Source organism: Labrus bergylta, chromosome 8 (genome assembly GCF_963930695.1).
Source record: "Labrus bergylta chromosome 8, fLabBer1.1, whole genome shotgun sequence".
Lineage (NCBI taxonomy): Eukaryota > Metazoa > Chordata > Actinopteri > Labriformes > Labridae > Labrus > Labrus bergylta.
In genome coordinates, this window is record NC_089202.1 from 871218 (window position 1) to 932165 (window position 60948).

The 60948-nt window shown below is 34.8% G+C and overlaps 1 protein-coding gene and 1 long non-coding RNA gene across 2 annotated transcripts; one reads left to right on the forward strand and one right to left on the reverse strand.

Annotated features, from left to right (window-relative positions):
- Positions 1-34339: 34339 nt before the first annotated feature.
- On the reverse strand, positions 34340-43573 carry sqlea (squalene epoxidase a). Its single transcript, XM_020635029.3, has 11 exons — positions 43107-43573; positions 42078-42336; positions 40035-40212; positions 39557-39653; positions 39326-39439; positions 38293-38464; positions 37886-37981; positions 36031-36173; positions 35661-35757; positions 35419-35506; positions 34340-35047 (listed from the first exon to the last, which is right to left on the reverse strand). Exons 1-11 carry the CDS (start codon positions 43380-43382, stop codon positions 34855-34857), a joined length of 1713 nt encoding a protein of 570 aa, XP_020490685.1. The 5' UTR covers positions 43383-43573; the 3' UTR covers positions 34340-34854.
- Positions 43574-46634: 3061 nt separating this feature from the next.
- On the forward strand, positions 46635-59826 carry LOC136179780 (uncharacterized). The gene is made up of 2 exons (XR_010666745.1): positions 46635-50097; positions 55663-59826. It is a non-coding gene; the product is annotated as an uncharacterized lncRNA (long non-coding RNA).
- Positions 59827-60948: the final 1122 nt, after the last annotated feature.

Genomic DNA, 60948 nt, shown 5'->3' on the forward strand with positions numbered 1-60948 from the left:
CTTTTCATGAAAATTTTCAACTTTTTGATGCTGAAATCTTTTCATGAAAATGTTCAACTTTTTTGAAGCAGAAATCTTTTCATGAAAATCTTAGACTTTTTTGAAGTCGAAATCTTTTCAGGTAAATTTTCAACTTTTTTGAAGCTGAAATCTTTTCATGAAAATGTTCAACTTTTTTGAAGCCGAAATACTTCATGAAAATGTTCCATTTTTTTGAAGCCGAAATCTTTTCATGAAAATGTTCCATTTTTTTGAAGCCGAAATACTTCATGAAAATTTTCAACTTTTTTGAAGCCGAGATCTTTTCATGAAAATTTTCAACTTTTTGAAACCGAAATCTTTTCATGAAAATTTTCAACTTTTTTGAAGCAGAAATCTTTTCATGAAGATTTTCAACTTTTTTGAAGCCGAAATCTTTTCATGAAAATGTTCCATTTTTTTCAAGCCAAAATCTTTTCATGAAAATTTTCAACTTTTTTGAAGCCGAAATCTTTTCATGAAAATTTTCAACTTTTTTGAAGCTGAAATATTTTCATGAAAATTTTCAACTTTTTTGAAGACGAAATACTTCATGAAAATTTTCAAATCTTTTGAAGCCGAAATCTTTTCATGAAAATTTTCAACTTTTTTGAAGCCGAAATCTTTTCATGAAAATCTTAGACTTTTTTGAAGCCGAAATACTTTATGAAAATTTTCAACTTTTTTGAAGTCTAAATATTTTCATGAAAATTTTCAACTTTTTTGAAGCAGAAATAGTTCATGAAAATTTTCAACTTTTTTGAAGCAGAAATAGTTCATGAAAATTTTGAACTTTTTTGAAGCCAAAATCTTTTCATGAAAATGTTCAACTATTTTGAAGCAGAAATAGTTCATGAAAATTTTCAACTTTTTTTATGCAGAAATCTTTTCATGAAAATCTTTGACTTTTTTGAAGCCGAAATACTTCATGAAAATTTTCAACATTTTTGAAGCCGAAAAACTTCATGAAAGTTTTCAACTTTTTTGAAGCCGAAATAGTTCATGAAAATTTTCAAATCTTTTGAAGCCGAAATCTTTTCATGAAAATCTTAGACTTTTTTGAAGCCGAAATATTTCATGAAAATTTTCAACTATTTTGAAGCCGAAATACTTCATGAAAATTTTCAAATCTTTTGAAGCCGAAATCTTTTCATGAAAATTTTCAACTTTTTTGAAGCAGAAATAGTTCATGAAAATTTTCAACCTTTTTGAAGCCGAAATATTTTCATGAAAATTTTCAACTTTTTTGATGCAGAAAAACTTCATGAAAGTTTTCAACTTTTTTGAAGCCGAAATACTTCATGAAAATTTTCAAATCTTTTGAAGCCGAAATACTTCATGAAAATTTTCAAATCTTTTGAAGCCGAAATCTTTTCATGAAAATTTTCAACTTTTTTGAAGCCGAAATCTTTTCATGAAAATTTTCAACTTTTTTGAAGCCGAAATCTTTTCATGTAAATTTTCAACTTTTTTGAAGCCAAAAGACTTCATGAAAATCTTAGACTTTTTTGCAGACGAATTACTTCATGAAAATTTTCAACTTTTTTGAAGCCTAAATATTTTCATGAAAATTTTCAACTTTTTTGGAGCCGAAAAACTTCATGAAAGTTTTCAACTTTTTTGAAGCCGAAATACTTCATGAAAATCTTCAAATATTTTGAAGCCGAAATCTTTTAATGAAAATTTTCAACTTTTTTGAAGCAGAAATAGTACATGAAAATTTTCAACTTTTTTCAAGCCAAAATCTTTTCATGAAAATTTTCAACTTTTTTGAAGCCGAAATCTTTTCATGAAAATTTTCAACTTTTTTGAAGCTGAAATATTTTCATGAAAATTTTCAACTTTTTTGAAGACGAAATACTTCATGAAAATTTTCAAATCTTTTGAAGCCGAAATCTTTTCATGAAAATTTTCAACTTTTTTGAAGCCGAAATCTTTTCATGAAAATCTTAGACTTTTTTGAAGCCGAAATACTTTATGAAAATTTTCAACTTTTTTGAAGTCTAAATATTTTCATGAAAATTTTCAACTTTTTTGAAGCAGAAATAGTTCATGAAAATTTTCAACTTTTTTGAAGCAGAAATAGTTCATGAAAATTTTGAACTTTTTTGAAGCCAAAATCTTTTCATGAAAATGTTCAACTATTTTGAAGCAGAAATAGTTCATGAAAATTTTCAACTTTTTTGATGCCGAAATCTTTTCATGAAAATTTTCAGCTTTTTTGAAGCAGAAATCTTTTCATGAAAATCTTCGACTTTTTTAAAGCCGAAAAACTTCATGAAAGTTTTCAACTTTTTTGAAGCCAAAATACTTCATGAAAATTTTGAACTTTTTTGATGCCGAAATCTTTTCATGAAAATTTTCATCTTTTTTGAAACATAAATCTTTTCATGAAAATTTTCAACTTTTTTGAAAAAGAAATAGTTCATGAAAATTTTCAACTTTTTTGAAGCAGAAATCTTTTCATGAAAATCGTTGACTTTTTTGAAGCAGAAATCTTTTCATGAAAATCGTTGACTTTTTTGAAGCCGAAATGTTTTCATGAAAATTTTCAACTTTTTTGAAGCCGAAATCTTTTCATGAAAATCTACAACTTCTTTGAAGCAGAAATCTTTTCTTGAATATCTTCAAATTCTCGAAGCCGATTTACTTCATGAAATCTTTCCACTTTTTTGAAGCCGAAATACTTCATGAAAATTTTGAACTTTTTTGATGCCGAAATCTTTTCATGAAAATTTTCATCTTTTTTGAAACATAAATCTTTTCATGAAAATTTTCAACTTTTTTGAAGCAGAAATAGTTCATGAAAATTTTCAACTTTTTTGAAGCAAAAATAGTACATGAAAATTTTGAACTTTTTTCAAGCCAAAATCTTTTCATGAAAATCTTCGACTTTTTTGAAGCCGAAATACTTCATGAAAATCTTCAAATCTTTTGAAGCCAAAATCTTTTCATGAAAATTTTCAACTTTTTTGAAGCAGAAATCTTTTCATGAAAAATTTCAACTTTTTTGAAGCAGAAATAGTTCATAAAAATTTTCAACTTTTTTGAAGCCGAAATACTTCATGAAAGTTTTCAACTTTTTTGAAGCCAAAATACTTCATGAAAATTTTGAACTTTTTTGATGCCGAAATCTTTTCATGAAAATTTTCATCTTTTTTGAAACATAAATCTTTTCATGAAAACTTTCAACTTTTTTGAAGCAGAAATAGTTCATGAAAATTTTCAACTTTTTTGAAGCAGAAATCTTTTCATGAAAATCGTTGACTTTTTTGAAGCAGAAATCTTTTCATGAAAATCGTTGACTTTTTTGAAGCGGAAATACTTCATGAAAATTTTCAACTTTTTTGATGCCGAAATCTTTTCATGAAAATTTTCATCTTTTTTGAAACATAAATCTTTTCATGAAAATCTTCAACTTCTTTGAAGCAGAAATCTTTTCTTGAATATCTTCAAATTCTCCAAGCCGATTTACTTCATGAAATCTTTCCACTTTTTTGAAGCCGAAATACTTCATGAAAATTTTGAACTTTTTTGATGCCGAAATCTTTTCATGAAAATTTTCATCTTTTTTGAAACATAAATCTTTTCATGAAAATTTTCAACTTTTTTGAAGCAGAAATAGTTCATGAAAATTTTCAACTTTTTTGAAGCAAAAATAGTACATGAAAATTTTGAACTTTTTCAAGTCAAAATCTTTTCATGAAAATCTTCGACTTTTTTGAAGCCGAAATACTTCATGAAAATTTTCAACTTATTTGAAGCCAAAAGACTTCATGAAAATCTTAGACTATTTTGAAGTCGAAATACTTCATGAAAATCTTCAAATCTTTTGAAGCCGAAATCTTTTCATGAAAATTTTCAACTTTTTTGAAGCAGAAATCTTTTCATGAAAAATTTCAACTTTTTTGAAGCAGAAATAGTTCATAAAAATTTTGAACTTTTTTGAAGCCGAAATCTTTTCATGAAAATCTTCGACTTTTTTGAAGCCGAAATACTTCATGAAAATTTTCAACTTTTTTGAAGCCGAAATACTTCATGAAAGTTTTCAACTTTTTTGAAGCAGAAATAGTACATGAAAATTTTGAACTTTTTTCAAGCCAAAATCTTTTCATGAAAATTTTCAACTTTTTTGAAGCAGAAATCTTTTCATGAAAATCTTAGACTTTTTTGAAGCCGAAATACTTCATGAAAATTTTCAACTTTTTTGAAGCCGAAATATTTTCATGAAAATGTTCAACTTTTTTCATACTTCATGAAAATTTTCAACTTTTTTGAAGCCGAAATATTTTCATGAAAATGTTCAACTTTTTTGAAGCTGAAATCTTTTCATGAAAAATTTCAACTTTTTTGAAGCCGAAATCTTTTCATGAAAATTTTCAATTATTTTGAAACAGAAATAGTTCATGAAAATTTTCAACTTTTTTGATGCCGAAATCTTTTCATGAAAGTTTTCAACTTTTTTGAAGCCGAAATACTTCATGAAAATCTTCAAATCTTTTGAAGCCGAAATCTTTTCATGAAAATTTTCAATTATTTTGAAACAGAAATAGTTCATGAAAATTTTGAACTTTTTTGATGCCGAAATCTTTTCATGAAAATCTTCGACTTTTTTAAAGCCGAAAAACGTCATGAAAGTTTTCAACTTTTTTGGAGCCAAAATACTTCATGAAAATTTTCAACTTTTTTGAAGCAGAAATCTTTTCATGAAAATGTTCAACTTTTTTGAAGCAGAAATAGTTCATGAAAATTTTCAACTTTTTTGAAGCCGAAATCTTTTCATGAAAATTTTCAACTTTTTTGAAGCCGAAATCTTTTCATGAAAATTTTCAACTTTTTTGAAGCAGAAATAGTTCATGTAAATTTTCAACTTTTTTGAAGCCGAAATCTTTTCATGAAAATGTTCCATTTTTTTGAAGCCGAAATACTTCATGAAAATTTTCAACTTTTTAGAAGCCGAAATATTTTCATGAAAATTTTCAACTTTTTTGAAGCCGAAATACTTCATGAAAATTTTCAAATCTTTTGAAGCCGAAATCTTTTCATGAAAATTTTCAACTTTTTTGAAGCCGAAATCTTTTCATGAAAATCTTCGACTTTTTTAAAGCCGAAAAACTTCATGAAAGTTTTCAACTTTTTTGAAGCCAAAATACTTCATGAAAATTTTCAACTTTTTTGAAGCCAAAAAACTTCATGAAAGTTTTCAACTTTTTTGAAGCAGAAATAGTTCATGAAAATTTTCAACTTTTTTGAAGCCGAAATCTTTTCATGAAAATTTTCAACTTTTTTGAAGCAGAAATAGTTCATGTAAATTTTCAACTTTTTTGAAGCCAAAATCTTTTCATGAAAATGTTCCACTTTTTTGAAGCAGAAATATTTTCATGAAAATTTTCAACTTTTTTGGAGCCGAAAAACTTCATGAAAGTTTTCAACTTTTTTGAAGTCGAAATACTTCATGAAAATCTTCAAATCTTTTGAAGCCGAAATCTTTTCATGAAAATTTTCAACTTTTTTGAAGCCAAAAGACTTTATGAAAATCTTAGACTTTTTTGAAGCCGAAATACTTCATGAAAATCTTCAAATCTTTTGAAGCCGAAATCTTTTCATGAAAATCTTCAAATCTTTTGAAGCCGAAATCTTTTCATGAAAATTTTCAACTTTTTTGAAGCAGAAATAGTTCATGAAAATTTTCAACTTTTTTGAAGCAGAAATCTTTTCATGAAAATTTTCAACTTTTTTGAAGCAGAAATACTTCATGAAAATTTTGAACTTTTTTGATGCCGAAATCTTTTCATGAAAATTTTCATCTTTTTTGAAACATAAATCTTTTCATGAAAATTTTCAACTTTTTTGAAGCAGAAATAGTTCATGAAAATTTTCAACTTTTTTGAAGCAGAAATCTTTTCATGAAAATCGTTGACTTTTTTGAAGCAGAAATCTTTTCATGAAAATCGTTGACTTTTTTGAAGCGGAAATACTTCATGAAAATTTTCAACTTTTTTGATGCCGAAATCTTTTCATGAAAATTTTCATCTTTTTTGAAACATAAATCTTTTCATGAAAATCTTCAACTTCTTTGAAGCAGAAATCTTTTCTTGAATATCTTCAAATTCTCCAAGCCGATTTACTTCATGAAATCTTTCGACTTTTTGGAAGCCGAAATACTTCATGAAAATTTTGAACTTTTTTGATGCCGAAATCTTTTCATGAAAATTTTCATCTTTTTTGAAACATAAATCTTTTCATGAAAATTTTCAACTTTTTTGGAGCAAAAATAGTACATGAAAATTTTGAACTTTTTCAAGCCAAAATCTTTTCATGAAAATCTTCGACTTTTTTGAAGCCGAAATACTTCATGAAAATTTTCAACTTTTTTGAAGCAGAAATCTTTTCATGAAAATGTTCAACTTTTTTGAAGCCGAAATCTTTTCATGAAAATTTTCAACTTATTTGAAGCCAAAAGACTTCATGAAAATCTTAGACTTTTTTGAAGCCGAAATACTTCATGAAAATCTTCAAATCTTTTGAAGCCGAAATCTTTTCATGAAAATTTTCAACTTTTTTGAAGCAGAAATCTTTTCATGAAAAATTTCAACTTTTTTGAAGCAGAAATAGTTCATAAAAATTTTGAACTTTTTTGAAGCCGAAATCTTTTCATGAAAATCTTCGACTTTTTTGAAGCCGAAATACTTCATGAAAATTTTCAACTTTTTTGAAGCCGAAATACTTCATGAAAGTTTTCAACTTTTTTGAAGCAGAAATAGTACATGAAAATTTTGAACTTTTTTCAAGCCAAAATCTTTTCATGAAAATTTTCAACTTTTTTGAAGCAGAAATCTTTTCATGAAAATTTTCAACTTTTTTGAAGCCGAAATATTTTCATGAAAATGTTCAACTTTTTTGAAGCTGAAATCTTTTCATGAAAAATTTCAACTTTTTTGAAGCCGAAATCTTTTCATGAAAATTTTCAATTATTTTGAAACAGAAATAGTTCATGAAAATTTTCAACTTTTTTGATGCCGAAATCTTTTCATGAAAGTTTTCAACTTTTTTGAAGCCGAAATACTTCATGAAAATCTTCAAATCTTTTGAAGCCGAAATCTTTTCATGAAAATTTTCAACTTTTTTGAAGCAGAAATAGTTCATGAAAATTTTCAACTTTTTTGAAGCCGAAATCTTTTCATGAAAATCTTCGACTTTTTTAAAGCCGAAAAACGTCATGAAAGTTTTCAACTTTTTTGGAGCCAAAATACTTCATGAAAATTTTCAACTTTTTTGAAGCAGAAATAGTTCATGAAAATTTTCAACTTTTTTGAAGCCGAAATCTTTTCATGAAAATTTTCAACTTTTTTGAAGCCGAAATCTTTTCATGAAAATTTTCAACTTTTTTGAAGCAGAAATAGTTCATGTAAATTTTCAACTTTTTTGAAGCCGAAATCTTTTCATGAAAATTTTCAAATCTTTTGAAGCCGAAATCTTTTCATGAAAATTTTCAACTTTTTTGAAGCAGAAATCTTTTCATGAAAATCTTCGACTTTTTTAAAGCCGAAAAACTTCAAGAAAGTTTTCAACTTTTTTGAAGCCAAAATACTTCATGAAAATTTTGAACTTTTTTGAAGCAGAAATCTTTTCATGAAAATTTTCAACTTTTTTGAAGCAGAAATAGTTCATGAAAATTTTCAACTTTTTTGAAGCCGAAATCTTTTCATGAAAATTTTCAACTTTTTTGAAGCAGAAATAGTTCATGTAAATTTTCAACTTTTTTGAAGCCAAAATCTTTTCATGAAAATGTTCAACTTTTTTGAAGCAGAAATATTTTCATGAAAATTTTCAACTTTTTTGGAGCCGAAAAACTTCATGAAAGTTTTCAACTTTTTTGAAGTCGAAATACTTCATGAAAATCTTCAAATCTTTTGAAGCCGAAATCTTTTCATGAAAATTTTCAACTTTTTTGAAGCAGAAATAGTACATGAAAATTTTGAACTTTTTTCAAGCCAAAATCTTTTCATGAAAATCTTCGACTTTTTTGAAGCAGAAATACTTCATGAAAATGTTCAACTTTTTTGAAGCAGAAATACTGCATGAAAATCTTCGACTTTTTTGAAGCCGAAATACTTCATGAAAATCTTCAAATCTTTTGAAGCCGAAATCTTTTCATGAAAATCTTCAAATCTTTTGAAGCCGAAATCTTTTCATGAAAATTTTCAACTTTTTTGAAGCAGAAATAGTTCATGAAAATTTTCAACTTTTTTGAAGCAGAAATCTTTTCATGAAAATTTTCAACTTTTTTGAAGCAGAAATCTTTTCATGAAAATGTTCAACTTTTTTGAAGCCGAAATCTTTTCATGAAAATTTTCAACTTTTTTGAAGACGAAATATTTCATGAAAATTTTCAAATCTTTTGAAGCCGAAATCTTTTCATGAAAATTTTCAACTTTTTTGAAGCAGAAATCTTTTCATGAAAATCTTAGACTTTTTTGAAGCCGAAATACTTCATGAAAATTTTCAACTTTTTTGAAGCCTAAATCTTTTCATGAAAATCTTAGACTTTTTTGAAGCCGAAATACTTCATGAAAATTTTCAACTTTTTTGAAGCCTAAATCTTTTCATGAAAATTTTCAACTTTTTTGAAGCCGAAAAACTTCATGAAAGTTTTCAAATCTTTTGAAGCTGAAATCTTTTTATGTAAATTTTCAACTTTTTTGAAGCCTAAAGACTTCATGAAAATCTTCGACTTTTTTGAAGCCGAAATACTTCATGAAAAATTTTCAACTTTTTTAAAAGCGAATGTTTTCAAATTCTTTGAAGCTGAAATCTTGCGACGCTGAGCTCGAAAGTGACATGAAACATGTTTTTGAGACATAAAGTGACACTTACTGTTTAGACTACATTTTCTAACTCAAAGTGTCGTTTCAAAGTAAAAATACTGTTAGAAGGAGTGATTCAGACAAAATTAGATGAAACAGCTGTACTGGTAACAAGCAACGATATTAACAGCTTTAGTGATCAAATTGAGCGTATCTTGCGAAGCTGAGCTCGAAAGTGACATGAAACATGTTTTGAACAGTAAGTGTCACTTTATGTCTTTATGTCTCTGCTTCAAAAAAGTTGAAAATTTTCATGAAAAGATTTCGGCTTCAAAAAAGTTGCAGATTTTCATGAAATGATTTCAGCAACATTAAAGTTGAAAACTTTAGGATTTAAAAAAGTTGAAAATTTTCATGAAAAGATTTCGGCTTCAAAAAAGTCGAAAATTTTCATGAAGAATTTCGGATTGAAAAAAGTTAAACATTTACATGAAAAGATTTAGGCTTCAAAAAAGTTAAAAATTTTCATCAAGTATTTCGGCTTCAAAAAAGTTGAAGATTTTCATGAAAAGATTTCAGCTTCAAAAATGTTGAAAATTTTCATGAATTATTTCGGCACCAAAAAAGTTGAAAAATTTCATGAAGTATTTCGGCTTCAAAAAAGTAAAAGATTTTCATGAAAAGATTTCTGCTTCAAAAATGTTGAAAATTTTCATGAAAAGCTTTCGGCATCAAAAAAGTTGAAAATTTTCATGAACTATTTCGGCACCAAAAAAGTTGAAAAATTTCATGAAGTATTTCGGCTTCAAAAAAGTTAAAGATTTTCATGAAAAGATTTCTGCTTCAAAAATGTTGAAAATTTTCATGAAAAGCTTTCGGCTTCAAAAAAGTTGAAAATTTTCATGAAGTATTTCGGCTTCAAAAAAGTTGAAAATTTACATGAAAAGATTTCTGCTCAAGAAAGTCAAAAATTTTCATGAAGTATTTCGGATTCAAAAAATTTGAAAAATTTCATGAAAAGATTTCAGCTTCAAAAAAGTCGAAGATTTTCATGATAAGATTTTGGCTTCAAAAAAGTTGAAGATTTTCATGAAAAGATTTCGGCTTCAAAAAAGTTGAAGATTTTCATGAAAAGATTTCTGCTTCAAAAAAGGTAAAAAATTTCATGAAGTATTTCGGCTTCAAAAAATTGGAAAGATTTCATGAAGTAAATCGGCTTCGAGAATTTGAAGATATTCATGAAAACATTTCGGCTTCAAAAAAGGTGAAAATTTTAGGCTTTTTAAAAATTTTTAAATTTTCATGAAGTATTTCGGCTTTAAAAAAGTTGAAGATTTTCATGAAGTATTTCGGCATCAAAAAAGTTGAAAACTTTCTTGAAGTATTTCGGCTTCAAAAAAGTTGAAAATTTACATGAAAAGATTTCGGCTTCAAAAAAGTTGAAAATTTTGATGAAAAGATTTAGGCTTCAAAAAAGTTGAAGATTTTGATGAAAAGATTTCGGCTTCAAAAAAGTTGAAAATTTTGATGAAAAGATTTCGGCTTCAAAAAAGTCGAACATTTTTTATGAAGTTTTTCGACTTCAAAAAAGTTGAAAATTTTCATGATAAGATTTTGGCTTCAAAAAAGTTGAACATTTTCATGAAAAGATTTCAGCTTCAAAAAAGTTGAAAATTTTCATGAAAAGATCTGCATCAAAAAAGTTGAAAATTTTCATGAATTTTTTCGACTTCAAAAAAGTCTAAGATTTTCATGATAAGATTTCTGCTTCAAAAAAGTTGAAAATTTTCATGAAGTATTTCGGCATCAAAAAAGTTGAAAACTTTCATGAAGTATTTCGGCTTCAAAAAAGTCATCGAATTTCATGAAAAGATTTCTGCTTCAAAAAAGTCATCGATTTTCATGAAAAGATTTCGGCTTCAAAAAGTTGAAAATTTTCATGAAAAGATTTTGGCTTCAAAAAAGTTGAACATTTTCATGAAAAGATTTCAGCTTCAAAAAAGTTGAAAATTTTCATGAAAAGATTTCGGCTTCAAAAAAGTCCAAGATTTTCATGAAAAGATTTCGGTTTCAAAAAAGTTGAAAATTTTCATGAAAAGATTTAATCTTCAAAAAAGTTGAAAATTTTCATGAAGTATTTCGGCTTTAAAAAAGTTTAAAATTTACATGAAAAGATTTCGGCATCATAAAAAGTTGAAAATTTTCATGACAGGATTTCGGCTTTAAAAAAGGTAAAAAGATTTCATGAAAAGATTTCGACTTTAAAAAAGTTTGAAAATTTTCAAGAAGTATTTCGGCTTCAAAGAAGTTGAAAACTTTCAAGAAGTATTTCGGCTTCAAAGAAGTTGAAAACTTTTATGAAGTATTTCGGCTTCAAAAAAGTTGAAGATTTTCATGAAAAGATTTATGCTTCAAAAAAGTTGAAAATTTTCATGAAAAGATTTAATCTTCAAAAAAGTTGAAAATTTTCATGAAGTATTTCGGCTTTAAAAAAGTTGAAAATTTACATGAAAAGATTTCGGCATCATAAAAAGTTGAAAATTTTCATGACAGGATTTCGGCTTTAAAAAAGGTAAAAAAATTTCATGACAGGATTTCGGATTTTAAAAAGGTAAAAAAATTTGTGAAGTATTTCGGCTTCAAAAAAGTTGAAAATTTACATGAAACAATTTCGGCTTCAAAAATGTTGAAAATTGACATGAAAAGATTTTGGCTTCAAAAAAGTTGAAAATTTTCATGAAAAGATTTCATCTCCAAAAAAGTTGAAAATTTTCGGCTTCAAAAAAGTTGAAAACTTTCATGAAAAGATTTCAGCTTCAAAAAAGTTGAAAACTTTCATGAAGTATTTCGGCTTCAAAAAAGTCGAAGATTTTCATGAAAAGATTTCGGCTTCAAAAAAGTTGAAAATTTTCATGAAAGGATTTCGGTTTCAAAAAAGTTGAAAATTTTCATGAAAAGATTTCGGCTTCAAAAAAGTTGAAAACTTTCATGAAAAGATTTCAGCTTCAAAAAAGTTGAACATTCTCATGAAAAGATTTCGGCTTCAAAAAAGTTGAAAATTTTCATGAAGTATTTCGGTTTCAAAAAAGTTGAAAATTTTCATGAAGTATTTTGGCTTCAAAAAAGTTTAAAATTTACATGAAAAGATTTCTGCTTCAAAAAAGTTGAAAATTTCCATGAAAAGATTTCAGCTCCAACAAATTTGAAATTTTTCATGAAAAGAGTTTCGGCTTCAAAAAAGTTGAAAATTTTCATGAAAGGATTTCGGTTTCAAAAAAATTGAACATTTTCGTGAAAAGATTTCGGCTTCAAAAAAGTTGAACATTTTCATGAAAGGATTTCTGTTTCAAAAAAGTTGAAAATTTTCGTGAAAAGATTTCGGCTTCAAAAAAGTTGAAAATTTTCATTAAAAGATTTCTGCTTTAAAAAAGTTGAAAATTTTCATGAACTATTTCGGCATCAAAAAAGTTGAAAACTTTCATGAAGTATTTCGGCTTCAAAAAAGTCTAAGATTTTCATGAAAAGATTTCGGCTTCAAAAAAGTTGAAGATTTTCATTAACTATTTCGGCATCAAAAAAGTTGAAAATTTTCATGAAAAGATTTCGGCTTCAAAAAAGTTGAAAACTTTCATGAAGTTTTTCTGCTTCAAAAAAGTCGAAGATTTTCATGTCAAGAATTCTGCTTCAAAAAAGTTAAAAATTTTCATGAAAAGATTTCTGCTTCAAAAAAGTTGAAAATTTTCATGAAAAGATTTCGACTTCAAAAAAGTCTAAGATTTTCATGATAAGATTTCTGCTTCAAAAAATTGAAAATTTTCATTAAAAAATTTCGGTTTCAAAAAGTTGAAAATTTTCATGAAGTATTTTGGCATCAAAAAAGTTGAAAACTTTCATGAAGTATTTCGGCTTCAAAAAAGTTGAAAATTTCAGGCTTTTTAAAAAGTTGAAAATTTTCATGAAGTATTTCTGCATCAAAAAAGTTGAAAACTTTCATGAAGTATTTTGGCTTCAAAAAAGTCGAAGACTTTCATGAAAATATTTCTGCTTCAAAAAAGTTCAAAGTTTTCATGAAAAGATTTCTGCAAAAAAAAAGTTGAAAATTTACATGACAGGATTTTGGCTTTAAAAAAGGTAAACATTTTCATGAAGTATTTCGGCTTCAAAAAAGTGGAAAAATTTCATGAAAAGATTTCGGCTTCAAAAAAGTCGAAGATTTTCATGATAAGATTTTGGCTTCAAAAAAGTTGAAGATTTTCATGAAAAGATTTCGGCTTCAAAAAAGTTGAAGATTTTCATGAAAAGATTTCTGCTTCAAAAAAGGTAAAAAATTTCATGAAGTATTTCGGCTTCAAAAAATTGGAAAGATTTCATGAAGTAAATCGGCTTCGAGAATTTGAAGATATTCATGAAAACATTTCGGCTTCAAAAAAGGTGAAAATTTTAGGCTTTTTAAAATTTTTTAAATTTTCATGAAGTATTTCGGCTTTAAAAAAGTTGAAGATTTTCATGAAGTATTTCGGCATCAAAAAAGTTGAAAACTTTCTTGAAGTATTTCGGCTTCAAAAAAGTTGAAAATTTACATGAAAAGATTTCGGCTTCAAAAAAGTTGAAAATTTTGATGAAAAGATTTAGGCTTCAAAAAAGTTGAAGATTTTGATGAAAAGATTTCGGCTTCAAAAAAGTTGAAAATTTTGATGAAAAGATTTCGGCTTCAAAAAAGTCGAACATTTTTTATGAAGTTTTTCGACTTCAAAAAAGTTGAAAATTTTCATGAAGTATTTTGGCTTCAAAAAAGTTTAAAATTTACATGAAAAGATTTCTGCTTCAAAAAAGTTGAAAATTTCCATGAAAAGATTTCAGCTCCAACAAATTTGAAATTTTTCATGAAAAGAGTTTCGGCTTCAAAAAAGTTGAAAATTTTCATGAAAGGATTTCGGTTTCAAAAAAATTGAACATTTTCGTGAAAAGATTTCGGCTTCAAAAAAGTTGAACATTTTCATGAAAGGATTTCTGTTTCAAAAAAGTTGAAAATTTTCGTGAAAAGATTTCGGCTTCAAAAAAGTTGAAAATTTTCATTAAAAGATTTCTGCTTTAAAAAAGTTGAAAATTTTCATGAACTATTTCGGCATCAAAAAAGTTGAAAACTTTCATGAAGTATTTCGGCTTCAAAAAAGTCTAAGATTTTCATGAAAAGATTTCGGCTTCAAAAAAGTTGAAGATTTTCATTAACTATTTCGGCATCAAAAAAGTTGAAAATTTTCATGAAAAGATTTCGGCTTCAAAAAAGTTGAAAACTTTCATGAAGTTTTTCTGCTTCAAAAAAGTCGAAGATTTTCATGTCAAGAATTCTGCTTCAAAAAAGTTAAAAATTTTCATGAAAAGATTTCTGCTTCAAAAAAGTTGAAAATTTTCATGAAAAGATTTCGACTTCAAAAAAGTCTAAGATTTTCATGATAAGATTTCTGCTTCAAAAAATTGAAAATTTTCATTAAAAAATTTCGGTTTCAAAAAGTTGAAAATTTTCATGAAGTATTTTGGCATCAAAAAAGTTGAAAACTTTCATGAAGTATTTCGGCTTCAAAAAAGTTGAAAATTTCAGGCTTTTTAAAAAGTTGAAAATTTTCATGAAGTATTTCTGCATCAAAAAAGTTGAAAACTTTCATGAAGTATTTTGGCTTCAAAAAAGTCGAAGACTTTCATGAAAATATTTCTGCTTCAAAAAAGTTCAAAGTTTTCATGAAAAGATTTCTGCAAAAAAAAAGTTGAAAATTTACATGACAGGATTTTGGCTTTAAAAAAGGTAAACATTTTCATGAAGTATTTCGGCTTCAAAAAAGTGGAAAAATTTCATGAAAAGATTTCGGCTTCAAAAAAGTCGAAGATTTTCATGATAAGATTTTGGCTTCAAAAAAGTTGAAGATTTTCATGAAAAGATTTCGGCTTCAAAAAAGTTGAAGATTTTCATGAAAAGATTTCTGCTTCAAAAAAGGTAAAAAATTTCATGAAGTATTTCGGCTTCAAAAAATTGGAAAGATTTCATGAAGTAAATCGGCTTCGAGAATTTGAAGATATTCATGAAAACATTTCGGCTTCAAAAAAGGTGAAAATTTTAGGCTTTTTAAATTTTTTTAAATTTTCATGAAGTATTTCGGCTTTAAAAAAGTTGAAGATTTTCATGAAGTATTTCGGCATCAAAAAAGTTGAAAACTTTCTTGAAGTATTTCGGCTTCAAAAAAGTTGAAAATTTACATGAAAAGATTTCGGCTTCAAAAAAGTTGAAAATTTTGATGAAAAGATTTAGGCTTCAAAAAAGTTGAAGATTTTGATGAAAAGATTTCGGCTTCAAAAAAGTTGAAAATTTTGATGAAAAGATTTCGGCTTCAAAAAAGTCGAACATTTTTTATGAAGTTTTTCGACTTCAAAAAAGTTGAAAATTTTCATGATAAGATTTTGGCTTCAAAAAAGTTGAACATTTTCATGAAAAGATTTCAGCTTCAAAAAAGTTGAAAATTTTCATGAAAAGATCTGCATCAAAAAAGTTTAAAATTTTCATGAATTTTTTCGACTTCAAAAAAGTCTAAGATTTTCATGATAAGATTTCTGCTTCAAAAAAGTTGAAAATTTTCATGAAGTATTTCGGCATCAAAAAAGTTGAAAACTTTCATGAAGTATTTCGGCTTCAAAAAAGTCATCGAATTTCATGAAAAGATTTCTGCTTCAAAAAAGTCATCGATTTTCATGAAAAGATTTCGGCTTCAAAAAGTTGAAAATTTTCATGAAAAGATTTTGGCTTCAAAAAAGTTGAACATTTTCATGAAAAGATTTCAGCTTCAAAAAAGTTGAAAATTTTCATGAAAAGATTTCGGCTTCAAAAAAGTCCAAGATTTTCATGAAAAGATTTCGGTTTCAAAAAAGTTGAAAATTTTCATGAAAAGATTTAATCTTCAAAAAAGTTGAAAATTTTCATGAAGTATTTCGGCTTTAAAAAAGTTGAAAATTTACATGAAAAGATTTCGGCATCATAAAAAGTTGAAAATTTTCATGACAGGATTTCGGCTTTAAAAAAGGTAAAAAGATTTCATGAAAAGATTTCGACTTTAAAAAAGTTTGAAAATTTTCAAGAAGTATTTCGGCTTCAAAGAAGTTGAAAACTTTCAAGAAGTATTTCGGCTTCAAAGAAGTTGAAAACTTTTATGAAGTATTTCGGCTTCAAAAAAGTTGAAGATTTTCATGAAAAGATTTATGCTTCAAAAAAGTTGAAAATTTTCATGAAAAGATTTAATCTTCAAAAAAGTTGAAAATTTTCATGAAGTATTTCGGCTTTAAAAAAGTTGAAAATTTACATGAAAAGATTTCGGCATCATAAAAAGTTGAAAATTTTCATGACAGGATTTCGGCTTTAAAAAAGGTAAAAAAATTTCATGACAGGATTTCGGATTTTAAAAAGGTAAAAAAATTTGTGAAGTATTTCGGCTTCAAAAAAGTTGAAAATTTACATGAAACAATTTCGGCTTCAAAAATGTTGAAAATTGACATGAAAAGATTTTGGCTTCAAAAAAGTTGAAAATTTTCATGAAAAGATTTCATCTCCAAAAAAGTTGAAAATTTTCGGCTTCAAAAAAGTTGAAAACTTTCATGAAAAGATTTCAGCTTCAAAAAAGTTGAAAACTTTTATGAAGTATTTCGGCTTCAAAAAAGTCGAAGATTTTCATGAAAAGATTTCGGCTTCAAAAAAGTTGAAAATTTTCATGAAAGGATTTCGGTTTCAAAAAAGTTGAAAATTTTCGTGAAAAGATTTCGGCTTCAAAAAAGTTGAAAACTTTCATGAAAAGATTTCAGCTTCAAAAAAGTTGAACATTCTCATGAAAAGATTTCGGCTTCAAAAAAGTTGAAAATTTTCATGAAAAGATTTCGGCTTCAAAAAAGTTGAAAATTTTCATGAAGTATTTTGGCTTCAAAAAAGTTTAAAATTTACATGAAAAGATTTCTGCTTCAAAAAAGTTGAAAATTTCCATGAAAAGATTTCAGCTCCAACAAATTTGAAATTTTTCATGAAAAGAGTTCGGCTTCAAAAAAGTTGAAAATTTTCATGAAAGGATTTCGGTTTCAAAAAAATTGAACATTTTCGTGAAAAGATTTCGGCTTCAAAAAAGTTGAAAATTTTCATGAAAGGATTTCTGTTTCAAAAAAGTTGAAAATTTTCGTGAAAAGATTTCGGCTTCAAAAAAGTTGAAAATTTTCATTAAAAGATTTCTGCTTTAAAAAAGTTGAAAATTTTCATGAACTATTTCGGCATCAAAAAAGTTGAAAACTTTCATGAAGTATTTCGGCTTCAAAAAAGTCTAAGATTTTCATGAAAAGATTTCGGCTTCAAAAAAGTTGAAGATTTTCATTAACTATTTCGGCATCAAAAAAGTTGAAAATTTTCATGAAAAGATTTCGGCTTCAAAAAAGTTGAAAACTTTCATGAAGTTTTTCTGCTTCAAAAAAGTCGAAGATTTTCATGTCAAGAATTCTGCTTCAAAAAAGTTAAAAATTTTAATGAAAAGATTTCGGCTTCAAAAAAGTTGAAAATTTTCATGAAGTATTTCGGCTTCAAAAAAGTTGAAGATTTTCCTGAAAAGATTTCAGCTTCAAAATAGTTGAAAATTTTCATGAAAACATTTCGGCTTTTAAGAAGTTGAAAATTTTCATTAAGTATTTCGGCTTCAAAAAAGTTGAAAACTTTCATGAAGTTTATCTGCTTCAAAAAAGTCGACGATTTTCATGAAAAGAATTCTGCTTCAAAAAAGTTGAACATTTTCATGACAGTACGTCGGCTTAAGAAAGTTTAAAATTTACATGAAAAGATTTCAGCATCAAAAAAGTTTAAAATTTACATGAAATATTTTGACTTTAAAAAAGTTGAAAATATTCATGAAAAGATTTCAGCTTCAAAAAAGTTGAACATATTCATTAAGTATTTCGGCTTCAAAAAGGTTGAAACTTTAAAAGAAAAGTTTTCGGCTTCAAAAAAGTTGAAAATTTTCATGAAGTATTTTGGCTTCAAAAAAGTTGAAAACTTTCATGAAGTATTTCCTCTTTAAAAAAGTTGAAAATTTTCATGACAGGATTTCAGCTTTAAAAAAGGTAAAAATTTTCATGAAAAGATTTTTGCTTCAAAAAAGTTGAAAACTTTCATGAAGTATTTCGGCTTCAAAAAAGTTGAAAATTTTCATGAAGTATTTCGGCTTAAAAGAAGTTGAAACTTTACATGAAAAGATTTCGGCTTCAAAAAAGTTGAAAATTTTCATGACAGGATTTCGGCTTTAAAAAAGGTAAACATTTTCATGAAATATTTCTGCTTCAAAAAAGTTGAAAATTTACATGAAAAGATTTCAGCTTCAAAAAAGTTGAAAATTTTCATGAAAAGATTTCGGCTTTAAAAAAGTTGAAAATTTTCATGAAAAGATTTCAGCTTGAAAAAAGTTGAAAATTTACATGAAAAGATTTTGGCTTCAAAAAAGTTGAAAATTTTCATGAAGTATTTCGGCTTAAAAGAAGTTGAAACTTTACATGAAAAGATTTCGGCTTCAAAAAAGTTGAACATTTTCATGACAGGATTTCGGCTTTAAAAAAGGTAAAAATTTTCATGAAGTATTTCTGCTTCAAAAAAGTTGAAAATTTACATGAAAAGATTTCGGCTTCAAAAAAGTTGAAAATTTTCATGAAAAGATTTGAGCTTCAAAAAGTTGAAAATTTTCATGAAAAGATTTCGGCTTTAAAAAAGTTGAAAATTTTCATGAAAAGACCCGGAGGAGGAGAGAGACCACAGCGCCACTGGCAATGCAAAGCATTCTGGGAGCTCTGCGTCTCCTCAGAAAGCGGTGTTTTCCTTCCTCGTGCCGATGAGCGACGAAGACGAGCGACGAAGACGAGCGACGAAGACGAGCGACATCCCCTCTCTGACAACGAATCGGCAGCCAGCTTCTTAGAGGTCAGCCTACCTGCAGCGAGCATCGCCACCGTAGGCTGGAGGGAGGATTCCGACTGGGGGAGAGGAAAATCACCATGGCAACAGGGGAACACCCCCGGCCCATGGCTGAAGCCAACCCGCAGAAACTGACACAGGTTCTGGCTGGCAGTGGGCGGGAACTAGTGGGCTGGAAATAGTGGGCGGTCTCTCTCTCTGATTGGCTCACAGAGAAGATGTTCTCTTTTTTTTTAAATCGGCTATATAAGTGCTTTTTGATCGGCCAGCTGAGAGATTACCCGCCTCTTCCTGCGTCTGATTGGACGACGGACAATTTCTGTTTTATGCGGAAGAAAAAAAAGATAAACAAAAGCAGAAAAAAACGACTTGTTTTTGATTGGCATGTGAGCGGGTTTTGGGGCCTCTCATTGGCCGATGACGTAACAGCGGCACACAGAGCCACCTAGTTAACAAACTGTTTTTTTTATACCCATAATACCTCGGTGCATCCTGGGACCTGTATCATGAAGCCATATTAGAGTTAAATCGAGCTTCACATTCTGGTATCACGATGCTGGTTCACTTTAACCAGCGCAAGTCATCATTGTGAGCACGTTTTATGACCATGGTAACAGTTGCTAAACTTCTCCTGAGCAGCCGGTAAACTTCATCCTCACCACTGGCCAATCAGCATCCATCTTACAGCATCCTTACAGGGACAAAAAGTACTGTAGAGAAATCGTTTTTTAAAACGACAGGAGGAATCATGCTAACTCAATAGCAAACAGTCCCGCTATCTTAGTTTGGTTGCACCTTTATTTTCCCTCTCTCTCTTTCTGTTGAATGAAATGTCAGAAGAGAAAAATAATTAATGAGAAAAGTAGAGCGAGCTCTGTGCGGAATAAGAAGTTGTGTTCAAACTAGACGACGATGGAGTAAGCAAATATGTTGCAAAGACTCAGGAGTGAGTGCTGCAGGCTGAAAACATTTTCTGTGTGTGTGTGTGTGTGTGTGTGTGTGTGTGTGTGTGTGTGTGTGCATGTGAGGGTGTGTGAGACAGCAGCAGGTGAACACACACACTCACACACTTACAGTCGTTAAACCAGCGTCATGATACCAGACCATCAGGACCCCTCATGTCGGGGCCGATACAGAGCCGCTCCTCTCTGTCTGCGATGTTGTCATCATCTTCATCTTCCTCATCTTCCTCTCTAAACCTGTATGCAAACAACGTGAGAACCTTAGAGACTGAACCTCGCCCACCTGTGAGGGCGCCGTGTGTGATTCTGTAACCTGAGCATGTGAATATCACTGGAATGATTTTTTTATTTTTATAAACATGTAAAGGCTCAATGATGTTATTATTATTCATATTATTCATATTATTGTTATTAGAGATTAAATAGAGATGAACTGATTTGCCTGCTTGCTTGTAAAAAAGAAAGAAATGTAATAATTTAACCCTGATGATGTAACAGAGCCATACACACACACACACACACACACACACACACACACACACACAGACACACACACACACACACATACACACACACACACAGTTCAGGTCCGGCTTTAGTCCTGTTGGCTGTCAATAACCATAACATCGCCATGGCAACCTGGCTGACAAGGATGCCCTGTTTCTATAGCAAAAGCCATGGAGGAGCAGGCGTCGACCTGCGGCTCCGATCATCAAAGTGCCTCGTTTTATTTCAGCCTCCGTCTGCACAGGGAACGCCGCCATGACACATCACATCATTTCCTGTTCACACCACATCACTTCCTGTTCACACCACGTCAGCGCTTTGGGACCCTGTTTTTGATTAACAATAGAACTGAAGATCTGACTCGATGGATCATTAGATTAACAGATCGTATCATTTTAAATCTTGTGCTATCAGAGAACATATCGACGACCTTAATTTAGAAAATCGATGGTTGCAGCTGCTTCTTAAATGCTAACAGAAGATGTTTTTATATTTTACATTTTAAAACATTTTCCGCCATCCTGTTCCTGAACTTCAGTCCGGATCCGCCCTCTGCTGGGATCAGGATGATCCACCTGATTCTACCTGAGTACGTAATCTTTTGATCAACCCAATTTCTAGATTTCATCCAATCAGATTTCTTTAAACAACCCCCTCCCCCCCTCACTGTTTACATGTCTGTCTCAATGAGTTTGTCATAAACTTCTAGTTTAAATCATTAATGACTGCATATTCAAATGGACAGAGCGTCTCCGTCTCCTCCCGTTGTGAAACCAAAACACACCAAGATCGCCGCCGACCTGTTGAGTTACGCAGAAGGCAGCCGATTGGTGGAGTCTCAGTAGTGCCCCGCCCCTTCCTCTAACCATAACTTCCTGCTAAAAGGTCAAAGGTTGCTCAGGTGGAATCAGTCCACAGCAGAACAGATTCTTGTGTCCCTTAGTAGCAGACACTCGTGGTTATTTAAACTTTAACGGCTCTTTTGAGCTTCGAGCTGCAATCACCTGTGTCCTGCATTGTTGTGTTAGCATGCTAATGTTAGTGCTGTTTAGTTAGCTCATAGCTTCACATTAGCTGTGTCCTGCATTGTTTTGTTAGCATGCTAATGTTAACGCTCTTTAGTTAGCTCATAGCTTCACATTGCATGTAAACTGAGACAGAATGAGCGTGATCTAAAAACTCTTACTAACATCCAAATAATCAGTGACTATGTTCTTCTTCTCTCTATTCCTTGACTAAAACAGCTTTTATACACAAGGAAGTATAAACACGTCCATGTAAACACGGCTCTCACAACAACACAGCCAGCGGGACTTGAGCTTCTCACTCATTGTAGACAGTCATGACTCAGAGACACATTTACACAGGATAGACTGGATTTATGATATATTTATGTGGAACATGTCGCAGATTCTTCCTCTTAAAAATGAAAATCTGTCCATCACCTCACATAGAAACAACCTCAGGATGAGACCACCTACAAAGTCTATTCCGTCAAATGTCGCTTCTCTAATTGCCCGTAGAAAAAAATCGTACATGTTTGATAATTATGATTCCAGATCGGGAATGCTCCGGCAGTAAAATAATCGTAGTGACCTCACACACTTGATGATTCTTTGGACAAATAACTGGTTGCGACTGTAAAAAAGAACAAGCAGCAAATCAGGCCACGCCTCCCGCCGCCACTTTTGTTTCCACACAAACAACATTCTAATAGGAAGAGTCCAGCCAATGAGTCACAGAGAGATTCAAAATGTATTTACAGATTAGAGACTCAAATAACACAACAACCAAACAACACAATGACACAACAACCAAACAACACAACAACACAAAGACAAAGACACAGAGACACAACAAAACAACACAACACAACACAAAGAAACACAACACAACACAACACCACAAAGACACAACAACACAAAGACACAACAACACAACAAAACAACACGACACAACAACACAAACACACAACAACACAACGACACGGAGACACAAAAACACAAAAATACAGATACACAACAACCAAACAACACGACACAACAACCAAACAACACAACAACACAAAGACACAGAGACACAACAACCAAACAACACAACAACAAAACAACACAACGAAACAGAGACACAACAAAACAACACAACACAACACAAAGACACAACAACACAACAAAACAACACAACAACACAGAGACACAACAACACAAAAACACAGATACACAACAACAAAACAACACAGAGACACAACAACACAACACAACAACACAAAGACACAACAACCAAACAGCACAACAACAAAAAGACACAACAACACAAAGACACAACAACACAGAGACAAAACAACCAAACAACACAAAGACACAACAAAAAGACACAACAACACAACAACAACCAAACAACACAACAACACAAAGACACAACAACACAACAAAAAAACACAACAACACAGAGACACAACAACACAAAGACACAACAACAGAGACACAAGAAAACAACACAATGACACAGAAACACAACCAAACAACACAAACACAAAGACACAACAACCAAACAACACAAAGACACAACAAAAAGACACAACAACACAACAACCAAACAACACAACAACACAAAGACACAACAACACAACAAAAAAACACAACAACACAGAGACACAACAACACAAAGACACAACAACACAGAGACACAAGAAAACAACACAATGACACAGAAACACAACCAAACAACACAAACACAAAGACACAACAACACATCAACACAGAGACACAACAACACAACACAATGACACAACAACCAAACAACACAACAACAAAACAACACGACACAGAGACACAACAACACAACAAAACAAAACAACACAACAAAACAACACAACGACACAGAGACACAACAACAAAACAACACAGAGACACAACAAAACAACACAGATACACAACAACAAAACATCACAACAACACAGACACAACAACACAAAGACACAACAACACAACAACAACACAAAGACACAAAGACACAACAACACAGAGACACAACAACACAAATACACAAAGACACAACAACACAGGGACACAACACAAAGACACAACAACACAACAACACAACAACACAGAGACACAAAAACACAACAACACAAAGACACAGAGACACAACAACCAAACAACACAACAATACAAAGACACAACAACCAAACAACACAAAGACACAACAAAACAAAACAAAACAACACAACGACACAAAGACACAACAACCAAACAACACAACGACACAACAACACAACGACACAGAGACACAACAACCAAACAACACAACAACACAAAGACACAACAACACAACACAGAGACACAAAGACACAACAACACAGAGACACAACAACACAACACAAAGACACAACAACATAGCAGAGTTTATTAGTCCAAAACCTTGACAACAACACAGAGTTCAGACCGGGAGGCAGGGCTGCAGAAGTGCATTATCCTTATAGAATGATGTCTGTGTTGTGTGTTAAAGGAAAAAGAGGGCCCTAATGTCTACTTGAAGAAGCGCCCTCTCTCCTGTCCGGTCCTGATTGTGAGTCCGTCCAACTGCCTCCTAGTGGTAGGAGATGTGCCAATAACTACGTTTCCAAAAGACAAAGTTACGGAGGGTGCTTTATACCTCTTGGCGTACTATTATACACTACACCTTACATACCCAAAGTGTGTAGCCACTCTGCTTTCAGTCATACGGACGGCGGTCCTCTTGGACAAAATTCATGAGAGAGATCTCACATCATCTTACAAGAAGAGCATGGCTGAGTGGAGAGCTTTTATTGGCCAATAAAACCAGTGGTCAGATGTGGACTATAGGATACCACTTCCTCTCTCCCTACAAGGCTACTACAGTCCACGTTCATTGCTATTGATTCTTGGTTGGAATTTAGCCCCGTGTTAATAAGGGGCACAGGACAATGTCAACCAACATGCCGATATCCACCATTATATCAAACTGATAAAAATATAATGTTGTTAATTCTGTGATTAAATGCACAATGTTAATGCCATGTCTTTCACTATACAGACTAAAACTGCATATCTTGTTTAGTTTGAACAATGCAGTCCAGTCGTGCCTATTTTTTAAGTTCATTTCAAGTTTTAAGTTAATGTTGAGGTTTAGCAACAGTCTGTTCAACATATGTTGCTAATTTAGGCTTTTCTAATGTGAAAGTGTTAACTGACTTAACTTAGGTTGGGATAAAATTGAACGGTATCTGTTATTGGCCAGTTGAGTTGTAAAATGTCAGCTTATCTGATATCGGAAAAAATCCATTATCGTGCATGCTTAATAGTAATAATAATACAATGGTCATTGGACCATTGAAAACCACTAAACACATATGGTCATGCAATCAAATACAATTGAAATTAGGCACAAAAGTACACCCCTAAAAAAATTCACACGCCCACCACACACAGCTATGGACAAACTCACTATCAGGACTGGACAGGGGAGAGGGGTCTTCTTTTTCCTTAAACACATAACATAGACATTGTTCTGTCAGGATAATGTACTCTAAGGATCGCTGCGGACGTGACATCTCGCTCCCACAGCCAAACAGTGAGGACAATTGATTTTGATTTAGAAGTTTAGACTGTCAAAATAAAAATTTCAGTTGCTTATTATCAGAAGCCCTCAAATAATTTTAACAGTTCATTTCAGTTAATAGTGTAAGGAATCCAGCTAGAAGTCAGTTAATTCAAGAAATCCCCTCGGTAAGTTACATAATAGCTCCCTCTTGTGTGCAGATAAAACATAGTTTTAGTTGAGTTCTCAAGACAACACAAAACGGATGGTATAATGCCAGATTTCTGTTAAGTTAATTTCTAAAATAATGTTAATGAATTGATAATAAAACAGCACCAATATAGTGTAAATGCCTATCCTCAGATGTCCATTTTAAAGCCTTTTACTTGGGTCATGTCAGGACTGTCATCTTGACTCAGTAATATTTTTTTTTTAGTTGATCTGAACATAAATACCTCACAGGGGAAATGTGTAAATGCAACGTTAAAACTCCCCTTCTAGCTCATTTTGTTTACTGTTCCACTCTTGTGAGGGCACTCACTCTTTCTGCTCAGTGAGAGTGGTGAGAGAATCAACTCATTGCAATCAGGTGTGTGTGGCATTGATTGGCTTTGATTAAACCCAGGTGTGGGGAGTTTTCATATACCATGAGTCTCCAGTGCTCTGTGCTGTTATCTCACCTTCAGAGGTAGTGAGAGGTTCTCCCTGTGGTTTTTCGAGTGGTTGTGTGTATCTACGTATAAACACCAACTAAGAACTTTCTGCGTAAGATTTCTGTTGCCGGTCTCCCAGTGTTTAACTTGGGGGATAGTTTCGTGTCTACTCCAGTCTTTTGTGTTATCAAAGGTCTCCCTGGCAGCCTTTGCATTTTGTTTCGAGTTTTCTGGGTCTCCTGGACAATTTTGGTTTTGAGTCAGTTGTTTGGCAGCAGTGGTTTAGTTCATTCTTTTTCTGTGCATTATTTAGGTTAGGAAGCCTGTTGTGGCTCTATACAGTTTTGTTGTTTCTTCCCCCCCCTTTCCAATTTATCAAATCGTAAGCCCTGTGGTTGTCACGGTAGTACGGTTGCAACCGTGGCAGGGTTTGTGTTCGGCTCAGACGTGGCCGTCTATCGTGGGATAGGTAACTTTCGGCGCCCGATTGGGCCCGTGTCTCCTCCCTGTCTCTAGGGGGCATAAAGTCCCGCTTCCTGCGGGGTGAGGGTTCTCTTGGCTCAAAGCGTATTGCGGAACGCGGGGGCCTCGGGGCCTTTCCCCATGACGGTGTTTCATGGTCTGGGGAGGCGTGGTGCCCTTCATCTTTACTCGCCCAGCTCTTTACCGGGTAGTCTGAGGACTTGTACACTTTTGTGCCTGTGTCGACCCGGCGGTATCTTCCCCTCTCCTCCAGATCCTTCGACATCCTTCGTCTGTCTCCCTCCTCCATGGGCTTGGTTCAGTCTCCCATCCTTCATCTGAGGTTTCCTCAGCTGAAATGGGGGCTGCAGTACATACCTGCCCATCCTGAATTCTGGGTACCGTGACACTTTGTTTCTTCTGTTCAGCCAACCTGCTTTCATGCAGTGTTTTATTCTCCTCCTGCAGGGCCTTGCAATTTTCCTGCAAGGTCTTTAGTTTATCCTGCATTCTTTCAAAGTCGTCCTGCAGGATCTGTCCTTCTTCTTGTGCCCGGACTAGCTGTTCCCGGTGTATCTCATTCTGCACTTTTGATTTGCGCTGATAAATTTTGCCTAGAACATCTGAAATTGTGCGTGTTGGCTTCCCAGTTGGTTGATTTGCATATTCAACCAAGCCCTTTAATTTCTCTTCACATGTACTGAGAGTGTAGGAGTTCAGACTGTCGAGCTGCTCTATAGGGAGGTGGATAAGATTAGCAACTACGTCTTGAATGGAACAATCGTCTGCAAATCAGTTTCTACATGTCGAAATTACATTTCGACATGTAGAAATATATTTGTGACGTGTAAAAATGGTTTTACAGATATCGTGAATTAACATTTCAACATGTCAAAATGTAATTTTGACATGTTGAAATGTAATTTCCACTAGTGAAAACTAAATTGCTACTTGTCAGCCAGACTGTTTTAATGTTAAAAGGGCTTGCCATAAGATGATCCGTCTAGAAACAAGTTCAAATATCTTACTGAAATGTTTCCGTTTAGGTAATTGTGTCTTACATTAAGTGTGATCAATAAATAACAAAGGCGACATCACACACAAAAAATGTAAAAAGCCATAAACATGGTGTACTTTGATGAGGGTTGGACGGAGGTCCGTCATGGCAGGAAATGCCAACGTCCCCGCCAACCCAACTGGGACCGGGGCTATGAGATCAACCAGGGGATGGACCGTGCACCTGCTGTCTCCTTCGTGAGACATGCTCAGTTCCCCTTTCCTACCCTAACCCTGACCCAACGCACTGAGTAAATAATGTAGTCAGAAGAGGCAAGTGTCACTTTATGTTTCACAAATATGTTTTATGTCAATTTTGATCTCAGCTACGCTTAATTTGATCAGTATAGCTGGTAATAGCGTTGTCTGACTCAGGGAATGTTGATTTTGACGTTATTTCATGTAACTGCACTCATTTTTTTTACCAGTACAGCTGTTTCATCTGATTTTGTCTTAGTTACTACTAATAGTGTTGTCTGGCTCAGGGAATGTTGACTTTGATCATTTTGATTACTGGTCGAAATTGAGTGTATCTCATGACAGAAAAAACATTTGAGAAATACTGCGAAAACCTGGTCTGACTACATTTTTTCACTAAAAATTATGATTTAATGTAAAAATACTGTTAGAAGTAGAAACTCAAAAACAACTGTTTTGGTCAAAAATGACTGCAGTTACATGAGAAATAACGTCAAAATCAACATTACCTGAGCCAGAACACGCTTTAACCAGCTATACTGGTCGAAATTGAGCGTATCTCATGACAGAATAGACATTTTGTCATGAACGGTTGGAAAACAAAGAGGTGGACGCAATTGCAGAAACTCGAAATAAGATTTATTTTAACAAAAAGGCTAAAAAACTAAAATTTACTTCAAAAGACAAAAACTAGAACTCAAAAAAACAGGTAAGCAGAGCTCTGGCATAGGACATGGGAAACAACATACAACACCGACAAATGACAATGAACTGACATAGAGGGGAAGAAACACAGAGACTAAATAGACATAGGGTGTAATAAAACACAAGGGAGACCAGCTATACTGGTCAAATTGAGCATATCTCATTACAGAAAATACATTTCTGAGAAATAAATTGAGACTTACAGTGAAAACCTGGTCAGATTAAATTTTTTTACAAAAGTAATGATTTAATGGCAAAATACTGTTAGAAGTAGAAACTCAGTCAAAAACAACTGTTTTGGTAAAAAAAAATGACCGCAGTTACATGAAAAATAACGTCAAAATCAACATTCCCTGAGCCAGAACACGCTTTAACCAGCTATACTGATCAAATTGAGCGTATCTCATGACAGAAAAGACATTTGTGAAAAATAAAGCCAGACTTACAGTGAAAACCTGTTCTGACTACATTTTTTCACTAAAAGTGATGTTTTAATGTAAATTTACCTGAAGTAGAAACTCAGACAAAAACAACTCTTTTGGTAAAAAAAAAAGTCTTCTTGAGAGCTGCATTTCCCTTTCTTATTTTTCTGAGTGCTTTGCTTTTTTGGTAATTTTTTCTTGTCTCTTTAATTTTTTCAATAGATTTGATTGACTGGTTGCTGGCTCACTTGCTGTTGGCTGACTGGGCTCTCCCTGTCTCTCCCATAGACTGTAAAAATAATGGACGGGACAAGCTCCCTGGTGGAGTGAAGCTTTTATTTTTAGAGCTCCCCCTGCTGACTGGCTGCAGTATAGGCCATAAACCCCGCCTCCTCAATGATAACAAATGGGATGTGGGTGAAACTGGAAAGTTAAAATACTCGTCACAATTTTTTCCAAACCTAAACTCTGCTGTGATCATTAGTTATTATCACACTACATTGTGTTCAAGTGCTAATATTTCTGTGAAGTTTCTTTTAAATAAGTTATTTGAGGTTGAAAAACGGGATTTTATGTCATATGTGACGATGATTAACAGCCGCCGATCTTGCATCGCTCTCTTTCGGAATAGCAAAGTTACATAGCGAAGGAAAGTTGAGACGCCATTGAACTTTTCCACTCTGTGTTTGTCTCTCTTGGACTGACAGAATGAGTTGTTCTGCTGTAAACCCATCTAACCAACCTGTAGGATTTAAGGATATCTGCGTTGACTTGGTAAGTTATAATGTTTGTTTAATGTACTGTTTGCGGGTAATGTCGTTAGCTAGCTAGCTAACACTGAAGTAGGCTAATGGAGCTAACGTTATGGTGACAATAATATGTTACTGATGGCTGGCTGTGACGGACATTATTTATCTTTTATTTCAGTAAAGAATCGGGGGGGTTCCTTATAAACTATGCTGGCTGTGCTTCATGATACTACAACTTAACTGTGCTCGAGATTCACATTAATGAATGATCAGATCCGTAGTCAAATTCAGCATATAGTTGCGCATTCACCGACAATAACTTTACTTTACGGTCTGTTAAAGTAAAATAGAATATGTCCTGATGGTCTGCATTATTAATAACATTAACAGTTGGTCAGTTTGCAGACTGTAAGAATAACAGGCTCGACTTTCTTCCGCTCCCCGTGATGCTGCTGCGGGGCTGAAATTTAAAATTAATATTTGGAAGAGGCAGAATATTTCTTCATGTATTCAGATAACACTAAAGTTATTGTCTGGTTCAATAATGTCTCTAACTGTTTGAAGAAAAAAAACAGAACGGACATGTTAACATCAGCAGCCGACGGTGAAATGTAATATGAACCAAACATGATTTGTACAAGGACTCAAAACGGGCTGATCATATTCTACTAAGACTTCAACAGGTTGACTTTACTTTAGTTAATATTCAAGACTTCAGCACACTACCAGAAGTCAATTCAATAGTATACAGTTCATTTGTTGTGACTTTAGTTCAGCTTATTCAGAATTTGTTCAGAAATACTCTTCTTGCTTTGCTCTATGATTATGTGATTCATATGTCATATTATAACTTTCCTTTTATTAACACTATTTCTGTTCAACAAGATTCATTTCCATTTAAAATGCTCTTTTGGATATTTCAAAATCATATTTGTCTGTTATAACTTTTTAGTTTTAGACTTGAATTTTAACCTCTCAAATAACAAAGCAGTCTCAAATCTTTTTAAGGAATTATAGCTAAAAGAAAAAATAATTCTACTTTGCATAGAGAAAATCCTCTGATAAATAAACTGAAGTACTTTGATTGCATTTCTGTGGTGTTCCTGTAGGTGACCATGATGCAGCCAGACTGAAGCAGCAGGTTGTGAAGGTGGACGCCATCATCTTGTCTTTGCAGTGCTGATTCTGAAGAGCATGTCTTCACATAGGACTCAAAGGTAAAATTATCTCTTAAATGATTGGACCGTTTTATTGTAACCGCTATCAGCATCAAAGTAATTTTAGTAACAATTTATATTCTTTCTTAAAATCTAAGGAAGACTAGCAGAAGATTTTAACAGCCTCTATGGTTCTGCAAGAAGTCTAGTTCATGTTTAAACTGTTCTTCTTTCTGTCTTCAAGGAAATCATTGCCCAAAGGAAACAGCAGTCCACATTCTGATTCTAGCTCCAGTGAGGTTCTGCACACAAATTGGCTGTCCGATTCGTTTAATGGGTAATTACCATACAAAACCAAATCAGTACATTAAATCGACTTTTTTTTAGACAAATACTGAAGCTACTTCTGCATATTTCTCATGTAGCACAAGAATTCAACTGACTGCAGTTTCTGGTCACACTGCTGAAATCATGTCTCACTGTCTAAGTTTCACAGTTGTACTGTGATTAGTTAGAAATAATAAATCAACAGGAGACACTGTGGTGCATTGTGTGGTAAATCAATAAATACATACATCAATAAATTCATGTATGTGTTATTATTTTTAAAAGGTTTTTAAGTGGACCCAAAAGCAAAACCAGAAAACAGGGTGGTGGGTAAAGGGGTATTTATTGAAGGGAGGCTGGTGAAGGCTGATGAGGCTGGAATGAGAGGCTGGGTGGTGAGGTGCTGGAGCTCGTAGGTTGGAGGCACTGGGGGAATAATTAGCGACAGGTAATCCAAAGCACAAAAAAGTCTTACTGATACTTGAAAAGCCGGGCTGTATCCGAATTGCCAAGTACATACTCAATCTGTCAGTAGGCAGTATGCAGTACGTACTATCCGTGCTGCATACTGTTAGTACCTACTATTCAGTATGCACACACAGTAGGCAGATATTTGTGCCTACTTATTCTGATTCATTCAGTATGGAAGTGACGTCATTTACGTTTCCCGAACCGACCGCATTCACCAGTTTTTTTTTGTTGTTTTTTTGTTTAGCTTTATTTAAGAAGAATAATGCGCATATACAGTCAGGTAAACAAAAAACAATATCACAATGTAAATCAAGTAAAAGGCAGATAGAATAACTAAATAACATACAGTACATTAAGAAAAGAACAAATGAAAGACAGTAACATACAGAATATAAAATAAACCAATAAAGACACATTTAAATAGTGAAATCATTATTTAAATAGAGGGGGAAAGGTTTTATAATAATGCAGACATTTGTTATATTTTCTGTTGTTAATTTAAAGTAACGATTTCAGACGGGACTTTAAATTAAGATTAAAAATTGATTAAATTAATCTATGCTCGTTTGTTTTGATTTGAAGGCGGACGTGACGTGACGATTTACATTTAATTTTGCACAGCATTGTGGGTGGTAAAACACAATTCATTTCCTGAAAGCACGCATCCGATCCATACTGCATAAAACCCGGAAGTTAGTATCCATACTGAAATGTTCAGTATACTGCGCGGACCCAAAAAATGCATACTGAATGACCACGAAAGTTCAGTATACTGAAACTCCATACTGAATAGTACGTACTGCCTACTGAACATGTGACAATTCGGAAAGGGCCCCGATCTACCACGGTGTAGGCGAAAATAATCTGGCAGTTTGGGAGAGGTGACCCAGGGTATAAAAGCTGCAGCCAGTGATTATAGATGACAAACAGGTGAGTGATTGCAGCGAGCTCCAGCAGCCACTAAGCCACGCCCAGCCTCCGAAAGAAAAAAACACAACACTGTCCAATCACCACAGTATGAATGAACAGGATTGTTCTCTCATTCCTTATCTGCAGCTGCAGTATCCTGTTTAACCACATTAACTTCATCATCACACCTCATTATATTGGACCGCCTGCACTCTGCGAATAAGAATGGTCAAATGACGTTTCACACGCGCCCTTTCTGTGATGCGCAGAGCACTGAGAGCCTAAAGCAGACCACCTGAGTTAACAGAGAGAGTTCATAATCAGCTTATGCTATCAGATATCTTTATCTGGATCTTCTGGCTTTCTTAAAGAAAGCCTGGATATGTTGAACTTGCTTCAAGGCATAGAACTGACCCAAATATTGATCAATAACTTAAACAGCCAAATACCGACACCTAGTGTCTAAAGTGAGTTTTGTCTAAACTAAATATGTTGATGTGTTAGCACTTCAGAAATAAAAGTTTCCATGGCTAACAAAAACCAGTATAAACCAGTTCATCTGTCTGTCCCTGTCCATAGGCACACTGCAAACGTGGAGAGAGGACTTCCATGTACGAGACACCAAGTCCCGGATTGTGTCACTCTTTCAGGTAAAGAGCTAGCTCACTTTTAAGTAATATAAGAATGTGGAGTATTCCAGAATCATACTAAGCCACAGTCCTTTCTAACACTAAGTTAATATAAACTCTATGTATATTAAAATACACAAGATTCCGATTTCTGCCTCTCAGGTTGAGTCTGTTGTTTCAGTTTTCACCTGTTAGCTCACATCCCTGGCTACTAAGTCATAGGAAAAAGTTAATTATTGTTACCCTGTTGATGTCGTGATTACATGAGAATATTTAACATTAGTTTAATTTATCAGGCTGGCCCATGTGATGACAGTTTAAAATAATCTTCAATAGAAAGTGGCGGGAATACTTTTGTCTTAAAACATAAATTCATAAAGTTGATCATATTATTGGATTCATCCTGTCTTATTATATATTTTGCTTTTCCTCTTAAATAGTTCTCCTGTCTTTAATAGGAAAACAAAAATATCAGCTACTTATTTACAAAAGCAAACTTTAGAACCTGAAGTTTAGCAGAACCTGAGGACAGATCTTATTTCAGGTCTGAAGCATAAACATCACAGTAAAATTCATTATACTTTACATTTAACTCCATTGTTTTTCTTTATTACAGAAGATGACCTCAGATTCAGATCCATTAGCAACCTCTGACAACATGGAGGACTCGTCCCTTGAGCGTTTCCTGTCCCCTCTCGATGGAGTTCTTCTCTTCAATTGTTAACTCTTGAAAACAGCAGCTCAAAATGCCAGACTGTTTGACAAGTCTGTGATTGAATAAATGGAAATGGAATCTCATGCATATCTTGCTATGCTTATTGGCTTTAAATGTTTAATATTAAATAAGTTTGAAGGCCATTTATCTCAGACGAGCCCGGCTGTGACAATCTGAGCTCGTCTGTTAGCTTTGTTGTTGTCTTAGCTGTTGTTGGTCAAGAAGAAAGTAATGTCAGTTCAAGGCCTTTTCAAATGTGAGCTATAAACTTAACTTCGAAATTATTTTACTGTGACCAACACTTTGTCGTGCTCCAGTTAATCAGAGACAGTCAGGTCAGATTTTTAAGAAAAGACCCGTGTGTAGAAATGAGTGAAATCTTGTGGTGAGGTTGCTCACTTGGCAACCAACAGTAAACAACAACAACAAAAGACACAACAATCATTTGTTTCAGATGATTAAACAATAAAAACGTTCTAATTCTGACAATAAATCTTACTAAATTCTACTCATTGGACCTTTAACATGCATTCAAAATTCTTCTGCTGCCACTTTTAAGTTGTTCAACATTGCTTTCAGTTAAAGAAGTGTAAAGAAGTATGTTTCAATGCAGAGTACTGTGAATACCATTATTAAGTAGAATGTTTCAAATTGATGGTGTATAATGATAGACTTCACCAACAACTTAAGTATAAATGAGTTATTTCAGACAACATACTGTACTATTATAACATAAATTTCTTATTATAATGTCAATGGTAATTTTGGATGAGAGAGAAAAACTGAGGAACTTAACCGTTGGTGTTCTCTTTTACACATTTACAACAACATCTCCATATATTGATATTGAAATATTGAAAATGATCTGGCAAAATAAGAAACTAAGAATCCGGTAAAAATGTTTGATGTCAACAAAAGAGAGGAACATTATATTTACCCAATATAACAGTCTATTACTGGGCTCAGCTCCGTGCAGTGATAGCATAAGTGATCAAAGATATAGAGATGGGATGGGTTTTTATTGAACAAAATTCTTTGAACAAAACATTGGCACACGCTCACTCATATTTTCAAGGTTTATTAATAGAATAGCTGAAGCGAGACATATTGTCAAAACGTTGCATTAAAAATGACCAAACATTGTTCTATTTAATTTTGTCGTTTCGGTATACAAAACATTTTCGGTTGGGGATACGGATGCATATGTTGCAATATATAATAAAACCATAGTAGAATGTATTGCGGTCATCATGATACAGCACTATGTTTTAATTATCTGCGGAAGACATTTACAGTTAGAATGTGTAAAAAGTGTGCAAGGGCAAGTGCATTCCATCTAGTTGTTCTAGTCTTGGAGTTTGATGTGAGAAACAAAGACTAAGGGCATATATGTACTTGCACACAGATGTCTAATTAATGTAAACCCCAGTGGAAAGATACTACTGGGACTACAAACAGTTCAAACAACAACAATATTGTCACTGCATTCTTACGTGGAATCTGTAAATAGAAATGATTTCCAATCGTCATCTCTAATCTAGCCAGTTTGGTCCTTCTGTGTCAAGATGCAGGTCTCTTTAGTACACCATGTACCTGAGTTCAGAGTAGATGAGGGGAAACATGACTGTGCAGGCACGGTACAGGATGACTCCACTCTTGAGTAAAGCTCGGGGTTTCTTGCTCCAAGACTCAGACTTGAAGTTGAAGTAGATTGCATACAATGCCACAGCAAAGAAGTGTCCAATAAGGGTCATAGGTTTGGGAGACAACCTGGTCACAGACATAAATTCAATAAATAGAAGTCTGTTATTTTACACAACCTTGCATGAGAGCTTACATCTTGTTCAACATTTGCAAAAGTAAAAAAAAATGTAAAATGTAAAAAGTTGTGATTTAACAGTTGGATAACAGCAAGACTACACCAGACTATCTATTGACCCAACCAGTAATGTAGAGGTTCTAGTAGTTGGATTTAGGACAAATCAAGCCAGCCATACCCCTATTACAGTTTTTTATTCTAAGCTAAGCTACTCGACTGTAATTCAGTGATATCAAACTTATCATCTAGCTCTCATTGAGAAAAAAAAAATTGGCCATTTCTTTTAATTACATGTTTTTGTGAAGGACGGTTTAAAGCTTACACAGAGAGTAATCCAATAGGTCCTGCAATGCACTCGCCTCCAAGTTTGAAGTACTGGAAGCAGGCTTTTCTCAGCTCTTGAAGAGAATCTGGTAAACACATAATAAATAGGACATGATTAAGATTAAAATGGCCATTAGTTATTGCAGTTTTGGCTTTTATAATTTGCAAAACAATTATGTTTGCTTCAGTTTTATTGTTGTCCATATGTTAGCCTGTTAATGGCAGGGGAAGGCCACTCACCATCAGTGGCTGCAAACAGCTCGTACAGGGCCTGGGCTAAAACATTCACCACAAAAGAATGAGATGACTTGCGTTTCCAGTGGAATTTTTTCTTTGCCTTTGGAGAAGGAAAAAGGTTGTTTTTTTTAGAGTTTTATCATTTCACTCAAGACACAAAAGAAATAATTAAAGGCAAGGCAAATGTGATGCAGTATCCAGGCTCCAAATATAATTTTCAGTTCCATGTCACAGTCAGAAGGTCTAATTAAGTGTATACTTAAAAAGTTTTTTAAATTACAGTTTAATTATGAATACTGTCATTCCTGTTTAGAATAATCGATCTGGAGAAAGTCAACTGTTTTTCAGCACAATTTTTTAGCTCTGTGCTTACCTGCAGCATCTCCCTATCATTGTGCAGATCAGAGATGTTGTTGAGCAGATTCCTCCAAATGAGAATGTCATTGAGAGCGACACTCATCCCTCCTCCTGTGAGAGGATGCCTCATGTTGTAAGCATCACCCAGCAGAAGCACGCCTGCAACAACAAAAAAAATTGTCTTCCTTTTAATATACATGACCAGTTGTTATCTTGTCATATCATAGTGAATGGCATGACATGCGGAAGATTATTTCAATTATTTATTTTGCTTTTGATACAGCTCTTATGTCTAAGCACAACATATATAGCTACTGTCAGTCCCTTAGCCTCACAAAAGACTGGGAACAGAGAAACGGATGGCCTAGCACTGTCTAAAGGTTACAATATCCACCAACCAACAACTCTAAAGTTGCTAATTAACAGGTTAACTTAATATGTTTTCTTGTTTGTTCTGAGATTATGTGGAAGTCAGATTTAAAAAGAAATGACTGAATGGGGTGAAGACATTATTGCAAAGCCAGCGTTTCCGTTTCCAGCCAGCCAAGCAGAAGCTTGAGAAATGATAACTTTCAATGTTTTCAAAAACTACAATTGTGTTTCAACCAGACCTTGTTCTATCCGGTAAGAAACATTGGTAACACTATATAATAACCATCATCATAGGGTAAATTGATAGTTAATTAACCATTGGTTAATAGTTATTTTACTATTAACAAACAATGAAATTATATATATATATATATATATATATATATATATATATATATATATATATATATATATCAAAGTTAATGTTTGCTAATTATTTTTAATGCTTTGATTTATGTTAACAGTTTATTGTTGCACAAATTATAACATTTTATACAACATATAAAATGCTTGTTAATGATAACCAAATGATTTGTAAACTTTTAAGAGAGCATTTACAAAACATCTATAAAGATTAAATAGATAGATGGACCAGATATTTGTAACACTTTGTAAATGGTTATACATATTTTGTAAAGCATCTATTTACATTATTTGGATGGCTATTAAAAAGTTGCAATTGACAATTATAATATCTTGTTACAACTTTATAATGACCACCCAAATAATGTTTATAGATGCGCTACACAGTATTTATTAACCATTTACAAAGTATTATAAATATGAGTTGCAACTTTACAATAATCGTTCAGATGATTGTAGATGGTCAACAAACCAATTATTAACCACTGATAAAGTATTAATTATCTATCTAAAACATGTTTATAGATAGCTTTGTTAAGTTTGCTAAGTTGTAAAATACTTATTAAGTATATATAAGTTCAGTTAGTTCCAACTTTATAATAGCAGACCAAATGATGTTAATAGACAGTTTACGAACAAATTATTGACATTAACAAATATCTGTCCATCTGTCTATGTAATGTTTAGAGATGTTTTATGAACGATTTCTAAAGTTTTACAAATCATTTGGTTATCATTAACAAACACTTTATATAGTGTATACAATGTGTGCAACAATAAGATGTTAACAACATAAATTATAGCATTTTCAGGGTTTGTTAATAGTAAAATAACTATTAACTATCAATTAACCCTTTATTGCTAATGGTTATTATACAGTGTTACCAAAACATTTTTTAACAATACATTCACTTTAAAAAAATGTGAAATAATATGCTGTGTATTAATTTCACCTTAGAAGCCAATACATTTCAAACTAGCCCACAACCAGAATCAGTTTTATTAGTTTACTTGTACAGTTTTTAACCAAGTTTGACTATTTTCAAATACACATGCATTATCATACTGTACACAATCATTTCATACATCCCCCAATCCTACTTTAAATGAAGTCAATGTTAATTATACTAAAGTACCTGGCTTGCTGATTGGGGAGGGAGGGAGAAAGCTGGCAGGCATGGACCTGAGTCGATCGTTCTGCAGCGCAAACATGAAAGGGTCCTTTAAATGCTCTGAAGAACAAAAAGACAGCACAGCTGGCTCATTAGATGCAACCCACAGGTGCACACTTGACTCGCACAAAAGCAAATCTTTTTTCTTTTGGTGTCTGAATGGACATTTATAAGAATAGAATAGAATAGAATTACTTTATTGATCCCAAACTGGGAGATTGTGGTGTTACAGCAGCATGTTATCAGAGCAAATGATAAGTGAATCTGACTCCATTTCAAATGATTTTCTGTCAGGGTTACAGAGCCTAGTGGGTTTGATAACTTACACCTTAACGATAAAGCTCTAAATAAAGTTCTGATCTGTCTCATACCTGGCAGCTGTGGGTATATCTTCTCAGCCATGTAATCTGGGAGGTGGCGAGGCATCTCCCCTCTGATGTCCACGAGGACTCTGGTATGTGAGGAGGAGATTTGGTAGATGAGCACAGGGCTTGGGTGGGCAATCACAAGCTCAGCATGGTTGTCTCTAAACTGGGGGCAGTCCTTGAAAGAAAAGAAAAGATACAGAGATGACTCAGAAATAAAGAGATTGACTAAATTCCTGACTCCAGCTGAGAAAAATAGACTTCACAGCACCATATTACATTTTTTGTTAAATATATCCTTCAAATATATTAAAGTTCTTTCATGAATACCTACAACCTTAATGATGATGACAATGGTCTCTATATTATTGACAATGATGATGGTAATGACGATGGTTTTGTTGATAACAGCGACTTTTAAGATGGTTTCTATACTGATTAGAGCTCTCATGAACTGCCGTCAATGTTGTGCTTTGCCTCTGTGCAATGCCTGTCAGCACCTGTGTGTCCAATCAGACTCAAAGCTGATCGTTTGCTCTTACTGACATTGTTCCCTTTTTTCTAGATCCTTGCTTGTGTTGTACTTACTCTCTGATGTACGTCCCTTTGGTTAAAAGCGTCTGCTAAGTGAATTGTAGAATTGTAAAGTCAATCAGAGTTATTCGAGTGTTGTAACTAGATATTATTCTATTATCAATTGCTCTTTTCTGGTCATTTTCTTAATAAAGTGATCGCTTATGTTGCATCTTAAATGTCAAGAGGAACAAAAAAAATGCAAGTTTTAATTTACCAGAGGGAAAGCCTGGATTAAAGTTTTGTTCCTTGTCATGTATGACAACGAACAACAGGATTTTCACAAAGGCCCCATTTGCGAAAACTTCTTCCTGACAATGTTTGGTATATTTGCATGAAAAAAATAAATGTTAATCTAAATATTTGCTCATTATCATCATCGATTGATTGACACTTTAATGACATTAAATTAAATCAAATATAATCATTGCTGGTCATAACCACAGGAACACTGGCCTGTACTTGCTTTCATAAGGCATCCAACAAAGTGAGAAGAGATGTGAGCTTTCCCAGAGACAAGACTTCTTCGGAATTTGGAAAAACAGCCATCGGCCACCACAGTTAGCGCTGCATAAATTTCCTACAGATCACAAGTTCACACAGTCATCACACATAAGGAGAAATTAATACATTATATCTCCCCAGAGGGTACTGGAATGTTGATTAAATGACTTTCTATGAACGGCAGAGCTCTTACCTTGATTTCCCCAGTTTCTTTATCCTTGTATTGGAGTCCTGTAACACAGCCGTCCTCTTCCTGCAAACGTGTCACGGTGCCCTCTATGAACTTAACACTGGGGTTACAGTTAGAGTTAGAGATATCAGAACCACATACCAGCTTAGCATGGACAACATGAAGAAATAAGGTCTGAAATTAAGATTACTACTTCACATACAATCACATGATAAACTCTGTTTGGTAATCCATGACTTTCAAGGTCATTTAAAATAAACATAATTCTCAACATTTGAATTAAATTCAAATACAAGATAAATTCCATGAAAAGTAAAACCTGGTTACACAAAATGTGTTTAACGAGTAAGATTTATTTTCTCAAACAGCCACATCTAAATGGTGTACACTTGATAAGAAAAAGTGCAATTAATCCACTGTTTTGAGATAAGTAAAACAAATTTTAAAAAATCAATAAATTTAGGGGTGTGACAATGCTCACTTCTGCTCGGCCAGCGCGGTTCTCCTGAGGCCCATGATGAAGCGACCATGATGGAAGGCGCGTCCACACTGAATGTTGTCCTCCTTCTGAGGATAGGGAATCTCTACCTTTGTATTGCTTTCAATGTCATGAATAACATATCCATTGACCAGATGAGCATCTATACCCTCCACTGAACCTAAGGCCAAACACATGTATCAAGTTCAATCTTGTTAATATTTACACAGTTTGTTTAAAATGTATTTTTAATTAATGAGGAGTAAACACTTTAATCTGGATTTAGAATTAGATACAAAATGAGATCAGGGTATACTAAAGCAAACAATATGTATGAATTCGGTTTTGATATGAGGTTTCTGAGTGCAACTGCACTGTTGTAAAACTCACTACTGTTATGCCTCCCACACTACTACCGCTCACAGACAAGATGAATATGTTGACAGAAGTGAAAGTCAAAGACCCATGGCAACTGACAAGGTACAGTTTGTTTTGCAAATATGACTCTACTAGCAGAGCAGCCCCTTGCAGAGACAACTTTTGGTGTAAGATGGATTTATTTGTTTAATTGTATGCAAACCTCAGACATAACTTGGGTTAGTTGACTTTCTGCAACCAGAGAAGCTGCTAAACAGCTAAGCTGCATGCTTAGTATGAAACTGACCTGGTGGCAGCAATAAGAGACACTAAAACTGTAAAGGAATAATAAATGTTCTCGGTGTTGTTGCTTTTGAAGGTCATCAAAGCACAACAGTCTGTTTTATAACAAGTTAAAAACTTTTTCCAGGACCTTTAATTTAACCATATTGAGGATAAAGAAACTGGGGAAATTAAGGTGAGAACTCTGCTTTTCATATAGAGTCAATGATGACACTGATAACAGTAGAGCCTACGGTATAGTCTAACGTTGCAATCTGTTATGAATCAAATCTACAGGGGGATGTACACTGCTTCCTGCGCTTTCACTCTCTCTTTTCGTCTACTTAGCTCTTCCGTCTCTTTATATATATCGAACAGTACAGAGATGGGCTAAGTTGCTTGCTTTGTAAAGACGTACGTACTTCTCAAAAAAGAACAACAACCTGCTGCCAAACTTACACAGTGCTATATAAGCAGGTGACTGTGGCAATCTGTGGACGTGATAGACGCTATTTTCTCTGAGGACAGTTGTAGTACTATTGGATAGACTTTGAAACTATTATTTTAAGATGGAAAGGTTACATTTGGTTGCTTTAAAGTATTATTTTCTTTTTAGTACTTTTTTAAAGCTACGATGAGGTACTTTTATTTTGTGTCTATATTTGTGCTGCCTATGAAAAACGTGGTACCACTTTTCTGTTAGCTAAAACCGAAGTCTTGAATTGTAACATAACAAGTGACAAAGACAAGCTCATCCTGCTTTCTTTTAACAGTAAAACATATGACTTGGATATAGTATTTACAGTGGAAAATGTAAACAAAGGCTGCATGCTTAGTCTGAAATTTGACCTGGTGGTAGCAATAACATTAAAACTATAAAGGAATAACAAATGTTTTCGCTGTTGGTCTTGTTTGCTTTTGTGCAAAAAGGATACATAAATCCTTACGTTGTACATGTGATGCCTGTGTCTTGTCTACTTATGGCTGGTATGCTTGGATATTTTCTTTTAACTTTTTATTGTGCTGTGACTGTTTGGAATGAAGATGGCTGTTGGAAATGTTATACGCTGCTATCTTTTAGCTGTGCTGTTTGTCCTTTTAACATTGACCTTTCTTTTCAGCTTTTCACCTTTCTTGTCTGTGGATGTGTTTCTTTGGTTCTTTGGAGCGTAACCACTGAATTTTTCAAAAATGTTGTCTTATTTCAGTTTTACTGTTTTTTGCCAGTGCTTGCTCTCTTCACTTCCTCGTAGTAAAAGGCTGATGACATAATCATGAGTTTTAGGATGTTTAAACTAGAAACTAAAAGAATTGTGCAAAATCAAGTGCACTGAGGTGGAGGTAAAGAGAACTTGTACACTTGTGGTTTTTTGCAATTCTCTGACAGCAGCAGTTTCTATCACCAACCTTCAAGTCCTAGCTCTTTCAGGGCTTTATATCCTCCAGGCTGCAGCAGCTCCCCTACTATCCTGTCAGGCTCCTTCAAGTCCCTCTCCACCACTGTCACCCTCCTCCCGTCCCGGGCTAGGACAGCTGCCATAGCTGAGCCCAGCACCCCGGCCCCAACTATCACCACATCAGGTTCTGGAGCCACTGTTGGGCATCTGTCTGAGGCACTCTCTGGGGTGGAGGACTCTTCTTTTACTCTTTTCCTCATTCTCTGGCTCTGTAATCAAGGAAGTGAAGAATCTTACTTATTCACAAGTCTAAACTGTAGCATGAACCAGACTGCAAGGTTGTACCCTTAAAAACTTTCAATAACAACTTTCTGAGAATTTATCAATCTATTCACACTCTTTATGTAAATACTGTAAACACTCTCTACCTTATGTAAATTAACCCATCTGTTATATAATAACATATTTCATTATCATGTTAAATCTCAGCATGTTTGCACCATTCACTACTGCACTATTATCTAATTTTGTCTCATAGTATTTGCTCATTTTGTGTTTATTGTTGATATTAAATGTACTTTTTGTACAGAGAGCACAGTTGTGTGCAACTGGCCAATAAAGCGGAATTCTGATTTACATTGAAAAATGCTTTAGTGTGTTTTACATCTCGCCTAATGTGAATGCTTTTTTTGTCCAAAGCGAAAAAAATTCATTGCCGACGCAACCGTAAATTTTTAACTCAATTTTTTTTTTTTTTACGTTTTTGCAGCCCTACATTTACTTCATCAAACAAATAGCTGTGTCACTCTTAATTTGGCTCCATCCCATGAATATAACCTTCTATTGTCCATTAGCACGTTTTTTGCAGGTAGAATAGCCTACTTGAATAAACCTGAGAATAAGAAACCTATGGCTAAGTAAAAGCTCACAAAATGTTCACTATAAATAGTTTTAATTATTTTTAACTGTCTGTGTCTTACTTTGTAATCATAATGTATAATGTGCTTTACAAATGTATATCGATAAGTAATAGGCCTACCTTTTCACTGTTGGTCGCTGATCTCTCGTTCGACTGTGTTGACGTATGGGGAATAAAGTTGTTGATAACAGGAAATAGGGACAAGAGACGCAAAAGAAAATGAACTACCTGAGAGGTGAGCTTCTGACCATGAAAATACCTGATAAATTGGAGCAGCAGGCCGAAAGTGAGAAATAAGGTTGTAACCATCACGAGCTCTTTGTTAGCATAAGTCAAAAACGTGTTTGATTTGTTATACAGGTATGTGAAGCTCGCTATTCCAAGGAAAGTCCACATGTTTTAGGAAAAATAAAATAATAATTTCTTAGCCGACTGAAAGCACTGTTTAAGAACAGTTTTTAATATTAAAAGGCTATTCTTATTTTTTAAATGACTATTCTTATTGTGATATCGTTTCTCGGGTGGTTCGGAAATATGTCTTCTATTCTTCAAAAATGTTTCCTTTTCATTCCATGAGAACATGTTCAGAGTCAAATGGATGGGACGCAGGCACATACCACTTCGGATTCGATGGTTTTAAATCCCGCCTCATCAACAGTTCAACTCTCCAATCAGGAGTGCCATGGCGGTGAGCAGAGCTCACGCTATCCACGCACTGGACGGCCACTCCGGCACTAGACTTTCTCGAGGCCGCTGATTGGACAGTCGGTTGGAAGGATGGTAGTATGATATGATGTCAGTGAAAATGTGCCTTATGCCTGCTTCCTCCTTCTACAGCGCAATGAGTCTCGTTTTTTTGGTCAACTTTATTTAATCAATTTTAAATTACAAAAACATGTACGTATTACACATTGAATTGCATGTACAGATATGTTCAATATTTTACATCACACATCTATTAAAAATACGAACAAGGATAAAAATTGAATATATACTATGAGAAAAATAAACTAATAGCAGTATTAAATGAAGAAAATTGGACTTGCTTAAAATGATCAATATGTCTATTTTTGTTAGTTGTATATTTTCTTCAACATTTTCTAGATAGATAGATAGATAGATAGATAGATAGATAGATAGATGTGTTATTGATCCCAAGGGAAATTCAAAGCATCCAGTAGCAGGTTACAAAAACGTACATGAAACATTTGTTACAAATTAACCACAAAACCAACGCCCCCCCTCCCATACATATATATATTAACTCGAAAAAAAGATTTAAAGAATACCCCTAGATGAACCTTAAACCTGTGCAATTAAAAAAAGACTTATACAAGAAATGCACATAACCCGTGCAGGGATAAAAATATATGTGCAATTTAAACAAGAACCTATAAACAGTTCAGGAAAAAAATCTGTAATTAGACCTGAATATAGAAAAATAAAAAAAGTGTTGACCTTCTGAAGTTGTGTTGTTTATATATGTAGAAATATTTTAAAAGAACGTAGCGCAAAATTATCAAAAAACAGACATTAAATAACAGTCCGTGCAAAAATTAAAGGTGTGATTTAAATAACTGTGAGATATTCAATAGTTTCCCCCTCACAATTGCAAAATGTGCATCTACAGTAGGGATATATGTTATTTTTACAGGTTAGTATTTATTACACTTGTAAATAAAGATTCAGATTTTTATTTTAAATCATAAATTATTTTAAAGTAGGACAAATAAAAATTCCATGTTTTCTTATTTAAGTAGGCCCATCTATACTTACAAACAGGAGTACAGTTATGATGAGATCTTATAACACTGTTAGTACACTTTCTATCCTGTAAAGTAAGTGGTCGTATATAACATAAGTTCAGTTCATTAAGACATAAGCTAACTAGTATGCTGGAAAGTAACATTTATTCTATATAGTAGAGCTTCTGATAGTTAATCATATTACATGACATGCAATGAGATTGCAAAAAATTTACAAAAATAAGAAAATGGCCTACCACATTAATCAGATTAAAAGTAGCGTAGTGGTTAGACTGAGCCATAGGTCCAGGTATCATTTGGAAATCCGCAATTCATTTTTGATCCTATACAAATTAACCAAACTTATTTCTTTTGTTTCCAAACGAATTACAATATAACCATTTTACTGTCTAAATCAAAAAAACATAAAACAAACCAATATTGGGGTCCGGGTAGGTCAGTGTATCTTTTGGTCATTCGATTTTCCTTTCAGAAACAGGTATTAAAAAACGAGTGGTTATTTGATTTTCGTTTTTAAAATAGAAAAATTAAAATTGAAATACAAGGCGTTTTTCTTTTTCATGGTCAAAAAGGGATGAGCTGGTGGGGCAGTGGTTTGTGCACGCGCCCCATGTATGGAGGCATTGCTTCTCCAAGCGGGCGGCCCAGGTTCAAATCCCACCTGTGGTTCCTTTCCTGCATGACATTCACTACTCTCTCTCCCTGATTTCCATCTCTATCCACTGTCCTGTCTCTCCATTAAAGGCACAAAAACCTTATAATCACATAAACAAACACTTTAACAGTAATTTTTCTGAACCGTTAAAACGGAGTGTTTTATGATGAAAATAAACCAGATGTTTTAATGTTGTTTCGGTGTCTGACTTCTGGCCACGCTTGTTCTTTTTTGTGCTAAATCCTGCAAATTATAACCCTACACAAGATTTCAAAGTGCGCGTTATAAATCGGATCCCTCCTAGAAATGGGATAAATCCCAAAACAAGAACACAACTTCTTAGCAGTTGAAGCGCCTGTCATAGCAGGTCTTGTATATATTCTTCCCAAAATCCATAAAAAATACGGTCGGCCCGTTGTTGCAGTCATTATGTTTTTTTTTCAACATATCCGCTTTTGTGGATCAGTTTCTCCAACTATTTGTCTATGGAAGCGATTAGTGATCAAAATTCAAATGATAAAGCTAATTTGAAAATTCAAATGCATTAAAGAAATGCTTTTTAATTTTCAGAATATGAGTGTATTATTTGACTCAAGAATAAAATGATGATTCATTTGTCTAATTTTAATTTTAGTTTTCAACTTCAAAAGTGCACATTCTTTGACTAAATTAAAATTAAGAAAATTACATTTGCTTTATCATTTTAAAAAAATGCCCCGCTAAATTTGTATCATAATTCAAATGAAAAAGCTAATTTTAAAATGAAAATACAGTAAAAGAAACACGTTTTAATTTTCAGATTATAGGTGCATTATTTGACCTATATTTAAACTACTCCAGCTCCCAGGCAGGGGAACGTAATATGTACAGTCTATAATAACAATAATATGTACAATCAGCTCCCGCAGTCCAGAGCCCACCGCAGCAGATACGCAGGGCTTCCGAATGCCGGAGCCTAACGCATCAATTTAGCACATCGTCTATATGTACATCAATGACAGGTGGTGTAACAACATCAAGGTGCACCGTAAGGTGTGTATGCCCGACGTAGAGATGCTGATGCTGACCCTGTCACTACGTCCCTACTATCTCCCCCGGGAATTTCCAACGCTTGTGTTCAGTTGTGTTTATGTAGCCCCCAGTGCTAACGTCAAGATAGCAGCGGAGCTGGTAGCTGAGGACGCTAATGTTATGATGGCAAAGTACCCCGGAGTGCCGCTGTTTATTGTCGGGGACTTTAACACATGCCGACTGGACATCATTCCAACAGTATGTGGACATTGCCACCAGAAAAGCAAACATGTTGGATTTATGTTATGGTAACATTACCAATGCTCTCCGTGCCCGTTCATATCCACCGCTCGGACTTGCAGATCATAACATTATCTGTTTACTTCCGCTCTACAGGCAGGAACTGAAATGTCACAAGCCACAACGCTACAGCGCCCCAAAATGGTCAGAGGACGCCATTACTCACCTCCAGGGCTCCCTGGCATGCACTAACTGGGACATTTTCGATGGAAACTTGAATGACAGGGTCTCTGTCATCACGGATTACATACATTTCTGCATTCACAGCAGCATTCCTGTAAAAACAATAAAAAAGTATCCCAACTCCAAACCATGGATAACTCCCCAACTAAGACAGAGTCTAAAGGAAAAGAGCAAGGCCTTTAAGCTCAAGGACTGGGAACGCCTAAAACTGGAAAACGGTTTTCAAGGCAAAATTGAAATTCAAAGACAAACTGGAGGTTGAAATTTGCCAACGTGAACACCAAGCAGGCATTTCAGAAAGTCAAAACTCTGACCGGGTGTTAATCCAGAACCAAAGTAGGTACAATAACTGACCCAGCCTCCTTTGCAAAACAACTCAACACTTTTTATGCCCGTTTTGATACCCTGGACTTTACAGCTGAAGCATGGTGAAGAGCCCCCTTCACGGTAGAGGATGTACAGCGCCAGCTCAGCCGATGCAAGGTGGGCAGGGCTCCGGGGACTGACGGCTTCCCAGCAAGGGTGCTGAAGGCCTGTGCCCACAAACTCTCACCAGTACTCTTCTCACTCTTCTGTGAATCCTACCGGACTGCCACCATACCCACCCTCTGGAAAACTGCAACAATAATTCCGGTACCTAAAAAACCCTGGCCCACTGAACTCAACCACTGTCGACCTGTTGCTCTCACCTCCATTATAATGAAGTGCCTCTTACCTTTGTTCAATTTCAGCTCATCACTGGACTTGAAGTGCTCCAATTTCAATAACACTGGAAGAATGGGCATGTTCTAACACTTTGGACCTTCAGTTTATATATATATATTTACAGTCTATGGTATTTATGTATGATTGCTGTTGCCCAATTCATTTTAGTCTTCTGTTCTCTTAAAGTAATCAAAGTGAGAAGATACCGCACAAGACATTAAGAAGTTAATTATGGAGACACAAAAATAGTACACCTAGGAGAAATTGAAAGTATGAATATGAATTTAATCTTAATGTGTTTAATGCAATACATTATTTTGTACTGATGAGTAGAGAAATCGAATTTGATGCTTTGGCCACACTTTGATGTCAATAAAGACGTTTGAATTTGAAGAAAATCAGGAACTCTTGCCAACTATAGACCTTTATCTAACCTTCCTTTTATCCTGGAGAAACTGGTAGCTAATCAGTTATGTGACTTTCTCCATGACAACAGTTTATTTCAGGACTTTCAGTCAGCATTTAGAGTCCATCATAGCACTGAGACTGGGTGAAAGCATGGATACTACAGCGGCATGCTCAAGGGGCTTTCCCGAAGCTGTGTCGAGAGCTGAAGATAAATTAAACCTCCGAACAGCCAGTCAGAGAGATTCCTCTCACTGATGTTGATTCAACATGTGGAAACGGGGGCCGACAGGTAGCGATGGAGCCGGGCCCTACACAAAAACTAGGGCGACGACCGACGATCTCCTTGGTGTGTCAGGGCCTTTACAGAAATTAGGACAATTAATTGGAATTAAAGGGAATCCTTTAAGTTGGTTTAAATCCTATTTATCAGATGAACGTCAGTTTGTACATGTTAATGATAAGTCCTCTATGCAACCAAGGTTAGCCATGGAGTGCCACAAGGTTCAGTGCTTAGACCGATTCTCTTTACATTATATATGCTTCCTCTTAAAAATTAAATGCCAAGAAGCTGGCTGGTTTCGGGGAAGTGAAGCGTCACCTGCGTGCCTGCCTGGGGTGAAGTTTGGCCTTTTTTATCCAGCGGTACTGAGACTGACTTTAAGGGACGGCTCCACTCACAGATTTGAGGACAAAAAAGCCTTAAAACGGTTGTTGAGCCACATAGCGTGGAACATGTGGAAGGTTAGCTGGTCTCACCAGTGTGTTATAAAGCAGCCCTGTTAGGACAACTCTACTAAAGTAACCTTTTTTATGTAATTTTTCTTTAAAAAACCTATTGGTAATAGTGAGTAGATACTAATGCCATCCTACTATAATGTTATATAATGATACAGTTATGCAGGGTTGTGCATGTAAGAATGTGAGGGTGTATTACCCCTATATGTTGGAGTGTTGAGGGCAGTTGTGTCAGATGGCTTAAGTTATACAACCTAGAAAAAAGTGATAACTTTTTTAGCACAAGCGGCCAATTTGGACACGAGGCTATGGAGGCTATACTGCTAACATCATTGCCGAAATACAGGCGTTTCGCTCGGATGTGAAAAAAATAATTAACTGACACTATTGGACAATTGAAGAGCGAACTAGCTGACTTTAAAGGGGAAGGTAACCAAAAGTTGAACATTAAGTTGGGGCTGATTTAAAATAAATAACGGACCGAGTCGGGCAGATGGAGCAGAAACTAGCAGATGTGGAAGAGGGGAACACCGAAACCTGCTTGTTCACACTTTAGAATTTCACAAAGAAATTCAAGCCAAGTTGATGGATCTGGAAGCGCGTCCACGAAGAAACAACATACGAATCCACGGAATTGCTGAAGGGGCAGAGAGTGAAAACATCCAGGATTTTATTGTGAACTATATCTCCCCGATGCCACTCTCAACATACAACGCTGCCATTGGTCTCTTGGATCAAAACCCAAGGTCGATCTTCATTTATTTTCTGGATTGTAAAACGAAGGAGCTTGTACCGCTTGGAAAAACAGAGAGATTCACTACAACGGAAAAAGAGTGTTTTTTGAACAAGACTACCCAATCAAAATAATGATGAAAAGACTACTGAAGTGTCTGACGTAACTAGGACAGAGATAATATACTGCTCCTTTAAGTTTATAACGTGTACATCTGGAGAGAGTTTGTATCTGAAGGAGATTTAGGAGTCCCCTCAAGTTGAATGTTTACATTGAGGTGTTGTGTAGGAGTATTGCCAAATATGGATGTGTTACATGATGTTTTTTATGACCCATGACGAAAAGCAGATGTTTAGATGCATATAGGCGATTGTCTCTGTATGTTCGGGAGAGATCATTATTGGCTTCTTGATCCTCCTGGTCAGACGTGACCAGTGACTCTGTTTCTTGCTTAAATAAAATTATACTCTTTGAAAGCAAGTCAGTCTCAACGGCGAATTTCTTCATCATCAAACATATCAACAAGGAAATCCACATCAATTTTGGCGTCACGGAACAGGATCAGTTGGGGCCTTCTGCAGTGGACCACAGCTTGTTCATTATTTCCATCACTTCGTAAGTGTTTCTTTCTTTTTTCTGCACATATTGCGGAGCTGTTTCTGTCGTCTATCTGCAATTTTGGCCGCACTGTCAAAGAACTGAAGTGCAATGATATGTTGATGTTGGAGTAATTCTCTGTCTAAATTGGGGTTTATTGAGTTAAAAAGTATATAAATAAAGGGGAATAAAATAAAGAAGAGATAAATAAGAGAATGAGAGATAAAAAGTTGAAAGGTAATGTTATAGGATAAGCGCAACGAGTAACGAGACCAGTTAGCTAAATAACCATGCAAGTTTAACAAGGACAGGGCCCGTATCCTCTTAACAGTAAGTCATTAGAGTCATAAGTGTAAATTAGACACTGAAGTGAAAGTTGGCTTTAAGAAGTAGTCAAATTGAGTAAAAATAAAACAAAGGGGATCCCTGGCCAGGGTATTTGGATAAATTATAAACGTATAATGTAGGTAAATAAAAGAGAAGAAATAAAGATGAGAAGTGTAAAGATGAGAAGTAAAAAGATGAAAAGTGAAGATAAGGAATAAAGATAAGAGTTTTGAGAAAAGTGGAAAAATAAGCGCTGAGTAAAGGAAAAAGTGTGCATTGAAGCATGCAGTGTGAAGTAATTTGTTAAAAGACAATTTGTTAAAAGTTTGGCCAAATTAAAACATTTTTTGATAGAGGAAAATTATAAATGAGTCGATTTAAAAAATTTGAACTGAGATGTGTGTGCGCTCGCTGAGGCGCGACTGTTCTTGAGATGTGTCTCCGTTTATGTGAAGGCTGCTGGACGGTCTCTGTCTGTGTCTTGCGCTGTGATTTAGATGTGTTTGGGAGGTTTGTGTCTATGTTTTGTTTGTGCGCTGGAATGTGAATATGTGTAAAAGGCTTGAGTAATGTTTCTGTTGCTGTTTAAATGATCCGGAAATGTTCTTGTATATGTGTGATTGATAAATAGAATAGGTGTATTATTAAATAGGCATATATAGCAGGTGATTGGTTAAAAGGCGATTTAGTAACTCATAAGAGGGGACATTTTTGCTTCATCAGTGTTAAAAAAACAACAACAAAAAAAAACAACAACCTATGAGCCCTTTGTCTAAGGGAACGTTTATATATCCGATTTGATAAAAAATATGAGCCTTTGTTTTAGAGGACTTTTACTTAATCTGATCTTCATCAATGTTAAAAACCTATGAGCCCTTTGTTTCAGGGGACGTTTATATATTCGATTTGATAAAATATGAGCCCCTCAGAGGACTTTTGTTTAATCTGATATAAATACACATGAGCCTAATAAAGGACGTTTATACATAAGTACATAAAGTATCTATTTTCTAACAAAAGTGGAGAGACCAGCTAGAATAGTCTGTACATATTTAGGGAGTAGGAATAGAGAAAGAAAAAACGTCTGATAAAGTTCAAACTGCCGGCTGAGTGGAGTGTGAACTTTTCTTCTCTTTCTGTCTGTTTGTGCGTATGTGTGTGACCACATTATGCTGCGAATTTTGTCTGTTCAAAAGAACATATAGTTTTGTTTAAAATAGGTGGAGAAGTTGGTTTTGACTATTAGAGAATACATTTTGTATTTGGCTGTTGATTGGGAGGATACTGTGCTGATTTCTGTGTGTGCGTAGACTCTGTGCACAGGGGTGGAGCAGTGATCTTAAAAGTGTGTGTGTTCTAATACTAGTATATTACCACCCTCTAGGGAATCAACACATTCTGTTTCATTTAATGTCCAATAACTAAGTTTAGCTGAAACATCATATAACAAGACAAAGTTACAAAAGATAATTAGACACTAACTTTATGAACATCCATTGTGAGTAACCCAGTTAGCTCTAGAAACCAGATTCAGAACGGTTCTTTGTGATGCCATTATTTTGCTTTTCTTATTGCCTTACGCCTCAGTCTCTTTATTTCCGGTCTTCACATAAAATGTGCTTTTATTTTGAAAAACTGCAAAGGGGACTTTCGCTACATCGTAAAGTTACGGGAGTAAATAAATACAGCTAAAATAACAACCAAGAGGAGAAAATGTTACACTTACGTTGTTTTGTGAGATGGATTTATCTTAAAAACATCTGTTTGGGTGAATTACTCTCTTTCAGAAGGATGCTACATGTAGCATGTTTCCATGTGTTAGCTCTGAGCTCTGACTCAGTGATGAGTGACAGGAGGATTAAATGCAAATGTAACTTTACCGTGCTTCAACTGTAATCAAATAGCTATGATTGGCTTAGTTGTCACTTAATAAATCTTACTTGACCAATAAGTTTTCTTCAATGACTCCACTAGTAAAAAGTGTGGGGGATGAAAATACATTTCAGTGAAAGTGTGGGTGTCACAGCACCCACAACACCCACGGGTGAGATGCGCCTGTCTGTGCATTAAATGCACTAGGTTTGGACCATAGGGTTTGGAGACGATGTTAACCCTTTGACAGCCAGGTTAGACTGGAAGCCCTTGCTAAAATTAGGAGGCGGGTCCAAGAGGCGTTGCCTCACATAGAAAGCCAATTAGCTTACTCCTCCTCTCTCCTTCTTCTCTCTGTGGGACACAGAGGGAAGGAAAAAAAATAAAAATAAAAAACACACACACCCCAGGCAGGGAGACAGCTTTTGCAACAGATAAAAATGACAGTTATGTGTGCATATTTTACTGAATTGATATTGCATTGTCTATATGAATTCAGAGTGATTAAACTTTTGTTTTGTTTTCTTTCTGTTTTCTCTGTTTCTCTCTACTATGCTGTGTGAGAGCTAAAGGGAAGACAGACAGATGGATTGTGTCTGAACTGGATCAGTCCAAAAGGGCAGATGAGGAGAGACCTGGCGGGTACTTCGCAAGCACTGGAAGCTTGCGGATGACAGCACGTAGGGATCCTGAATCCAGCTTGATCAAGGCCAGTGCGGTTTTATCCACAAACTCTTTCAACAAACACCTGAATTTTTCTATCTGTGTATACACATTTTTTTATAGTCAACATCTTTGATACATGCTTAGTCTGTTTTCACATATAGGCTTACATTGTTTCTTCCATGTATCACATTACAATTATATAGGAGGAAGTCTTGACAACAGACTGACTAATTGAAGCATTTGGTCAACAATGGAGTATTTTTGATTTGATTGATCATTTATGGAAAAGTTGATTTGATTCAAATGCGGTTGAGTGCTGTGAATGCTGGTTTCATTGTCTGAGTATGGTCTAGCTTGACCTGGGCTATTTTGAGATGGAACATTGACATTATTTCCATAATTTTAAGATAAATAAGTGTGATTAGATGCATTAGGTGATAAACAAGTGCTTTTGCTTTCATAGTAAGAAGGCTTTGGTCTCCTTTGGGGTTGGCAAATTCATTCACTTTCAAGTGTGGTAACAGTACTTTCTAAATAGTTTGACTAATTTCAGTTTGACTTACAATACAAGGAACTAAGAGGGTCATTGTAATGTCAAAGATGGACACCAAAATTACAAAAGCAATCACTCCTGTTGATGTAGTACAGAAGACTAATCCTCTTGTTAAAAATATTCCAAAAATATCAGAAAAATGGAGTAAGCGTTGGCCTGACATTGACCAGCCTTGGCCAGTGGAAGGGACTTTGAACCTGGATGTGATCAAAACAATACAGGTACTTGTGTCTACATACAAGGTAAAGCAGAAGAAGGGGAAAAAGGGAAAAAGGCGTATGGAGAAAAGACAAACCGAGCTTGGCGTTCTGCAGTTGTTTGAAAATGAAGGACAGAAACTGTTAGAAGCTGCAAACGAAAAAAGAGGCTCCCTCAAGGATTCAAACATAGCCCTCATATTTTCAATGAAGTGTTGAAGGATGATTTGGCAGGGTTAAATCAGATTTTGAAAAGTACTGTTATTCAGTATGTAGGTGACATTGTCATCTGTTCACCAGATAAGGAAACGTGCCACAAGGACTCAATTAAATTGTTGCAGTTATTGGCAGAAAAAGGACACAAGGCTTCTCGGAAGAAGTTGCAATTCTGTCAGGAGAAGGTGGTGTATCTGGGTCAAACAATAACTCAGGGACACAGAGGCATCTCTGACAACCATTTGGAAGCCATTCGAAAGGCGCCGAAGCCCAGAACAGTCAGAGAGATGATGACATTTCTTGGAATTGCGGGATATTCTTCAGCAGGGGTGGAGGACTATGCCACTCTAACAGGGCCTTTGAGGGCTATGATCAAAGAAACCGGGAATGCTCAACTCCATTGCAATCTCACCTGGACGCAGGAAAGTTAATGGAGAAGGTTAACACACCCTTTTCACATACCGCATCAGCAAAGAAGCCCCCGCCTCATAAGAAGAAACAGGAACAGGAGACTCTTAGAAAACTTAACCAACTACAGCTGGTGGACAATAAGAAAGAGAATAAACAAGCTGTGGTTATGCAAAGCCAGTCCCAACCAACTCAATTACCACCACAACCGCAGCATAACTAGATCTAGTTTCAGCTACCTCAGCTGTTATCCATGATCCCCACTGCACCTTTTCCACAGTCAGTTTTTGACCAACCACAGATAGGAAGTAGAGAGATAAGTGAATGCTCAGATAAGGAAATTGTTAGACCTGCTAGGTCTGATGATTCAGGAAGCACATGGTTTAGCCCATGTGCAAGGGGGGAGTTAGGAGAAAGATTACGAAAGAATATGGTTTTTGGTTACTATATTGCTTGAGCAGATAGATAGATAGATAGATACTTTATTGATCCCGAAGGAAATTCAAAGCATCCAGTAGCAGGTTACAAAGACGTACATGACATGAAACATTTGTTACAAATTAACCACAAAACCGACCCCCTCTCTCATACATATATATTAACCCGAAAAAAGATTTAAAAGAATCCCCCAAGATGAAACAAGCTTAAACTATGCAATTAAAAAATAGACTTATACAAGAAATGTACATAACCCATGATTATGTCATAAGCAGGTGTACTATTTGTCTAAAAAAACAATGTTAGGACACTAACAGGTCCTATGCGTGAGTTAGTTGTGGATTTTGTTGACATGATAAGACCGGTAGGAGGTAAAAGATACATGCTAGTCGTTGTGGACAGATTTTCAAGGTGGCCCGAGGCCTGTCCAACCAAGCAGAAAGATGTTCAGTCTGTTGCCAAGTTTTTGTGTTGTGAGGTCATAAGCAGGTGGGGACTCCCAGACCGCATATCCTCAGATAATGGGAAAGAGTTTGTGGATAAAACAGTAAGACTAATTCTGCAAAAATTGGGAATTAAACAACGTCTAGGAGCTGTTTATCATCCGCAAAGCCAAGGTGCTTGTGAAAAAATGAATGGTGTGTTAAAAAACCGCATTGTTAAAATCTGCCAACACACAGGTTTGAATTGGGTGGAAGTGCTTCCGCTGGCGTTAATGGTGTGTCGTTCAAGTGGACTCCGTGATTTGCGCATGACACCCCATGAGTTGGCAATGGGCAGACGGATGCCTTGTTTGCGCACAAGTGGCAAGGGTCCAAGTTTAGCTCTTTTAGAAGATGAAATGCGAGTGTATGTTAATTACATGGCTGCTTTACACAAGAGAATATACACATATGTCTCTGACAGGCAAAAACGAGAGGAGGTGCAAGAGAGACTCGATGAGCAAAAGACGAATGCAGTGCAACCTGGAGACAAGGTGTTCGTGAAGGTGTTTAGGAGGAAGTGGTTTAACGAACGCCACGAAGGACCATTTGAAGTTGTCCGCAGTACGGGAACTGCAGTCCAGGTTAAAGGGTCCCCTACCTGGTATCATTTATCACATTGTGTTAAAGCGCCAACAGAAGAGGTTCCACGATCACAGAACCGAGATGTTGAAAGCGCAAGAGAGCCAACAGAAGCTGCAGAAGCAGCAGAGGTTCATGCAGACCCCCAAGGTCAAGATCCGGAAGAAGGGATTGACCATGTTGGGGCTATGCATGATGATTTTGATTACACTTTTGATGATGTCAGGGATGACTTGTCAGTCCATGAGCAAGAAAGACGATTTGGTGACATTGATTTACAACATGTCCCAGAAACAACATAGTCTATTTCCCGAGAGCATGAGTCGTCAAAGACTCCAGAGGGCTGTGATGCCTCTACAGGAAAGTCCACAGACCCAGTTGGACCAAGGAGTCCAAGGCCAACCCGAAGAAAGGTTAGACCAAAACGTTACGAGGACTAGAGTAGAAGTGACTTTGGGAAAGTCAGTTCAGCTCCCATGTCAGTGTACAAAGGAAAATAATGGGGTAATAATCCCCCTAATTGGAAAAATGCTCGTGGTGAAGAAATAGTGCTAACAGGACCTGACGTTAATAGTGTGCCTCATGATCAAAGAAAGTATATTTTGTATAATCACATAAGGTTGTTTAGGGTTGTAGACGACTGTACACTTGTCCTAATCAATGTAACAGGGGAAGATCAGGGAGAATATACATGCACTTATTTGGATCCAGAGTTTAAATTTGTACCATATCACAATTATTGGGTAAAAGGGTATAGAACTCGTAAGATAATGCTTGTGGTAGAAGGCCTAGATCCTATTGAAGTAATTACGGTGGCTAAAGAGGTTCAAAAGCAACTAGTCACTCAATGGGTGACTGATGAACAGATGACGTCTACTACTGTAGCTCAGAGAATAACTAGTAGTATTAACGTATCAACTTTGGTTACTACTCTAGCTGCGACTTTGGTAAAAAAGGATGTTACAACAGCGATGATGACAATTTCTACTTCTGTTACTCCTAGTAATTTTACAAGTGAGGTTGTAAAGATGGGATCTACTATCAACAAAACAATGATGAGTTCTTCGGTGTCTACAAAGTCTGTAGGTATGATGTTGACATCTGTTGCTACATCTACATTAGTTAAGGCAGCTGAAACAATTCAGATGACTATGTCGAATCTGATTGATGATTTTGTAGATGCTGACGGGACATCAGAAGGCATGACTAAACATCTTCATGCATTAGAGAAGGGTGAAACCCAATGGAAAGCTTATAGGTTTGATTCCTCGGTGTTGCAAATTGCAGACCCGTGGGCAAGTAGAAATATGTGGTACCAACAGTTGACTCACTCTGTTAGATTGGCTAGTAATTTGAATGGTCCGTGTGTCGTGAGAGTTCCAGCACCAGGCACATGGCCTTCAATTCTAGAGACGGTACCAGAACCTTTAACTTCTGAATGTCAAAATTATGCGCTATCGTGGTTGGTATTTAAGCAACAAGCACCAAGTGATCATTGGATGGCCTTGTCGGTGCATCTATTTACACCTCAACGTCTTCGTGCTTGGTTGAAGAACTTATCATATATAAATCTCCTTCATCAGTATGAAGATATTACGTCAGCAGTCCCTGATCCTATGGAAGTGACACCTGTGAAGGTTAAATCTTGTTTTTGTTCAAATGGTACTCATGGTGGAGATGGTATGTTTATGGGAATATCAGAATGTGATAACTATGTGATGCAATTTGGACGACGTGATCAAAGGGCTATTGATGACACGTATACAGTGACCTTTCATGCACCACATCGCCGACTGAGTAAAACTTTAAGTGTAAAGAATCAAACTTTACTGGGTAATTTTACCATAGGAACATTTAAAGATATCTGGTGGATTTGTGGTGATAAGGCATACTTATTTTTACCTTATGGTTGGGTTGGATGTTGTTATATGGCACAGTTGAAACTTCCGTATGATGTTTTTGTTATTCAGAAGGGACAAGGGTCTGATGAGGATAACTCTACGACAATCTCTGGCAGTAGAAAGAAAAGAGATTTGGCACAATTTCACAACTTGGAGTCTTATCATTGGAGGATAAGTTTGGGAGAGAAATGGGGTATAGGATTGTTTCCATGATATGGTGTTACATACTTAGCTGATCATATTGATAATATTACATATACCCTGCAAGGTTTTGCAAATGAGACCATAAAAGGTTTTGAATATTTGTCAAATACTCAGAGGAGTCATTGATTGACGTTGCTGAAACATGACATGGCTCTTGATTACATTTTGGCCAAACAAGGTGGCCTCTGTGTAGCTTTGAATCTAACTGGAGACGCCTGTTACACTTTGATTCCTGATGCCGCTGACAATATGACTAGTGTCATAGATGCTTTGAAACTAATTAGGGATTCATTTGGTCCATCAGAAAGAGCGGGATGGTTTGCGAATGCCTGGTTACAAGACCAATTAGGACCAGTAGGAGCTATAGTGGTTCAGATTTTGGTGGCTACCCTTCTATCACTGTGTGTGATGTTTTGTTTTTGTACGCTGTTGTTGACCTTTGCTAAGGCTACGATATTGAGATGGGTAGGAGTTGTGATGCCAGGAGAAAACATTCAGATGCCGCTACTGAGTGGTAATGACCTAAGTGAAGATGAGGAGGTCATAGAGATTGGAGAGAAATATCCATTTTTGAATATCTGAATTCATCATTGACTCACTATTATTTTGAACTGGAAGTGAATTGATAAAAGGGGGGAATTGAATATGTTAATCATGCATATTAATCATGTATATGTTAATCATGTAGTGGAATAATGTGAAAGTATGATACAAAAATTTATATTTTTGATGTTTTTGTATGTACAAAGATACTGGTTGTTGATTTTTCTTCCCAGGATGATATTTGGGAGACCAATGTGAGGGTGGCTGATTGTCCAGAGATCCTTCCAGCTTAATGGACTTGAAACAACCAAACTTAAGAAAATGGAGGATGGAAATGGACAACGGAAACCTGAATGAAGACATCATGATGAGGGGTTTTGATTGAAAAATCATTGAAGGTTTATTACAGTAGAAGCTGATGCTGCTAAAAAGCAACAGTTTGATATATATGTATGTTTTTATAGTATTGGATTTTCTTTATTACAATGTAACTTGTAATATTGATAAATATTATGCACGTTTTACTTTATAGTAGATATTTTTAGCAAGACATATTTTTCTGGAACTGTATAATATGCATATATTGGGACCTCAGGTGTTTTCTTTCTTTATCGATCCTTAGGGAAAGTGGTGTTAGGTAGGGAAAGGTCCATTGGAAGGTGCGATGGGTCGACCAGCCTGACTTTGGACAATTTTTAGATTTTATTTCTGAGGTTTTAAATGTATGCATTTATATATCTTCCTATAAAATTTTCATAACCCTTTTCTTTTTAATTGGTTTGGAGTACTATAGGTGGTTGCCTGGGGCAGAGGGACCGTGAGAGAGTTTTCCTGTCTAGATTGTTTGATGGATAATAAAGAAAGATAGCTGCCTGATGGGTTTTTCGCTCTCACACTCCACAAATAAAAATTTTACTATATTGCTAAGGTTAAGCATGGACAGAAGTGATTCTTATGAGGCTAATTAACATCATAATTGTATAATTTTTCCTCGTTTGCGAGACTATAGTCTCGCTAGGGGGGACTATGAAGTGTCTGACGTAACTAGGACAGAGATAATATACTGCTCCTTTAAGTTTATAACGTGTACATCTGGAGAGAGTTTGTATCTGAAGGAGATTTAGGAGTCCCCTCAAGTTGAATGTTTACATTGAGGTGTTGTGTAGGAGTATTGCCAAATATGGATGTGTTACATGATGTTTTTTATGACCCATGATGAAAAGCAGATGTTTAGATGCATATAGGCGATTGTCTCTGTATGTTCGGGAGAGATCATTATTGGCTTCTTGATCCTCCTGGTCAGACGTGACCAGTGACTCTGTTTCTTGCTTAAATAAAATTATACTCTTTGAAAGCAAGTCAGTCTCAACGGCGAATTTCTTCATCATCAAACATATCAACAACAAGGAAATCCACATCACTACCTGAAAAAAAAGGACTACTCTCAAACATTACCGGAGATTCCCCCCCTAATAATTAAAACCTTAATATCACTCCAGCACATAACAAACACCAATACTGAAAATTAGGACATCCAACTTCAACACATTCCCTGTTTAAGCTCATCCCACCGTCACAGACTACTACTAATAATTTGTCATATAGTGGAAATATGCAGAGCAATGTCCATGAAGAGTCCATACAATTAAACCACTACACACTTTCAGTCCTGTGCATATAGAAAAATGTTCATAACAAATATATGCATTCAAATACTGAAAAGAAGCAGTTAGTACATTCACACACAATTCTTGGGGCATCTTATCACAAATCCGGCTTACTGAGCAACATACAAAGGCCTGGGTATTTATGTAGCAATAGAAATCAAACTCTATCCTTAAGTGTACTTGTAATGTATTCAAATCTAGGTGTCAGCTTAAAAGAGGTATTAAGGCCATTTAAGTCAAAATTACCTGTATTAAGGTTTCAATATTGCAGCATTAAAAATATCAAAAACAGTGATGAACATTCTTCTTGTTTCTTTTTTTATTATTATTATAATTTTTTATATGGGTGGTGATCCGCCCACACCATGACTCAGGTTAAGAACACTCTTTGCTGGTGCTTAGTCATGCACCCAGTCTCCAAATAAATCAGGTGCTTTGCGCACCCTCCTTGGTCTCTGGGGAGGTGTGGAGGTACCTGTAGGACGGCTGGCTGGCCCACCAGTGGGAGGTCTGACGTCAGTCTCACCCAGGGTCCTCGGTGTCTGATGAGGAATCCCACCGGTTGAAGGGACCAAAGTCTGTGTCAGACGCAGCCCCGTCTGTGTCTCTACGGATGCCGACACATCTGAGTCTCTAAAAATCCAGCTGTTGTCAAGCAGAGTCCTGGAATGGTAAGGCTTGAGCTTGTCATGATGGACCATCTAGGCCTTCGACCTTGAGCTCTTTTTGATGCCGTAGATTAAGTAGTCCAGTTGACCTACAACAAAGAAGGGGCCTTCATAGGAGGGTAGGAACTTCCACTTGTTTTTCACT

Bases quoted from the DNA above. Each gene is read 5' to 3' on its own strand.
- sqlea (XM_020635029.3), bottom strand. From the start codon at position 43,382: ATGTGGACTTTCCTTGGAATAGCGAGCTTCACATACCTGTATAACAAA. The intron at 39,654-40,034 runs GTGAGCATTGTC...CTGTAACCCCAG, and splicing joins ACCGCGCTGGCCGAGCAGAA to TGTTAAGTTCATAGAGGGCA. The intron at 35,507-35,660 runs GTGAGTGGCCTT...TGTGTTTACCAG, and splicing joins GCTGTTTGCAGCCACTGATG to ATTCTCTTCAAGAGCTGAGA.